The sequence below is a fragment of the Raphanus sativus genome, chromosome 5 (assembly GCF_000801105.2).
Source record: "Raphanus sativus cultivar WK10039 chromosome 5, ASM80110v3, whole genome shotgun sequence".
NCBI classification, from domain to species: domain Eukaryota; kingdom Viridiplantae; phylum Streptophyta; class Magnoliopsida; order Brassicales; family Brassicaceae; genus Raphanus; species Raphanus sativus.
The window spans coordinates 29790261-29854152 of NC_079515.1; the positions used below are offsets into that span (position 1 = coordinate 29790261).

General features: G+C 33.3%; 9 protein-coding genes and 1 pseudogene across 9 annotated transcripts; 4 read left to right on the plus strand and 6 right to left on the minus strand.

The window, feature by feature from the left end:
• Positions 1-21485: 21485 nt before the first annotated feature.
• Positions 21486-22399, minus strand: LOC108862077 (uncharacterized). Its single transcript, XM_018636104.2, has one exon. The coding sequence runs from the start codon at positions 22280-22282 to the stop codon at positions 21662-21664; it is 621 nt and encodes a 206-aa protein (XP_018491606.1). The 5' UTR covers positions 22283-22399; the 3' UTR covers positions 21486-21661.
• A 4878-nt stretch (positions 22400-27277) lies between these two features.
• LOC130494967 (uncharacterized) lies at positions 27278-28228 on the plus strand. Its single transcript, XM_056985843.1, has one exon. It carries the CDS (start codon positions 27278-27280, stop codon positions 28226-28228), a length of 951 nt encoding a protein of 316 aa, XP_056841823.1.
• Positions 28229-30445: 2217 nt separating this feature from the next.
• LOC108862073 (rop guanine nucleotide exchange factor 11-like) lies at positions 30446-33154 on the minus strand. The gene is made up of 5 exons (XM_018636100.2): positions 32266-33154; positions 31794-32140; positions 31452-31715; positions 31040-31360; positions 30446-30948 (listed from the first exon to the last, which is right to left on the minus strand). Exons 1-5 carry the CDS (start codon positions 32561-32563, stop codon positions 30565-30567), a joined length of 1614 nt encoding a protein of 537 aa, XP_018491602.1. The 5' UTR covers positions 32564-33154; the 3' UTR covers positions 30446-30564.
• A 135-nt stretch (positions 33155-33289) lies between these two features.
• On the minus strand, positions 33290-34407 carry LOC108831889 (uncharacterized). Its single transcript, XM_018605394.2, has 3 exons — positions 34216-34407; positions 33933-34105; positions 33290-33671 (listed from the first exon to the last, which is right to left on the minus strand). The coding sequence occupies exons 2-3, from the start codon at positions 34068-34070 to the stop codon at positions 33525-33527; spliced, it is 285 nt and encodes a 94-aa protein (XP_018460896.2). The 5' UTR covers positions 34071-34105; positions 34216-34407; the 3' UTR covers positions 33290-33524.
• Positions 34408-35294: 887 nt separating this feature from the next.
• LOC108862072 (jacalin-related lectin 11) lies at positions 35295-39444 on the minus strand. Its single transcript, XM_056986046.1, has 8 exons — positions 39363-39444; positions 39023-39229; positions 37715-38143; positions 37364-37628; positions 37078-37271; positions 36365-36793; positions 35820-36278; positions 35295-35733 (listed from the first exon to the last, which is right to left on the minus strand). Exons 2-8 carry the CDS (start codon positions 39221-39223, stop codon positions 35482-35484), a joined length of 2229 nt encoding a protein of 742 aa, XP_056842026.1. The 5' UTR covers positions 39224-39229; positions 39363-39444; the 3' UTR covers positions 35295-35481.
• A 4998-nt stretch (positions 39445-44442) lies between these two features.
• LOC108857679 (ras-related protein RABG3d-like) lies at positions 44443-55300 on the minus strand (annotated as a pseudogene).
• Positions 48537-49673, minus strand: LOC108833340 (60S ribosomal protein L37-2). Its single transcript, XM_018606773.2, has 4 exons — positions 49518-49673; positions 49291-49426; positions 48837-48938; positions 48537-48751 (listed from the first exon to the last, which is right to left on the minus strand). The coding sequence occupies exons 1-4, from the start codon at positions 49518-49520 to the stop codon at positions 48708-48710; spliced, it is 285 nt and encodes a 94-aa protein (XP_018462275.1). The 5' UTR covers positions 49521-49673; the 3' UTR covers positions 48537-48707.
• Positions 53008-53973, plus strand: LOC108833339 (uncharacterized). Its single transcript, XM_056985844.1, has one exon. The coding sequence runs from the start codon at positions 53008-53010 to the stop codon at positions 53971-53973; it is 966 nt and encodes a 321-aa protein (XP_056841824.1).
• A 1620-nt stretch (positions 55301-56920) lies between the features above and the next one.
• On the plus strand, positions 56921-58435 carry LOC108833342 (vacuolar protein sorting-associated protein IST1-like). Its single transcript, XM_018606776.2, has 5 exons — positions 56921-57058; positions 57154-57292; positions 57369-57472; positions 57548-57692; positions 57794-58435. The coding sequence occupies exons 1-5, from the start codon at positions 57018-57020 to the stop codon at positions 58220-58222; spliced, it is 858 nt and encodes a 285-aa protein (XP_018462278.1). The 5' UTR covers positions 56921-57017; the 3' UTR covers positions 58223-58435.
• A 292-nt stretch (positions 58436-58727) lies between these two features.
• LOC108859676 (uncharacterized) lies at positions 58728-60517 on the plus strand. Its single transcript, XM_018633584.2, has 6 exons — positions 58728-58950; positions 59024-59156; positions 59241-59344; positions 59432-59576; positions 59805-59945; positions 60030-60517. The coding sequence occupies exons 1-6, from the start codon at positions 58904-58906 to the stop codon at positions 60480-60482; spliced, it is 1023 nt and encodes a 340-aa protein (XP_018489086.2). The 5' UTR covers positions 58728-58903; the 3' UTR covers positions 60483-60517.
• Positions 60518-63892: the final 3375 nt, after the last annotated feature.

The window sequence follows — 63892 nt, forward strand, 5'->3', positions numbered from 1 at the left end:
ACTAAAAATTAATAATAAATAAGATTACATTTAAATAGAGAAGAACTAAATAAAAAGTTCACAATTTTTTTAAAAAATGGAAAATATAAAATTCAAAATTCACTAGTGACGATGATGGTTTCTCACATAACCATTAACAATGACGATAATTGCCATATCTCCAACGATAGTTTCCAACAATATCTTGAAAATGACAAAAAAAAAAACTTTTTCAAACTTTTGAATTTTCATTTTTTTGAAATATATGAATTTTTTATTTTTCTGTTTTTGTAATTTGATCTCATTTAGTTTTGAATTTTAATTTTCTAAATTTTAATTAATTTTCTGATTTTTTTCCTAATTTTCTGATTTTTATTAATTAATATATAATTACATAAGAATCAAAAAGTTAGAAAAATTTCCGAAATTAATTATTATTTAGAAAATGAAAATTCAAAAAATAAATCAGATCAAACTAAAAACAGAAAATAAAAAAATTCATATATTTCAAAAAAATGAAAATTCAAAAGTTTGAAAATGTTTTTTTGGTCATTTTTAAGATGATGTTGGAAACTATCATTGGAGATATGGCAATTATCCTCATTGTTAATGGTTATGTGAGAAACCATCATCGTCACTTGTGAATTTTGAATTTTGAATTTTATATTTTCCATTTTTTAAAAAAAATTGTGAACTTTTTATTTAGTTATTCTCTATTTAAATTTAATCTTATTTATTATTAATTTTTAATATATTTATTTAATTTTCTAAATTTTTTTTTTTTTAATTTTATTAAAATTTTCGATTTTTATTTATTTTTGGATTTTTATTTATTTATTTTGTTTATTTTATTAATTAAATAATTATTTTTGAAAAATTACCTGCTGAACCGGTCAATTTTTTTATTTGGAGGTTTTTTATGATACAAATGTCACTTTGAAGGTCAAAAGTGTTAGTGAAAAACTTCATGGTTTAAAGTGCTAGTAAGTGACACTTTGAGGGTTTTTATGCGATTGTCCCTAAATGTTTATAAACCATTTATGAAGATTAGAATCATTTATAAACCTTTATAAATAGTATATATATATATATATATAACTATTGATAAAGGCTTATAAAACCATTTATAAAACATTTATAAATTTTATATGGGTATGTAAAATTTCTGAAGCGGTAGAACCTTGCTTGCTGTCCACATGTGCCTCAAAATCTGCCATGTATCATTATCTCTTTACAAAAACTTATAAAGATTTGTAAAATTAATTGTAAAAGTATATAAATCATTAATAAAGGCATATAAAACAAGTTATCAAATCCATAAACCATTTATAAATGTTTATAAAAAAGTTATGAAGGTTTATAACTAATTTATAAGGGGTATGTATACTATTAATAAGGGTTTATAAGGAGTATTTTAATTTATGAAAGCTTAAATTCAATTTATGAGGGTTTATAAGGGTTTATAAATCAATTTTATAAGAGTTTATAAATCAATTTTTTAGAGTTTATATAATCATTTTAAGAGTTTATAAATAATTAGAAGGGTGTAATAGTAAGAGTTTATAAATCATTTTAAAAGGTTTATAACATTTTTACAAAGAATTTATAAGTGTATATAAGAGTGATGAGTCTTTAATAAATGATATACTAATTTCATGAAGAGATTATATAACTTATAACTCATTATAAAGTATCTTATAACTTATTAAAAAATCACTTATAAACCTTTATAAAACTCAGATATAATAGTTTATAAAGTATTATGTAGCTTATAACCCTTTATAAACCTTTATAAAACTGAGATATAATAGTTTATAAAGTATTATGTAGCTTATAACCCCTTATAAACCTTTATAAAACTTAGATTTACTAGTTTCATGAAGAGATTATATAACTTATAACCCCTTATAAACCTTTATAAAACTCAGATATACTAGTTTATAAAATATTATATAAACTCAGAGACGAAAAGGCTGATAAATAATAACTTATAAATGTTTATAGCTGGCACATGTATCTTAGATATTCTAGTTTCATGAAGAGATTATATAACTTATAAACCCTAATAAAATATCTTATAACTTATTAAAAATCACTTACAAACCTTTATAAAACTCAGATATACTAGTTTCACGAAGAGATTATATAACTTATAACCCCTTATAAACCTTTATAAAACTCAGACAATACTAGTTTATAAGCGGTGGAGCCTTGCTTGTTGTGTGCATGTACTTCAGAATCTGCCACGTATCATCATCATCTCTTTACAAAGCCTGTACGTGTTCTTTAGTTTTATGATTTCAATATTTGTGTATCAAAATGTTGGTGTTTATGAATATATAGAAACTTTTTATAATGGTCTACTATAAATCATTTTTAAGAATATATGGTGTTTCTTTGTCACCACCAGAAACACAATGTATGAGCTCTCTTCGATACTCAATCCATTTCTCACTGCTTAGTCAGAAACTCTTAGACCCTCTTTGAACATTCCAATAAGACCAAAACAATCACACATGTTGGGTAAACAAATATTAAAACGTTAAGCATAAACACAACATTCTTCATGGATAAATATTTATAAGATCTTATAAATTTGAGAATGCAAAATTTCATCAAAAAACTTCATCTCCCTTTCCAGAATCAAATTGATTATGAGAAATCAAGTTAAAATTAAGGACTTCTCGATCCATTCACCTCGATGTCATAGCCTTCTGTTCTAGACTGAACTGAGCAAAGTGACCACTTGGAGAATCCAGACTGCTCGGTCCGTTGCCCACGACACCGGCCCTCCAGTTCACGACCCGACAAGCTCAGATCGATCGAGAAACAAAGCATGAGCCTCTCAGTCTGATGCTCTCGGCCACCAATCATCAACCTTTCAACCCGAGCCTTCTGAACCGTTCACTTGACGAATCTGTACTGCTCGATGTGAGCTCTCGGAACGACGACGCGGCTTGAAATAAAAGGCGTATTGAATTGGCCATGGTCGCAGGCGCTTTCAAATATTTAGTAAATGTCATATTTTCATATATTTGTTTTTTTTTAAGATTTAAGCTTTTTATCTTTCTTTATCGTGTTTCATTTTAAATGAGTATAGGCCTGAGCACAATATCCGGACCCGAAGAACCAACCCAAAACCGACCTGAAATTCAGGGTCCCAAATCCGATCAGACCCGGGGTAAATATCCGAATGAGTTCTAAATTGCTATATCCGAAGAATCGGTCCCGAACCCGATCCGAACCGAGAACCGAATGAGGACCCGAAGATATCCAAAATGTGAATATATATCTAAAAATATATGTTATAATTATATGTTATAATTATTTTAATATTTTAAATTAATATTATAAGTTAAATATAGTAGTTATTTTTGTACTTTTGAGTATTTTTGGATAAAATATGATAGTTTGGATAAAAGTTACTTTTAAATAATTTAGATACTTTTAAATAATTTAGATACAAAAATTTGAACCGAATCGGATACTTTGGTTACTTGGAGTACAAATAATCGAACCCGTTTTAGATATTTTGGTTATTTGGTTATTTTTCAGGTTCTCTTTAAATTTCTTTTAACATTGGACAATAATCATAAAATGTAATATGTTCATATTTGTAATATTTTTAACAAACCTAGAATTGGCATTTTTTTAGATTTTTAACAATAAATTATCATCTTTCTTTATTAATATTTTATTAATAAATTATGATGTTTACAAAATTTGGATTGATGATGTTGTAAAAGAATTTATAGTGGTATTTTATATTGAATAAATTTTATTATGATGTGAATTTTTTTTTTGTAAATTTATTTTATATACAATTTTAATTTGTTAATATTTTTTCCTAAAGTCATTTTTTACAATTTTAAATGGTTAATAAACTATTATATTACTCTTTTAATAAATATTTACATATTTAAATACAAATATTCCAATAATTTATGAAAGTTTAAATTAGAAGAAAAAAAGGAAAACTATAATAATCATATTTTTAATATATATTCATATAAAGAAAATATTTGGAATTGTTTTAAAAGAAATGAAATTAGATTGAATGGCCCAATCTTTTTTGATTTTTACCGACAAAGTCTTTGGTTATCTCACCATCCATATTAAGAAAAAACAGAAAATGAAAGATTTTTTTTTTTTGCTGTGGACGTTTCTTTTTCGTTTTCCATGGCGATTTGAAGATAGAAAAAATCAAAAACACATGCTGGTCATATTTTTATGGCGATTTCCATGGCGATTTAAAGACGAAAATGATTGCTTGAAAAGGTGAATATGATTTGAAGGTCGCAAATCTGATTTGGTAACAAAGTCAAACCTCATCCGAGCAAAGACTTCTCCTATTCCGATCTCTTAAGGTTCTGTTCTCTAACTTTGTCTGTATATGACCAGCATGGGTTTTTGATACTTTACAAAACTCTTTCATCAATCAAGAACTAAAAGAAAAAAAACCAAACTGTTTTAGATGTCAGATCCAAAGACATCAGTGAGAAGAAAGACCAGTTTGAGATGGTTTCATTTTTGTCTTTTCATATATCTTTGACAAAGTGCTGATAAGATTTAAAAGACAATAAACGGCAATTATATTAATGCTTGGATTTATGCATTATAGGGGGTAGATTTAATTTTGTTTGATCCTGCTTGAAATAGGAAACATTAGGTTATATTAATTATTTACTATATTAAGTATATTACGAATTTATATATTTTTTTAGGAATAGTGGGTTTAATAGATCGGGCCAACTTGAATAAAATGACTTCTTCCGTTTGGGCCTACATTCACTAAATACCCAACGTCCAATAAGAGGCAAAATTGTGCAAGCATAATTAACGTAAATACCCTTAATGAAGTTAGCAATATGTAAAGTAATCGGTGGAAATGAAAGGGTATTGCATGGGAAAAAACCAATAGGATCCTGCTTTAATAGTATAGATAAATTTTCCCACCTCAGACTAATACGGGTCATGAGTCCAGACATATATCATATTAAGATATTATGAATTAAGATATTAATATTGAATCCACCACAAATATATGTGCCATCTAAAGATCAGATGATCTTAGAATCTCATAAGGAGGATTGGGGAATATATGTTGGATATATATATTATGAATATACTTTCTCCATAAGATTAAAAGAAACCTTGAGCCAAAATGGGTGATTTAATCAGAGGCCAAAGAACAAGAATTACATAGAGTTTATGAATCCCAATATCCAACATTTGAAAGGAGAAGTAGTAAGCTGGTAAAGAATGGTATCAACCATCATTATCTTGGCAAAGATCCTCGGACTAGAAAAGATTTATAGACGTCCATATGCTAAAAATGATAGCAAAATAAAATGTCAGATACATTGACCTGAGAAAGAATGACTATGTCATCCCAGCTTAGCACCACACGGTTTTGATGTCTTAAAGACACAACCAAGTTGCTACAGAGTCTAATATAAGACCGAATATATGTTCCAAAAGGAACCTCGAAAATTAAAGAAAGGTGCAAAAGAAACCGAGGTCATAGATTGTCCAGACAAGGCCGGAATGGCTATGCCTAAGGTACCTACTAATGGGGTTCGGGACGCTGAGCCTCTTGGTACTGAAGACATAGACATTGATAATGAGATCTCAATTAATTATTTGATGTCTGGAAATGGAAGGAACCATATATATATAAATGTGTCGACACATACATTAATAGAAAAAGCGCGAATATGTAGCACATGAATAATGAATCGAGGATCATGAACCCACGCAAGAGTACTCATAATAATGAATAAAGATAGAAACGTGGGGTTTCTAAAGTGATAAATAAAAGGCGTATTGAATTGGCCATGGTCACGACCTGAGCTCAGATATGTATAACGGCCATGGTCGCAGATGAAGCTCGGTGATTGCATCAATGGAGGAGTTTGCAAGGAAGAAGATGAAGTCGTAGTCTTCGTCAAATTTTGTTAGGTTTACTTATTTAAGGGTATAATGGTATTTTGATCATTAAAAATCTGGTGGTATAGTTGGTTAGTGTATAATTGAAAAGTGGTATCATGAAAGTGGTATTTTTGACAATTTTTCTTGAAATTTAAGGTAAGACCAAAATATTACTAGCCAAATAAAATAGTGCAACAATCTTGTTTATGTTGTAAAACTTGTATTTCTTCTTATTATTGATGTGCCAATAGGCATCTATATACAGTGAAATCTCTATAAATTAATAATGTTGGGATTACACCAAAAATTTATTTTTTTATTAATTTATAGAGATTATTAATTTATCGAGATACTAATTGAATCAAAAACTCAATTTGGGACTATGAAATTTTATTAATTTATAGAGATATTAATCTATCGATTATTAATTTAAAGAGGTTATACTGTATATACATGTTACAAGGAAGAGATAAATGGAAAGATCCTATTTCCAATAGGAAATAGGAAATACATGGAAATAGTAATATCCTAATACAAATATGCTAATACATAAATATGGTAAAGTCTAAGTCTTCCTTTCTTCCTCATGCGTCTGGTCCGGTTCGGTATTGTCTGTCCGGTACGTCCGCCCGGTACTGTCCGGTACGTCCGCCCGGTACTGTCCGGTACGGTTCGGTTATGTCCGTCCATCCAATGGTTTATAACACTCCCCCTTGGACGCCATAACCGTTTCAGAGTTCATAGTGTGCTTCATGTTGCCTCATTAAAACCTTACCAGGAAAACCCAGTGGGACAAAACCTTGGTGAAAGAAAAAGAGTACAACACACACTACTCCCCCTGATGAATGCATCACTGAAGATGTCCGTGTAAGGACTTGTAAATATTGATTCAGTGAGCTTGGAGTGTCTGTGTTTCTTTCTCTTAGAATTTCGCAGAAGAACACTTGGACGTACTGTGCCTTATGTCGTCCAACTTATAATATGGTCGACCATTATGGTCCTTGACCAAAAACGCATGTCTCTTAGACTACTAACCACTTTACTTGGTCGGATCTCATCCATAAGTGCTTATGGATCGTCCTATAGTATGACCTGGTCGTTTATGGACAGTGAGATATTTCTCTTAAGTACTATCGAAAATGTACTGAACTGGTCGATCCATATTGTGTCATAGACCTTGTCTATACACGTCCATAATTTTCTCATGAGTGTCTTAGATCATGACTTGATCAGTGATCATTACTACAATGAGTTTTACATACTCATTAGACTTTGGTTCTATAACCAAGTACACTCATCGGACCTTATTCTTGGCAATCAATCTTTCTTGCCATATGTACTATCCATACTGATAGTTGATACCTCAAAAGTCATACCACGTTTTGGGTTAACAAAATTAGTCATCTCTCATGGATGATTCGGCTGGAAAGAAGCCGGACATAGTCTTTGATTTGGTATGGTCTTTGGCGTGAACCATAATGGTTCTCTTCGCTTTTTGCTGTGACCATCTTATATCTTACTTAGGGCGTGCTGATCTCATACACATACCCACGACTATGGTCTCTGCTATGAGTTATTGCAGTCCTTATATACATAGTCTTAAGAATCAATCTTGTTTATACACACACACAACCTTTGATGGATGTCTAAGATGTTGTTGGTGTGTTGCTATCAAGCCTTTGCCGTAGACCATTGGGTCATAGACCACGACCAATCACATGGTGATTGGTACTTCTCTCATACGGCTATATCTGTATATGCAGTCCTATGTCCTTAGTTCGTATGGACCTTTGCTAGGCGTGCCTATGGACTGCTACATGATAGCTGATATTTTGAGATCTAGAAATAAACTGTATCAACCTCTCTTTAGGCTGGTTCCAAACACAAGGGATTTTGTACTTCTTATAAGTATGTATGGACTGAATTGGATTGTTCTTAGACAGATCCTTTACTTATACAGCTGCTTAATGATTCAGTCCATGAACAGCTTAGGAACAATGTTGTTCATTGAGAATTTCTTTTCTCATCTTTGTGGTACCTTTATAATATTTGATCCAGTGATCCATATGCTTGCTTACTACGTTTTTATCTCTTACTTATGACCAGACCTTTGTCAATTTCGAATCTGAGTAGTAGCATCCACCACATAGGAGTATATCTCCTTATAAACTGTTTTTCGGTTTCTGTGAGTAACCTTGGGTAATCAGCTATGTTCAAATGCTGTAAATAGGTACATGCACGTCTTAGACCACGTGACCATGTCCTTATCTCACGGTTTACTTTCCTCACATGACCCATTCACTGGTTTTATCACTTGATGGCATTTTATGGCCAATACGTCCATCTTTCTTTACTTTAAACCCCACGTCCATTTTATTCTTTGTGAGTACTCTCGTGGGTTTATGATCCTCGCATTATATCTTATACTCAAGTGCTACTTTCTTTTATGAGTTCTCTTATATGTAAATACATCAGTGGTGTTAACACTCTTATGTATGGTTCCATTGTGTTCCAGACATGTCCAAATCGATTTGAGATTTCATTATCTAGGACCTTTATTTCCTTGCAGTTTGGCGTCCCAAACTACATGGTCTGGAACCTTAGATGGTTAGCTGGCCAGCCTTATTTCCATGTCCGGACTGGTTCCCTTTTGAACTCGGATTTATATCATTCTGTGCACCTTTTCATTTCTTTCTATCCGAGGTTCCTTTATCTTATGGAACACTTTGGTCTATCTTGTATAGACTCTGTAGCAACTTGATTGTGTCTCTTAGGACATCAAATTTCGTGGTGCATAAGCTGGTATGACATTTAGTCATTCTTTTCTTTCCTTTCGGGTCAATGTGTCTGGCATCTAGTTCTGCTAGCTTTTGCATTATTTGATCACATTCTTTGGACGTCTTAGATTATATTTCTAGTCCGAAGATCTTGCCAAGACAATGATGGTTAATACCAATCTCTTACTCTTTATCCAGCTTATAGCTTTCTCACTTTTGATGTTGGACAGTCGGATTACTCATGCAATCCGTGAACCTGGCCATTTAATCTTATCACCCATATTTGACTCAAGGTTTCATATAAATTCGTGGGAGAAAGTCATACTCCTATCCAACATATATTCCCAATTCTTGTCTCAGTTTCTATCTCAGAAAGCACATATGAATGTGGTGGTTAAATCTCTTTAAGATTTCATATGTCTGGTCGTGACCCGTATTCAATCTGAGATGAGAATATCTATGCTCACTTATATGGCCTGATGCATATTGTCTTTACACATGTATATCAGTGTGTTCCCAAGCATTAGGTCGTGGCCTTTGTATTATAGGAAATCGGCCAAATGATTGTCCATGGTTCTGTTCTCGACCCGGTCGGTTTCATCGTCCGTGGTACGGTCGTATGAACTTTGTTGACCGCGTCCACGTCCTGTCCATCCATCCCGGTCTCGACCGGATGGTTTATCATGATGGACGTGGCTTGTCTTTGTATTAATTTACCATGGTCATAGACCATGTCCCACGGATCATGTTCATGTTTTTATAGTATGGTCATGTACCACACGGGTGTGTATTCTCCCCCTCATGAACATGCTATAAACCATTATGCCATTTCATGATATTTGGGACAGTTAAGCCTCATGAGCTTCCCTTGTGTACATGTTTCACAACGTGAGATTCTATGGGATAACTCTTTTGTGCCTTTCAATTATTTGCATCAAGTTCGGATCGATCCGGATGGCTAGTCCGGTCATGCCATTAAGTGTAATTTCGTATGGTTAACCAACTGGTTACCATGGCTCTTTTGCCTCTCATCATACTGATCTTAGCATAGTATTAATCAGTAGAGTATATAGGTATAGTCTTGACCACTTTCTTATAAGGTCTTAGGCGATTTTTCTTTCAAAATCTGTAGGAACCTTTTGTTCTCTTTTGCCCATTGTTTCTATATGGAAACCATTTCTTGTTAGTACTCAATGGGCCACGAAATTGGGTGTATATAATGCCCTTCAGGCAATGCCTTGGCTGTGGTCTAACTATCCTTCTAGAACAAGATTTATTGGGAGAATTTTATTTTTATTTTTCGTGGATATTTTTATGCTTTGTAATTCTAAGATAAATAAAAATCATTCAATAAATAAAATTCCAATAAAGGTTTTCATAAAAACACCAAATCATATAACATAATAAGATTTAAAGTAAATCAAACAAACAAAGCAAAATTTCAGGATGTCAAATAGCCTTTTAGCCTATGGTCAAGCCGGCCACTCCAACTGTCACTTTGGATGTGGCTTCCTCAGAATTTTATCTCTTTCATCACAATCTGCTTCATAACCACTCATCTCATTCTTTATTTGATTCATCCACTCTCTTTGTAATAAGTATGAGAACAGATCATTGTATGTGGTGAAACATTTCTCTCTATGATGTAAAAATAGATCTCTTGGATCTGCTGTAGAGAATGTCTTTTCAAGTAATTTCTCATCTGTTAACTTTTCACCACATAATATCAGGTTATGAGCTATTTCGGACAGGGTATAATCATATTCTTCCACGGACCCATAGTCCCGGAATCTGAGGCTCATCCACTCATGCCTTATCTTTGGTAATAACACCTTAGTGTATCTGGACATTAATTCTGTCCAGAGGCATCGGGGGCTCTCTATATCTCGGTACTGATTTCTCAATTCCTCAATGAGATGATGGCTCATTACTGTTAATGCCATTTCGTTCTTGGTTCCATGATCATCCTTGATGATACATTTCCCAAGACCCTCTGTCCATAGTATATATGAGATATTCATTGCCTATCCTAGATAATTTTCTCCAGAAATTTCTAGGGTATCATAATCCAAGGTTGACATCTGAATCATATCAATCAATCAATCAATCAATTCTTAGAATTCATGCATTCAAATAATCAATCAAACATGAAAATACTTTTAGAAATTTTATCACTCAATATATCAATGGTTCACACCAACCAAAACAAAAATTTCTAACAAGTATTAATCAATCAACATGAAATATCCCTTTAAGCAATCATATATCAACTTCAGAAATTTTCAAGTGTTTTTATGTGATCTAGGTTCCTGCGGACCTAACTAGAAAAAATTTCAGACAAGTGATATATGAAATATAAACTATATGTTCAGGGTTATAATGCATCAGGTCTTACGACCCTTAGGTCACACGACCACAGTACATGATGCAAAGCCACACGGCTGGTTAGTATGAACAGTCGGATTCATTTAATCTATCCTAGCAGGATGATTCTAAGTGTTCAGGTCGGATTTAATGTAAATCTATCAACCTAATGAATCAGACAGTCTAGCAACCTAGATGAACAATCATACTAACAACCTAAACATCATTATGTATGCAAGTGAACCACACGGTTCCGATTGAATGATTATGCCTTAATGCAATCGATTTTTATCAACCTAGCAATCAATGATTCTAAGTGATAAAATGAAACAATAAACCTCAAACAATTTGTTCAGATAGTTCAATCAACAAAATTCGGATGAGATCCTAATATATTGTTTCTATGTGATTCCAAATTCAGTTTAAGCAATCAATGATCAATGGTGAGCATTCTAGCAATATTCCTATTTCAAATTCAGTATGGAATATGCAATTTAACATAAGCTGAAAATTTTTCAGAAAAAAAAAATTTTATAAAAGGAAACTTTCTATTTTTTTCAGAAAAGGAAATTTTCCATTTTAGCAGAAAGGAAATTTCAACAAATCAATCAATCAAGCAATCAAGAAAATAATTCAGATTTCAGTTTATAGAATTTATAGTTTGTGAAATCGACCAAGATGGGTTTAAGGGGTGATCGATTTCTATTAGCTCCGATTGATCATTCAGATCATAAGGTTTTCGAGATCCAAGAACACTTAGTGTTTTGGTTTTAATTGATTTAATCAATCTCTTATTGAATAAGGAATATTTGTGCTTCTAACAACCTAATGACCGTTTGATCTAGCAACTTAACGGGAGAATTAAACCAAATCCTAATTCCTCAAATTTATTTAGGGATTCAATTGTCCTAGGTTTTTAGGTTTATCAAATTTTAATGTTCAATCCTTTAACAAACAACCAAATTCGTTTTGATATGGTTCCAAAGGGTGTTTCAGATTTTATTTACCTTTAGATTGGAGAGAATCTTAAACTGGACCACCTAGAGAGAGGAGAGAAAACCGCGAACGGCTTGAACGTCTATGCGAGCAAGGAACGGGCTGATCGGATCGTCCGGAACCTCTACCGGGTGTTGGATGAACTGTCGGATTGTCTGGTGGCTTATCGGGTGCTGATCAATTCGTCGGATGGTCAGTATGTGTGCTGGTCGGATGAGAATGGAAAGACAACTAGGGTTTCCTTTAGTAAAAAGGAAATTGTCAACGCGGATTGAAACGGAGGTGGAGAACGCGTCTGAAGTCGGATTGAGACGAGGTTTGCGGCGCTGGATTATTCTCGTCGAGAGCTTCAATTGGATATATGGAACGTCGGCTAACTCCTTATGGTTTGAGAGATACGTCGATTTGAAGTTGCGTCCGAATTAGGGTTTTGAATCAAGTTGACGGCGCTTCTTGTAATAGCTCGTGAGAACGCGTCCGGTATCGGATTGCGATGAGGTTGACGGCGTTGTATTCGTCTCGTCGAGATCTTGAATTTGATAGGTGGCTCGTCGTCTGGATCCGTCGGGTTGAGGAGATACGGTGTTTTGAAGTTTTGTCTGATTTCTAGGGTTTATGGTGGTTGCTGGGAAAAAGGGTTTCGAAATTCACTCAGGGTTTTCTCAGAACTCTCGTGCTGATAACGTGTTGTAAAACTTGTATTTCTTCTTATTATTGATGTGCCAATAGGCATCTATATATATACATGTTACAAGGAATAGATAAATGAAAAGATCCTATTTCCAATAGGAAATAAGAAATACATGGAAATAATAATATCCTAATACAAAACCTTAAAAAACTAGACGAGAAAACGCTCCCAAGCTCGACTATCGAGACCCATCGTTTTACTCTTCTATCCGGCGCCGGAGGAGCTCGAGCTCGCCGGCGTCGGGACTCTCCGTTACATCTCAGTGTTACTGCAGTCTCTCCTAGCTTTTTCATAGTTTGTGTCTTCGTCTGCTACCTCGCTTCCGCTTTGCTGCATGCTCTCTCCGTCACCACTCATCCTGCTTGCCGTGTCATTGTCGTCTTTTCGCCTGCTCTGAACTGCATAGCCGTTTCTCATCTTAGAGCGAGGGTAAGAGCCGGATCCGTTCAGCCCGTGAGTAAGCTCACCGGATCTGTCCGTTTCTTCGTCGCCATGACAACGCCGTCTCTGACACGAGCCAAGTCTCATCCTCCACCATCAGATCTATCGCTCACCTCACCTACTCTGGCCTCCCGTCGCCGCGCTTCTCCAACTGGCGTCCCGATCTTTCATCGACGAGGTAGACCCGTCACCACCGCCACCACCACGCCGTGTGCATTGCGCTTGTGCTACTCTCCTGCTCTTATCCTCAAGCCCGGATACCCCTCTGTAACACCATCTCAAACCCCACAGAACACCAAGTACTCCGTGCTCAGCCCATTCCCGACTAGACTCACCGGACTCACGACGACAGCTCCCTCCGACGACGCCTCGCGCTCCGACGGCACCTTGGGTGAGATTATTTGCCAAAGGAAAACCCTAATTTTAGTGGATCTTATGGGCTTGGGCCTGGCCACAAGGAGTTCAGTTATCAACCTTTCTTTTAAACGATACATTCACTCGTGGATATGGGCAGTGTGCATAATTAAGATTACCAAATCTATGCTCAGCACCGGTTCACCTAGCCGGCCCCTCCCTCTTGTGTATCGTCTTTCCCCAAAGGTACTTTCGTGTGGTCTCCTACCACAATTCCCTCCGTCTGTGTCCATACGCTTTGTAATGGCAAATTCAATTATGGAACTGGAGATGATGTTAGGCTATATCTTGCTCACCGGACGCTTCACTGAATTTGCTCTCTGATGTATATGAGATTTTCATAGTCTTTTCAGAGATCACTAATAGAGATAGAGCTGTTTGGTTACTGAACTATTTAACTAGTTCTAGCTGTTGTTTGGGCTGTTCAGCCCCCTCTCAAACCCATTCGCTTGGGTGTATTAACGTCGTTTACGACTATGTCAAGCTTGTTGAAGCTTTTGTTTCAGGGATAAAAGTGGAGATCGTCCAAGGATTTTTTCACATTGAGCAAGCCTCTCCCACCAACATTTCTATCCTATGCTTTAGTGTACTCTTTGTTGTTCATTTATCCGTTGAGATTCACTCCGGTTTTATCTTCGTATCGTCGAGCACAGCTCCATTTGTAGTCACTTAACTTTTTAAGTTTTAATATATTTCGGTTGTTCAAAAAAAAAAGTAATATCCTAATACAAATATTCTAATACATAAATATGGTAAAGTCTAAGTCTTCCTTTCTTTCTCGTGCGTCTGGTCCGGTTCGGTATTGTCTGTCCGGTACGTCCGCCCGGTACTGTCCGGTACGGTTCGGTTATGTCCGTCCATCCAATGGTTTATAACAGTTTAAGTAGATTTTTAGGACAACTTATCTTTTAATAGTATTGATGCCAGTTACGAGTCTTTGACAGGTGACCATTTATGACATTAAGCTTAGGTTGCATCTTCACATAGATATATCCGATTTTCTTCTCTTGAACTTGTGTCTTTTTCTCAAAACTCTTACAATCATCCACCTGTCGATCTCAGTGGCTCAAACCATCAACTCTATGAAAATTATCAAGGATCCAGTTATCATCAGGGACAAAGCAATATCTCTCTTTCTGCAGTATGCAATGATAAGCAAAGGAATCAGAAACCACAACTTTACATCCTTCTTCTAAAACCAAGACTCATACACACAGGCATATCCTGCAGGAGGAGTCCATGATCGTTGGTCGTTCCGATGAAAGATGAAGAGAAACCCGGAGAGACACTGAGATCTTCTAAAAGAACCCTCACGCTTGTATAGTCAACCGCGTCAGCTTGATGTCAGGCCAATCTTTTCCTTCCACAGTTGATAGACGGATTTGATCATCAGCAAGAGCTGGATAGAAGATAAAGTGTCCATCACGGTGCAGACAAATCGGTGTGTTTATCGGAAGGAAATCATGTTTTCTTCAATATGATCGTCTATTGCCTTTTGACACTCCCCATCAACTCTAAACGCTTCTTCGGCATAAAAGTTACCTACCGTTCATCGAAATCTAATGCGGCTGTATCTCTTAACACACTCTGCTGAGTCTTAACTAGATCGGCGACAAGACTAGAGCCTGTCAGAGATATCTGGATTTGGGCTTGAAGGAACCGCAATCATTTTTCATTTCCTTGAGAATCTATGCACTGAATACATATTTCTTTGAATAACAAATGAACAACAGGATGCAGGTCGGATAAATCTAAGTAAACTATTGCGGCAAATCAGAAAATAAATGAGGAGAGAGAGAGAGAGAGTTCTAGAGGAATCTAGCTTTTAAACACGAGAAAAAATGAAGGATTGAGAACTCAAAACTCTATTTATAAGAAGGCATCAAAAGAAAAGAGACATCATCTTTAGGTCTACTTTGACCTAAAACGGCAGCACTCTGTCTCGCCTTTCAAGGAGCAACAATTCTACTTCTCAGAACTAACCGGGACGTTTACTGATTATTTACTGTATGATTAATTTTTAAACCATTCCGGAATGGTTCAAACTAAACCAAACTACAATTTTGATATTGGCCGAGAAGAAAGTTCATCTAAGCCTGAAATACAAGTGCCAGATTCTATTTATTCTTTGAACCCATTCTTGCAAATTCATTGTGGATGGCTTTAACTTCTCACAATGAACTGGAGGGCTTATTGTTAGAGACGGATTACATCCTTCGGACAAGCCCAACTGAATAAACACAATTAGGTCCAATTGAGTCCAAGTCGGCACAATTTGGGACCAAATTGAAGGGAAAAAGGAAATAATTCTTGTACTGTATATAAGGAGAGGCTGAAGACCGAGAAACAGTATTCATAAAAACATATACAGTTGAGCACAAGAGGTAGGGTTAACATTTTTCCATGTTCTTGCCAATTTGACCTAATTCTCATAAAACCTTTATCTTCTTTTGTACTTATCTCTTTCAAATGTCTTTTGGGATTTTGTTTTTTGACAAAGAACGCATACATTGTCCCAATAGACTAAAACCAATTATGTACCATTTTTACCTTTAAAGCTATTTCAATTTATCAAAATAAACAAATAAATAGTTTTATGAACTAAAAATAGGAAAAATAGGAGCTATTGAAGAAATATCTATGGGGCACTTTCAAAAGCAACCTACAAATTCAGTTCAACCCCAAGCCAACATCTTTTTGTCACTACTATTCACCCTAAAAGTTCCAACTCCCCCTTATGTTTTTAATTATTTACAAAATTGTCATTACTAATTTATTTTAATTATTTCGAAAATACTAAAACTCCTATTACACCCTAAACATTTTTTTATTTACAACAATGTCATTATCATCAGTTTGAAATAAATGTACTTATATAAATTTAATGTATCTAAGATTCTGTTTAATACTAAATTGTGTGAGTAAAGATATGTCCAAATAATTAGTACGAATTCTTTTGGGAAAAAAAATCAAAAGTAAATCCTTGCAGCTAGCCTTTTAGGCACATAATGAACAATATCGTAGTAATCAGAAAATAAAAAGTTGGACATAGGCTTATACATCACAACAATTGATATCAGAGCGTATGATGAAGATTTATAAGAAGACCAAAATATTATATTCAAATAGGATTGTGACCCTTCAAGTCGGAAGAGAAGGTGTGTATCATAAACTAGTTAGAAGATCATGGAATGGAACATGTGATGTTATAGGAGAAACATTCTCAAGGAAAAATATATGAGGTAAATGTGGTCTTTAGTTTGAGGTGGAGAATGTGAGACAAAATCTCACATCAGAAGTTTAAGTAAGAAGTATCTAATATATAAAGAGATGTCTAACTCTCATTAGTACGATGATTTTTGGAAAGAAATTCAAAAGTAAATCTATGCGGACCGGTTTCTTAAAACCAAAACAACAATAGCGTAGTAGTCAGAGACAACAAAGAAATGGTCACTAGTTCACTAAATCGCCACAAAAATTGTTGGTATGGATATGTGGATTATTACTTAACTTCATGTTACTACTATGTTTTCAACATGTTGGATGGGTGAATCGTCCATGTTAGTCTTCCATCCAGCATTTTCTTGTTTTGGTTATTAAAGTTGCAACTACATATGGAAAACTTTTTCTACTCGTGTCATTTGAGAGCTTTTCAAGCATATCAAGAAATCAAATAAAAATTATTTTATATGATGTTTAAACTCTAAATAAATTTATATTTCTAATTAATACATCAAAATAATAGAGAAAACTAAAATGTTTACTTAAAATTTTGTCTTAAAAAATAAAATGACATTTCTGTGAAAAAAAACTCAACAATCACATTTGTTTAAAAAAAAACAGATCAGTATTATATAGAGATAATTGGTTCTCATAGCTTTAGATGTGACCATAATTAGCAAACTATCATCCGCCTTCTTAATCTATTTTCCTTTCCAAATTCACCCCTATACTCTACTCTCTCTTGCTGTATGTAGCTATGTAGGTTGGTCAGTTCATATGTCAATTGTGTCAGTTTACTGTTTTTTACTCATCGAAACCAGCAAACAAATATCTCTAATTATATCACTTCTTTGTTTTCCAATTTCAGTTGCTAATTGTGATGTTAATCTCTAAAATTCAAATCCAGTTCACTTTGAAATTTACCATGTTTTTACCGATTTGCTTTTAGTTATAGCTATCTCCAACATTATTACAAATATTTTCTGTTAAAACTCAATCTTTGTGTTCGAACTTAGTCTCTTTAAATTTATATTTTAAAAGTATTAAAAAGTTTTTGTTTTACCAATGATATTTAGAGTTTCTTCCAAACAAAAAATCAATGTGGAAAAGGAAATGTAGTAGATTCTGAGTGTAACTGATCAAATTGTCGAGTGAATAATATTAAAATAGTATTTATATTATCGACTAATTTTAATATATAATATTAAAATCTTCATTGTTAAAACAGTTTGAGGCATAATAGTAAAATTTAACATGTTACAATGATAAATAGCCGGTAACCATTTACCACATGCAGATATCATCTATGTTTCAGTAAAAAACAACATGAGAATTAACAACTAATATAAATTTTACCGTGTACAACAAATTATTAGATCTATTTTATTATACACGGTTATTATATGTGATGCATGATAAGTAACAGCTAATAACTATTTTAACAACTAATACATATTTTAAATGATACATCAACTATTAACAATCTACAATAACGATTATTGTATGCTTGCTTTGTTTTTTACTCATAAATTTAAATTTTAGTAACTAAAATATCTATTACAAGATAAATAATATATTAGATTAATAACGAATACTAAATTATAAATTTTATTATGTTATTGATTTGGTTAACACGCCAAAAAACACTTAACTTGCTAATCAAATAAGTATCTTAACATCTCTGTGTAGTATGTAGTGTTAATATTTTTGATATTTATCATATTTCTATAAATATATGGTAAAATTAGATCTATGTTAATATGTATATTCATTATATGTGCTATATGATAAGTAACAATTAATACATATGTTAATAGCTACTGTATTTTTTAAATGATATGTATCAGCTATTAACAACCTACAATAACGATTATTGCATGTTAACTTTGTTTTCACTCGTTAATTTAAATTTTAGTTAATAACTTATCTATTATATTATTTATACTGTAATAGATAAGTTAGTTATATTGTAATTATTATTTACTATAAATACAACATAAGAGAATTAATAACTTTCAAAATCAGTGATTCAATGGTTTTATCTAGATTTGATGTCAAATTATTTTTGGATTTTGCCGTAGGTTCAAAAAAATTGGAATCTAAAATTTAATGTATTATCAAAAAAATGAAGAACCAATAAAGATATTCAAAAAGAAAGAGAAAGAAAAGAAGAAAAAAAACGAAGAAGAAAAATGAAGAAAACAATGGTGATAATAAAAAAAAATTGAAAAAATGAAAGAGATGAAGAAAAAAATGTATCAGATAGCAAAAAAAAAAGTAGAGATAAGAAGAAAGAGAACGTGAGAGCAGATGAGAAAAGAGAGAGTGTGTATTAGATAAGAGAAAGAATTGCAGGAAGAAAAGTGACAATTTTTTTTTTTTTTTTTTTGATCAAAGGAAAAGTGACAATATGTAACTGGTTTTTTCATTATGATACAGGGGTATAATCGTCAGTTCAAGTCACAATGGACATGATACAAACCATTAATACTAGTCGATGTGTAATTCGCCAGTATAGACTTCAATTATGTATATTCACCTAATTGTCTCTAATATATAACACATTCTCTAAGTATCACATAATAATCATTAATCAATATCTGGAAAAGGCAACTCAACTGCAGATGATAAACGCACATAGTAACACAAGATATCCTTATCCAATGAGAATCTCAGACTATTTGGAGGTATGTCTCTGAATGTTTCACACATGATCAATCAACCAGCACAAAAGCTGCTGCAATATATTTTTTATTTTCCTTAATTGATGTGATCCAAATAATTTAATAAAGCTTCATCTTGGTCCTCTATGTAATAACTTTATAAGCAGCTCTATCGTAAATCATTGGATATTACACCAAAAACAAAAATCATTAAGTAATAATTCTTTTAATTTTCTTTCTGTAATTTAATCTATATGGCTTTCACAATTCTATGTTAATTTTGGGTCATTATAACTTATGACAGATTTAAATATCATCACTTCCCGTAGTTAAATTTATAGCTATGTTATGCGCATATCGATTACGTAAAAACATACAAGACACATAAGCAAGACCGAACTGATTTTACAGCCACTAAAGCTTAGGCATAAGGAAACATATTATCCCCTGACTATTGACGCAGCATAATTTTAGTATATAGATATGTCATATATTTATATACGTTTACATTTGTACGTATTTGTATGCATAATTGTGCAACTGTCTTAATCACCTTTATATCCCAACTAAGGAACGAATAGTTTAGAACCTCAATCTTCATTCTTGATTTTTAGAATCTAAAAAGATGAAAACAGTGACTTATGAAAGGGGTTTTTGATTGACTTTGTCATATATAAGCTTTCTCGTGATAGTGGTGGAGTTGTTGTTTTGATACGTAATTGCCGGATTGCTATGACTATGAATTTAAACTTGTGATTTGTGAATATATTATAAAAGAATTGTAAAGAAAAAAATTGGAAAATAAAGTACTTTTCTATCTTTTGCTTTAGGGAAAGAGCCAAACAGCTCGCACTGTCCACTTTAAGTTTCGTGTTTTTCTCATCAAAGTTGTATATAAAAAAAAAGTTCAATATATCACCATTTACAGCTAAAAGCACAATATAATTTTCTAAGCATGTTTTCAGTGCTGAAATATTTAACTACCGCAAAAAAAAATGAAGTTACCTAATATTAGGATTTTTAGTGCTAACGAGGAATTAAGTTGCAACGTTGAGATGTAATAAAATCATATGCAAATTATGAACCTCTAGTTTCAACAAAAAAAGAAAAAAATTATGAACCTCTGTTCTATATATTTTTTTTGTTGTGAGATGCAAAAACTAAAATCGCTAATAAGATTCAAACCGTATAAAATGGTTGATACTAATGAAAGGATGCTACGGAAGATACAACAGTAGTATATCTTTGTTGGAGACAGCACAACAGATACAAAAGTCAATTTAAAATTATTTAGTGCTTTACTTATATTGATCCTTTTATCTCGCATCAACTGGAGAGCAACCTACTCCACTGTACAGCTTCGGTTCTTCCACACCACAACACGTTATGGGGAGCGGGCCTCCGAAACCATGAAGCTCGAACAGAGAAGAATCAAAGCAAAAAAAATAAAGAAGCCCTCTTCACCGGTGACTCACGCTCGCTGACGGTGGAGAAGCAAAAGCTGATGTGAAAAGGAAAGTTTTTTTTTTGACTGCTTGAAAAGGAAAGTTTAGAGAGAAAATGAAACTAAAGAGAGAAAGTCCGGGTCCCTCGTGATTGTAACTTCACAAAAGCAAACTAGTAGGTATAAACTTATAGTATGTAACTGTATTATTTTTCAAAATACTATTAGATTCATCTGTTTTATGAAACATTGTTTTGCTTGCAATATGTATTCAAAAATACTATTAGATCGAAGTTGAATACAAGTTTTGCTTGCAATATGTATTTGCAGTGTTAAATCGTTTAGGCTTACTACTTATGAGTTGAAAATAAAAAGCTAAGTGATCTCTTGTCGAAGTATTCTTAGCTTAGAGGAAAGGAAAGCATTCACTAGAAAAGAATAATTGCAAGACGTTATGTTGTCGTTGTGAAAGCTTGTGGATTCGAAGATTGATTAAATCCCTGGAATCAATTTGTTTAGCCACTACAACTTTTCCACATACCAGTTAGAGATTCAAACTAATAAAAACCCAAATTTTGTTTTTTATTCATAATATCCAATCATTTCAAGATACTAAATAAAAATCCCCCAAACATATCATTACATCTTTGGAATTTGATCAGCAAAAAGGAGAAAAGAGTAACAGAAATATTTAAACAAGAAGAGAAAATATGAAGGAACACACTAATCAGATTGATTTTTAGCTGAACTCAATCATCTTTTTCTGCTGATTCAAGTTCTTATAAAACTTCTTTATGAAATCATCAGCCGCTTGGTCCACGTGTGCTTTATCCATGTCACCATTTGCCGGTGTTAACGGAAACGGTGAGTCCGCTACTCTTAATGGCCTAACCAAAGGAGTCCGACCAAGCCCTGGAAAGTAAGGAGACAAAGCCGCCGTCAAATAGGCCGGCGTAACGTTTCCCTTGTCACCGTGAAGAAGCTCAAGAACTGCTCTAGCAGCAGCCGCGTCATCATCTAGCGTCTGAGGCGTTTGACCACACGCAAAGAGACTATTGTGACTCTTTTTCTTCATGAAAGCAATATTGGTAAAAGGGAAAGTGTAGTTTGGAGTGTTGCTACAGCTAAACTCGTATTCTTGTCGTGGTGGTGCAGCTGCGGCGGCAGATGAAGAAGCGTCTGAGGCGGTGGACGCGGCGGGCACGCGGCGACGGTGATGGAACATGAGATTCTTGCCGCGTTTGAGAGTGGCGTTGAAGTCGGCAATAAGTTTGTGTTTTGAGACGCCTTTGCGGATCATGTACAAGAGGAAACGTACGATGTTCCATAGCTTCTTGCTTATTGGTTCGTTTTGAGCCATTATATGTTCAGAGTTTTCTTAGAGAAAGAAATAGAGAGATATGAAATTTTTTTTTTCAGGTTTGATTACTTATGAGCGAAGGAGGGGATATGTGATGGACTTTATAACGGAAGAAAGATAGAAAGGTGCTAAAACGTGCAAGATTATACAAAGACTATAAAGACGAAAGCAAAAGCTTATTGGAGCATAATTATTGAATCCATGTCACTTCATAAGAAAACAGCTTTTGTTAATATGGATCAATTTACTTAATGCGTGTGTAGTGAAACCAAAGTATTTTTTTTTTTGGAAAACTACTGGGTTAAAATCCATGATTCAATAATTTGAATCATTTGCATGCATGCGTCTAGAATTTTTCTTTTTGTGCATCTGCTATTTTATTTTGAGATGGATAGAGATATTTTCGTAATATATAACCTAGATGTATAAAATGTGACAGTTTTTAAGACACTAAGAATGGAATTACGGTCGACAACAATATGAAATGTGACAATATTTAAGACATTATGATGTTCCAAAATTAGATATACAATATAGTCTTACGGCTACGGATTCTTATCTAATCATGTCGGCACTTATAGTGTTAATTGATCTTAGACGTACGATCATTAACACAATATAATCACAAATATCGTAAAGGGTTTAGTTTAACGTGAAACTGTAACCATTTGATATCGACATATAATAGACCAAACAAAATGGAAAAGCAGAAACAAAAATATAATTTAAGGTGGAAGAGTAGTATAACAAAACTTTCATATATCAACTTTCTCGTACTTTAGATTGCACTATGTAATATGTATGGTAGTAGCTATTATCTTTATATGCATTTTATAGGTCTTGCTTTATGTGTAAAATAATTGCGGTCCTTTTCTTAATGAATATCCAAAGAAAACTGAAATACAAGTTTTTTTATGATCCACATTTTCATCATAAACTAAGGGCGAACATTGGGTTTTGAAAAATACTTTATGATAGTTCTAAAATAACATTTATCATAAAGAAATTTGTATAAAAAAAAAACTAAAATAGTCTGCATTAATGGATTTAAAACATCTTAGGTATTTCTACATCTAAGATCCGATTTGTATCATTATCATTGATAATAAAAGGAACTTAAGCATTATGACCAAAAAAAAGTTTACGATTATAATTATGATAGTAAAAAAACATTTATATAATCCGTAAAAATAAAAATAACTGAAATTTTCTTCATTAATAAATTTAAAAACACATATATCAATATAATTAATTAGCTAAGAATTATTTTTCAGTTACCGGGGGAGGGGGAACGGGGGTTAGGTTTTATGGTTTAGAATTTAGAACATAAAAATGTATGATAATAATAATAATATAAATAAATATATTAATCATTTCTTTATATTAAATGTGTTATCCGGTAAGGATAATTTATTTTTTATCTCTAGTAAATGATATTTTGATCATAGGATTAGCCAAAATGATCTAAAACTTAAATTTGAATATAACTCTATACCTAAAACTCAATTAAATGAAAAAGTAATATACAAGAGTAGTAACTACAGTTACTCCTTTATGACCAGTAAAAAATTAAATACTTTTACGATTATAATTATAATTCTTCTATAAACAATAAATTCTTCTCCCAAAATACTTTTTAAGAAGCCTATTTATCTCAAGAAGACTTCCTTAGAAGTCAAGGAAGTCTACTAATGTATTTAAAATTAATTTATAAAAAGTTATTTTGATGAAAAATATATTGAAATCATGTAGATTTAAACAATCCTAAATCATGTAAAAAATAAAGTTAATAAAATTTGTTTTTTCTACACTGATGAGTGAATATAGATTATAAGTCATGGTTGTCTATTATGTAGGGTTTGGTAACATACATTCAAGTAATGTTGGTATTTTACAGTTAGATTTTGAAATCTAAATAATTTTTTTAAAAAAATTGATACAGAAGTGTTTAGTTTTATTTATATTAAACATTTATAAATTAGTTTTATGTCTAGTGGAGTGTTTATTGCTATCTAGTTAACATACATGATTTTAGGATTTAGAGGTACATAAAAGACTTCTTAAAAAGTCTGCCAAAAGTTACGCACTAACACATCTTCTAGAGCGTATGGCATATTTCGGGTTGGAATGATCTAAACTAGAACTCACTAGCAGACTCCTTGAAAAGTATTCTACACCAAACTTTTTAACATAATTGGTTTTTTTTTGTTTCTTATACAAAAAAATTTACATATTTTTTATCTTAAATGGCCGAAATATAAAGTAATGTTTTTCACTCTAAAACTCCCTCACACTTTATCTTGTAGTTTGCAGGTTTTATTCCATGGTTTTCATCTTCCATCGTAAAATGGTAGATCCATAAAAAAGTTATATGCATTTTTATGTTTTGTGGATGATAGATGTGAATAAAACTATAAATTCGACCTGATGTGATTGTTTGACTTATTATTTAAGCTTAATTTTTTTTGGAGGGGGAGAGAGAGGGATGGTTTACGTTTTAGTTAATTTTTAACATTTTTGAAAATGCATGTTTTTCATATTCGAGGGCAATATATCGAACTTCATACTTCATTAGAAAATTTTATTAGCAGACTTTTCAAGAAGCATTCTAATTATTTTTGTGTTAAATTTGAATAAGTTATAAATTCAACTTAATGTGTTTATTTTCTTATTATTTTCTGCATTAGATTCAAATAAAAATATATTAAATTTTTTGTAATTGTTTTCTTTTTATTTAAGTTTAAAAGTTCTATTTAATAAAAATATTTGTTTTGAGCATATTAAATATGTTCGAATATGCAGGTTTCAAAGAACTGAGAAGACTTCATTAACAAACTTCTCGAGGAATCTTCGGACAAACTTCTCAAGCAGATTTCACCAAATAAATCTCTATACTAATATTTAAGATAACTTTTTAAGAAAATAATGAAATTTGATCGCAAATTAAGGGCTTATTGTCTTAGGAGTTTGAGAAAATTCTGAGGATTTCATATTCGATGGATTTTAGGTGAGACTAATGGGATTTAAGGAGTTTGATGGATGTTTTACTCAGGATTTTGTAGAACTTAAAATTAAAAATAAAAATAGATTTGGTAAGATTTTTACCGAAAAAAATTCCAAAACAACACAAACATAATTGATCCATAAGATTACTCTTCAAAGATTTGTATATAATTGTCTTCTCGGTCAAAAAAAAGGTAAGATTACAAATAAAAAGAAATTTACACTCTTCTTCTTGTCATGTTGACACAGTGGGATGATAGTTGAGTTCTAAGAGTGTTGTTATACGTAAAGTTTGAAGATGTATATTCTGTATCAGTTCGTGAAGTACTACAGGAGGTAGTACATGTGTGTATCATGAAGATGGGCTGAGTTGAAGTTCGTGTTTTGTGATGTACGTGGGCTTGTTAAGCTTGAAGAATAAGTAATATATTTATCAGAAAGTTTACATTAAAGATAAATGGTATTACTTGGAGAGGAAAAGGCAAGAGAGTTAATTTCCTAAAGAGAAAATGGAAAGTTGCTTAAGTTGCTTTTGGAAGAACTTGTGGAGCAAGTTCTGGTTATATACATAAGGAGGACGTGCCTCTATGGAGAAAGGTGTCTCTGCTAAAAAGAAAGAAGAGTTGAGAGATCGTTTGGTGTGTGCTTGTGTGATCAAGCCTTTGGTGTCATTGTTGTGCGTTAGTTGCTGACGTAGTTGGTGAAGTACTTCCGTGAAGTGGAAGATTGAAGCCTAGACTCAGGGGGAGTTTAGCTCGGGGTTTGGAGGATCCTGATAAACAGAAGTCTAGACTCTAGGGTGAGTTTTAGCTTAGGATTGAGGCTAATCCTAAAGGATTCTTGTAATAGAAAAGATTGGTGTAAGACTCTCTTGTTCTAGTGAATTCGAAAAGATAAACTTGTGTGTTTTACTTTCTGCTATTATTTCTCTGTCCTCACTACATTAACAAGTGGTATCAGAGCGGAGCTCGATAGAGTTAACGACTTAGTTTCGAGTAGATCAAGGTGAGTGACAGAGACTGCGTCAGGAAGAAGAACAGAGTTTGTGATGGCGGCATATCAAGAGGGAACGTCTATGACAAAACCCCCACGTCTTGATTCATCCAATTATGGATATTGGAAGGTTCGTATGCAAGCTTTTATCAGTGGGCTTGATGAGGATTGTTGGAGTTCTATTGAAGCTGGTTGGAGTCCTCCGGTGATGCTTAATGATAAGAAAGTTGAAGTTCTTAAGCCAAGAGATATGTGGACTGCTGCAGAGAAGAAGGCTTCAAGTTGCAACTCTAAGGCGAAGACTGCAATTTACAATGCTATTGATGCGAGCTACTTCAAGTTGATTTCTCAATGTGCTTCAGCTCAGAAGGCATAGAAGACTTTGGAGAATATGTTTGAAGGTACTACAAGTGTGAAGCGTACCAAGCTGGATATGTTAGCATCAAGTTTTGAGAATCTGAGGATGGATGAAGAGGAAACCGTGGCTCAGTTTAGTGCTAAGTTGTGTGATATTTCCAATGAATGTTTTGCACTTGGAAAGCAGTACAAGGACAAGAAGCTGGTGAAGAAGCTGAAGAGATCGTTGCCATCCAAGTTTGAGTCAAAGATCTCTGCTGTAGAAGAAGCTCACAATCTGGATGAGATGCCTTTTGATGAGTTTGTTGGGATTCTTCAAGCTTTTGAGCTGAGTAGATTACATGGTGGAAAGGTGAAAAGCAAAGAAGATCCACATGGAATTGCTTTGAAGAGTTCATCTTCTGAAGATCCTATGGTGTTGCTGTCAAGAAACTTTGCTGGCTATCTGAAGCAAAGAGAAGAGAGGATAAGGAATGCAAGAAGAAGTGATTCAGGCAGATCATCATCAAAGGTACAATGCTATGAGTGTAATGGATTTGGCCATGTTCGCAAGGATTGTGGGAATTTACTGAAGCTAAAGAAGAAGGATGACGTCAAGTATGAATCTGGTACTGATTCAGATGATGTGAGAAGTTGAAGAACATGGTGGCGTTCACAACTTTGGATTCTAGGTCTGAGACAAAATCTGCGACGGGATCTGCTACGGGATCTGCAACAGCGTCTGTGTCAGGAGGTTCATGTAGAAGTGATGATGATACTGTAGGTGATGACGATGATGGAGACTTTGATCTTGGTAGGAATTATGAGATGCTGTATGAGAATTGGCTCAAGCAAGTTGAGGCGAATTCAGAGTTTGCTAAGGAGAAGGTCAAGCTAGAAGCTCAAGTTGCTGAAGCACTTAAGTATGCCTCAGAGAAAGAAGAAGAAGCACGACTGGCTGGTGCTCAACTTGCAGAAACTCAGAAGGGTTTGAAGATGCTGAATGGTGGAACGAAGCAGCTAGATCATCTCCTTAGTATTGGAAAGAGTGATCGATGTGGCCTTGGATATCAAGGAGAATGTTCTACAGCTGAAGGTGTTTTTGTGTCAGCAGGGAAAACTGAGGTTTTATCTACGTCTGCTATGAAGCCAGAGGTTAAGGTGTCTGCTGGGAATGCAACAAAGGGAAAGACTGCAGTGAAGGCAGTAACTGATGTGAGGAATGCGAGTGCTACGCGTACTGCTACAGCAACTGCTACGGCGACTGCTCCAGAGAGAGTTTCTGAATTGAAGAGTGCAGCTCAACGAAAGTGGCGGCCTGTTTGTCATCACTGTGGTGTGGTTGGGCACATTAGGCCAAGGTGTTTTAAGTTGCCGAGGGAGAAGAATCAGATGAAGCAAGCTTATGGTACTTATGGTATGAAGTGTCATGGTCCAATATGTTATTCTTGTGGAGTTCAAGGGCATATTCGACGTGAGTGTTTCAAGTCTATTCAAGGAGCTAATCATGGAGGATTTGGGCTCAGGAATACATGGTCTAGGAGATATGATCAGTATGGAGATGGTGGAATGGGATTTCCTCCTTACTTTGGAGGATATAGATCTTCATATTAGTTTTTGACAATGATGTGACTCATAGGGGGAGATTGAAGACGTGGTCTTATGTCCAGTGGTGATGAGTTCACATGCATAGTCAAAAAGGGGGAGATTGAAGATGTATATTCTGTATCAGTTCGTGAAGTACTACAGGAGGTAGTACATGTGTGTGTCATGAAGATGGGCTGAGTTGGAGTTCGTGTTTTGTGATGTACGTGGGCTTGTTAAGCTTGAAGAAGAAGTAATATATTTATCAGAAAGTTTACATTAAAGATAAATGGTATTACTTGGAGAGGAAAAGGCAAGAGAGTTAATTTCCTAAAGAGAAAATGGAAAGTTGCTTAAGTTGCTTTTGGAAGAACTTGTGGAGCAAGTTCTGGTTATATGCATAAGGAGGACGTGCCTCTATGGAGAAAGGTGTCTCTGCTAAAAAGAAAGAAGAGTTGAGAGATCGTTTGGTGTGTGCTTGTGTGATCAAGCCTTTGGTGTCATTGCTGTGCGTTAGTTGCTGACGTAGTTGGTGAAGTACTTCCGTGAAGTGGAAGATTGAAGTCTAGACTCTAGGGTGAGTTTTAGCTTAGGATTGAGGCTAATCCTAAAGGATTCTTGTAATAGAAAAGATTGGTGTAAGACTCTCTTGTTCTAGTAAATTCGAAAAGATAAACTTGTGTGTTTTACTTTCTGCTATTATTTCTCTGTCCTCACTACATTAACAAAGTTCTCATAGAATGTCACTAGCTAGATCAAACCAACCCTGCAAAAGAACACATTCAATCAGTTCATTTACCCAAGTGAGTTGCTTAACGCACGACCTAAACAGAGGAGAATAATTATGAAATTGTTGACCAAAAATCTTCAAGGGTTGAGATTGTTGTTGGGACATAATCAAGCTTCGAGCTTCATGTGATCATCACACGAAGTGTTGGAATGGCTGGATCATTTAAAAATTGCTACAAGAAAAGTAATGTCTTGGGTTTTGTGAAGACAAGATAACCCTGCAATGATGATTTGGGAAGGACAAACAACAAAATGAAGATATCAAACGTTGAAGATCAGAGATGCTTTGAGTGTAAGAGAAGAATAGCGGAAAGTCTTGAGAAAAGATTGAAGGATGGGAAGGATGGAGAATTCAGGGAAAGCATCACGTAAGCATGTTCAACGGGATAGTGTCAGCTCCCTGTATAGCATCTGTGAATTGAGTGAAGCCACCAGCTCTTCAACTACCATTACCGCCGCGTCTGTATCTTCACCGTTCTCTGATTCCAACGGATGCTCCGACCTTGCCGATCAAAAATCTTTCACCGGATCAAAGCATGCAACCTCCTATAAATTCAAAATTCAAGTAGTCCACAATAACATAAATCATCAGAAGAACCTGTCGATTCATCGAAATCACAGAATTCATCGAAGAGGATGACGATTTAGATGATGAACTACCATCATATATTTTTTTGGCTGGAAATATTTTTTTTTTTTAGATTCGGATTTCAGAATTGGAATTTGGCTGGAAGAGAATGAACAATTGTTATTACGTTTGTTTTGTTTCTTTGAAATACCATGTGATGAGATGGTATTTCGTCCTAGTGAATTTGCACGGCAAATTATTTTTTCAATAATTCAAAATAATTCTTGATATATATTGTTGGTGAAATCCATATTTTCCAATAAGAGGAGATTTTATGGGATTTATAATAACGTTGGATTTATAAGAACTTTTATAAATTCTCTAAGTCCAATAAGGGAAGATTTGAGAAAAAAATAAAATTCCTTGAAATCCATTGTTCAATAAGCCCTCCTAAAAGACTTGCAGAGAAATCTACTAGTGAAAGACTTCTCTAAAAGTTTAGTTACGGAAAATTTCTCTACAACTCTTTTAATTTGCGGTCAAATTCACTGAAAAATTAAGTTTCTTTCACGGTTACGAGTTCAAGAAGTCTCCTAAGCTATAATGCACTAGCAAATTAAAAAAAAAAAAATCTATAGAAGATGCTCTTGAATTTTTTAGACATTGGTGTTCCTAATTTCTAATAAGATCCATCCATGAGTGAAGTAGATTCTCCAGCTATACAAATTACAGGAATCCACTCACTTACTTTGGCAACAACAACAAGAAGACAGAAGTCGTAAGTGTTTGTTTATATTAGCTATCTCAATTCTGCGAACCCTTTTTAATGATTTATGTATATTGTGCTGTGTTAGTTGCTTTGTGAGCTAGGTGAACTAAGAATCAAATATGATGAATCAATTAAATTGCATATAAAAGTCTGCTACAACACAATGGTGCTTTTCCATTTGAATTATAGAAAATGCAACAAGCAAACCTAATTTTACAAGAAAAAAAGAAACCGATTCTTTCAGGAGTATCTAGCCGTTGGACTCCTCATAACTCCAATAGTTTCGAGATAAGAACTCTTCTTGTTGGTTGACATAAGACCTGTGACTTTGGACAACAACGGTTTCTCTCGATCTCCATAATAGCTTTCTTTCTTCACTTCATTGTTCTTGTTACCCCATTGCATTACATCAGAAAGTAATGTCCCTGTAGCCGGGTCCTCTGAAAAACTAAGTCTTTCCTCCTTCATTGTCTCTTTCACAAGATATCTATTCTTAGAAGGTGCATTTGTAGGTTCTTGAGTAAGCTGATCAGCGTAAAGCACGTCTTCTATTTTCGACATCACCGTGTGAGCCAAACTCTCAAGCACTCTCGAGTAACCCTCCAGTATTGCAAGTCCTACATCCTGCACACAACCAAAAATTCAATAATCAGAGGTGTATATATTGCTCACAGCCATATAATCAGCTTAATTTCTTGAATTGTGGTCTTTTTACTCTGTTGCATTGAATCTTGCTGATGTCGAGGGAGGACTGAGAGATTCCAGGAAACCCTTGTTTCAAAAGAAGCAAGATTGTTTCAGCTCTTTCTTCAAACTGTTCTCTTTTCTCAGTACTCACTCCTGAGCCCCAAGGAGATTTTGTGTCTTTCTGCACCATCTTCCTCTTCCATATCACAATAGATGCTTCGATTTTGTTCTTTAGATCAAGAATCTTGTGCTCAGATGATAAATCCATTTCAATTAGGAACTGATCTGCATCAAACATCTCTACTGTTATCATTTTGTATATCACATCCCCCAAGCTAGCTCTCCCATTCTGTTCTCAATAAAAGAAAGAAAAAAGAATCAGTAAGGAACATATCATTAAATCAGATTCTTGATGAATGTTTCTGCGTTGACTAAATAACCTTAGGAAGTGATTCCAAGTAGCTTTCAGGAATCTCCATTTCAGACAGGACTTGAGCGTTTATTGCCATTGCAGCTTTAAGGACTTGATTAACGCATTCCTTTTGGCTCTGTAGAAACCTTCTTGACATCTCGGAGAGGCCATTAGGTGGGACTTTAACCGCTGGTAACCACCATTTCTCATCGTTTCTTGTCTCAGAAGAATCAGGAGAATCTTTTTTGACATAATAAAACTCATTTTGGTCCTTGAATTTGTCAAGACAATCCTGCAAACAAACAATAATATGTCAAAATGATTATAAAAAAGAGACATTAACATAGTAATTTGAGTTCTTAGTTCTTACAAGGAGCATTGCATCAAGTTTCTTAAGTGCTGGAATGTTGCAGAGAAGATCTGTTCTCTGTCTCGTTGTCATGACTTCCATTGAAGATCCATCTTTGTTTGTTTGTTGGGTTGGAGCAAATTCAACTATGTGATCAGCCACAGATATAAGCCATCCAAGTTCTCTTCTCCACCGCGCTTTTCTATCAGCCGGCATTGGCTCCAAACGCCTCTGTTCTCCAAAGGCAGATGCTGCTAGATTGGTAATAGCATTAGATAAAGCCAAAGCCGAAGAGACGCCTTTTCCTCCTCCAGACATATCCTCTCCAAGAAGCAGTTTCGAAAACCTTTCTTTCATTTGCTCCATGGCTGTAAATTAACATAAGCAGAAGTTTTGATTTATCTGCCCTAACTTGCAACCCAAGAACAGTTTCACCCTAACTTGAAAGCCAGGGAACCTAGGATATATGAATCAATTTATTAGATTTTTGTACCTGCTTGTAATTGTGCTTCCATGGATTCAGATGAAACCATCCTCGGAGTACCAATCTTGTCACTGCGGTTGGGCGTTGCGTCACCGCTTGAAGGCAAAGGCGGCCGTTCAACGCTGCCAAAATTTCCGGGTTGACTTCTGAACATCAGGTCATTATCATCATCATCAAAACTGTCAGAACCATCCATTTTCAAGGCGCAATCTGAACTCCAGCTTTTAACATGTCTTGAAGCTGAATGTTCGCTCATGTTCTTGAAATGAAACAATCTTGATTTGTAACTCTCTTGTTCTTGCTCCATTGCTTTTACAATTCTAATCAAAATAATAATAAAAATTAGAAGATTTCTGTGTCTTGAATTTCTTTTTAATCTATATGTTTCTTAATCCTGTAATAAAGAGGAGTTTTAGGAGATTTTGAAGAAAAACAACAAACTTAATGAACCAAAAACGGTGTCTGATTTTCAAACTTAGCAAATACAGAACACCATTCTTTGACTTCTGTTAATGGTTTTGATTTCTTTTCTTAAAACTGATTTATCTTTGTAACTATAATTATCCGTTTTCCATAGTCGTAAACAAGTGAACACGGTCAGATTCTTTATGAAAATAAATTACTTATTCTCGGAATGTTTTACTATTTATAAGTGAGTGTACTTGGTGGAATGTGGGGTGCACGATATTAGAAAACTCAATTTCTCAAATATACTTTAAAAAAAAATCTTATATCATCAAAGAGGACATGTTACCAACCCATATTTGTAGTTATTATTTACAGTCTCTTGTTGGCTGCTGCGGAAAATAACTATATAGCTCAAACCATTAACGAAATGCATGATAGTATAATCTTGGCAGCCTTCTATATTTAGTAGGCTTCGTATAGTTTATACTTTATAACTTTATATATATGATGAAGCGTTGTTGACGGGTCGTTGTCAACAAATTATGCTAACTATGATTTGCTTATTAATGACTCTATTGTTCGTGGTGATTCTGTTCTCAATTTAGTAAAGAAAAAACGTTATAAAGATCCTGTACATTGCAGTCTTATTGATGACACAAGGGCCAACACATAAATCACCTATAAATAAAAATCCCCACATCTTCATTGAAATCAATTTCCCCATTTTAGCTCTCCTTACAGACCTAGATTAAAACAAAACTATAAAGAGCCAACTAAAAGATTTTGATAGGCTATTCAAGCTTTTTTCAAAGATTTTCATAGAAGGATAAAAAATAGAACATTGGCTTAGGGTTTGAATTTTAAGGAGTAGAAGAGTCTTTGAAGATTAGGAACTTAAGTGTCTCCAATTGAAAATAGATGAATGTCCCTTTCGAATGTGTGAAGAAACACCCAAAATTTGATCCCACTACACATTGCCATCCACTCCCATAGCTCTCATCAAACTCCTGGATTCATTAGAAAAATAAATTCGTCAGATTATTTTAGACGATGCTGATGATGCTAGTGCAACAAAAATATTCATTGCTAAGATCTTAACCATGAGAGCACTAGAAATTGTCAATCTAGGATTGGAGTCATTTGAGTGAAAAATTTAACCATGAGACTACTATAAATTGATTTATGTTGACAATGTATTTACGAGTAATTAAGAAGAAAAAAGGATGTATTTATGTAAGTGTTTGATGACATAAAAGTGCAAAGGGTACCTTCTTGATGTGGCCAGCTATTGATTTACAGTCATTGACATCAAAGAGATCAAGAGCTTGAGAGGCAATAGCCATGGCTTGAACCTGCATCTTAACTGGCATATCTGAATCTTCCACCATTGCTTTTCCTTCCAACATCTTCTAAATCTCTCTCTTTTTCTCTCTCAGGTTATCTCCAGGGTAAATAGACAAGGAAACGTTTGGACCTTTATAGACACTAAAACAAACAAAATGAAAAAGATTCCTTTCAAAAACATCTAATCTTTACAAGAAAGACCCATACGAAGATAAAATATGCCTCCTCTTTTCTTTGTCGTTTTCTCTTCACTGGGTTCAACAATCTTCCTCACGGGTTCTTGGATGATATAAGAAAAAAACAATAGTAGGCAAAATGCTGGTTTGTGTTCTTTAGTGGTGAAGTCAGGAATTTGATTTGTAATACTGTAGTATTAGTCGAAAAGTTGATAATGACGAAGTTGATAAAAGGCAACAAAGGTGCTCATTTCCAGAATTGTTTTATTCTTCTAAGAGTTGTAATGACTCATTTTGACTAATCTTACGTGAATCCATATCTTTTATCGTTGACCATTAATGGATAACGATGTAGAGGTCCATAATACATGGGAACAAAATTTGTGATTAGCTAAGCTTCCACAAAATTAGTAAAAGTGTCGGTGTGGCCGTTGAGATCAGTAGGCCCATTAAGAAAGTGCAGGGTCCATTTGTTTGATAAAGATTCACAAACTCGAAGCTCCTTATCTCAAAATTCTGAACTTACATCATTTGGATGAATTATAAGAGGTCCATATGTTCAGTAAAATTGGTACTTTTAAGTTTTTGACTAGCGTACTCTTTCAGATATTTATTGAACTATTGAATACAAAAATTATACTTTAAAAAAAAAATTATAACATATTTGTAATAATTTTTTGAACAGTACTCTTAACCAGTAACTTTAGTTTCTGTTACTTGTGATAATCAATTATTTTTAAGCAAGCATTTCTCAAAACCATTCCAAAAATGTAAAAATACCATCAAACACCATCATTTTTTTTTGTTCAAACAAACACCATCATTAAATATCAAATCTTACCTGCAACAATGACTGTCAACATGACCTAATTAATATTGATTTGTTGATGTCAGGTTGATGATTACGGACGAACTTGCTTTACAAAGCTGGTGAAAAGGAAAAACTGGTAATAACCATTTTCATAGAGATAGCATATACTTCCCTTGCGGGTTTTTTTTTATTATCTTAACCGTTTTCGCAGTTAAAGCTATCTACTAAATTTGAACTGTAGAGATGGGTCTGCTAAACATGAACTAAAGTCAGCTTTGAAGAAATGTAGACATTAGAAACAGAGAAGAGACGTTGTCTTATTACATGCGATTGGATAATTGGAAAACAAGCCAAACAACAACATGATACATAGATTTCTCAAAAAAAAAAAACATGACACATAGCAGAGTAATACATATTGCAACATAAGTAACGGTCTAAGACAGGTATGAGACAACGATTCGTTGGATAGCTTCAAATGGTTGGTCACTCGGTGATGGGAACGACATGGACCCCAATCTGACTAATCAGGGCACTGAATTTTCCGTGGAACCCGACGATCTTGTAACCTTCCTTCTGGATGGTGAAGCTGGAAGCTGATTCGAGTCCGAATGGTGGAGAGATGCGTTTGTTGGTCTTGAACCTAAGCATTGTTATAACTCCACTTTCCCCTCCAAGTACCTTATCGTAGCAACCTTCTATAGATGTAATGTACTCACTCAGATAATCCAGCTCAAACTGTTTAGTACAAGAACATTGTTAGTCTATTTTTTTAGTGTTAAATAAAATAAGAATGCAAATGCCTATATAAGAGAGTGAATCACCTGCTCGTAACCAAGCAACGTTTTCTTTCCATGTACTTTTCCCACAACCACCTCACTAGTTTCATTCTCGTACTCGAACTTGAGACAGGTAATACCAACATCTCCTTGTCCTACGTATATCTTCTTCACATTTTTGAAAACGCCATCGTCCCAAGAATCTCCTCCATCACCACCGTGTCCTTGGAGTTTCTCCGAAGGAGGAGAAGGAGGAGAGAAAGGAGAGTAATACACCCCAATACTGTCAACACAAGAGCCTACTCGTCCATGGAACCCAACAATAACACTTCCTTTGCTCTCATGCACGAACTTGGTACCAGTCACCGTTCCGATGGTGGGAGAGGTTCTCCCTTTTGATGTTTTGAAAGTTAAAGACCTAAGGACAATACATCCATAGGGTTGAGTAACAGCGTAGTTTCCCTCCACAGATGTGATATATTCACGTGGATGATCAACCGCAAACTGCAAGTAATCATTAATAAAATGTTTTTAGTTATAAACGAGATCTTGAACTCATTGAATATTTTTCTAGAAGGAATTAGGAAAACCTCATATTCTGTTCCTTCCTTAACCCCTCGCTGACGCGTCTCCACTTGGCCAGCTTTGTCATAGTCGAACTTGATATGCCTAATTGCAGTGCCATCGAATGTAACATATACTTTTCTTACACCATCAAAGTCACCGCCATCGTCATAACTTCTGCCTGTAGTTTGACCACCTTCCATTGCTGATTTGGTTGATGGAATCCTGATGAAATATGCTCCAAGAGAGTTGAGATTCTTGTCAGAAAAGCCATGAAACCCAATGATTTTCTTCCCGTTGGCTGCTAGTGAAAACTTAGTACCCTCGTTGAACCCCATGAGATCAGAAGTCTTCTTGTTAGTGATGAATCTAATCGACTGAATCACACCTGTTGATTCGTCGTAGTAGCCCTCAACAGATATCAAATATTCATTTTCCAAATGGTTAATGTCAAACTGCATTAAAAAAATACATTTTGTAATAAATACTGAATTCATATATTGACTTAAAACACAATTCTGCAATTTATATATTATTTAACGTAATATCTATGTTTCAAGTTTTTGGATTTTGAAATGGAAATTTGTATGAAACTTCTACGGTTTTTTTTTGCATTTCCAAATAAAATATTTTAGATGTCAGAGACGCACCATCTAAGTTTCGAGAATAATAACATTTGAGCCTTTGCATTATGTTATTATCGGAATATAAGAAAACGAAAAGGGCCCTAATTACATACCGTTTGTGTCATCCCACGACCAGATACACCATGGACTGGCCCAGGAACAGTTTGTCCACACTTGACATACTCAAACTTGATGAACTGAATGCCTTCAAGACCACCTCGTACATGTATCTTAGTTACACCCTCGTAATCTGATCCATCATTCCATTGAACTCCTCCCTTTCCACCTTTAGGTTCCACCTTCAACGCTATCATTTAAAGAATTTTTTTTCATTCTTTTATGGTTCATTATTTGCAATAGGCCAAATAATTTGCATTATCAATTAAAGCATTGAGTTACCTGTTTCTTGAGAAGAAAAAAACTGAGAGTAGTATGCACCAATGCTATCAACACAAGAACCCACCCGTCCATGGAATCCAACAATAGCAGTACCTTTGCTCTCCAGCACAAACTTGGTACCAGTAACTGGTCCAATCGTTGAAGAGGTTCTCCCTTTTGATGTTTTGAAAGTCAATGACGTAAGGACGATACAGTTGTAAGGTTGTGTGACAGCGTAGCTTCCTTCCACTGATGTGATATATTCAGATGGATGATTGATCGTAAACTGCAATAATAGATAATAGTTTGTTCACAGAGCTAACTAAGTATTAACAATAGCATCCACATGTCAAGTTGAAACAAATGTTTTACCTCATGTTGTGTTCCGGTCGTCACCCCTCGCTCACGAATATCCTCATTGCCAGCTTTGTCGTAGTGGAACTTGATATGCCTAATCGCACTGCCATCCGTTGAAACAACAACTTTTCGTACACCATCATAGTCACCGCCATCGTCATAACCTACACCTGTAGTTTGACCACCTTGCATCGATGACTTGGTTGGTGGCATTCTGATGAAATATGCTCCAAGAGAGTTGAGATTCTTCTCAGCAAATCCATGAAACCCAATGATTTTGTTGCCGTTGACTCTTAGTGAAAACTTGGTACCCTCGTCGTACCCGATGAGGTCAGAAGTCTTCATGTTAGTTTCAAACTGAAGCGATTGTATCACACCGGTAGATTCGTTGTAGTAACCCTCAACAGATATCAAATGTTCGTTCTCCATATGCTTAATCTCGAGCTAAAAAAACAAATTAATAATGGAATGATTGGTTCGATTATTGTTAGATGTAAAAGTGTTACTATAGATTTTTTTTATAAAGATTTTTCTTGTGATTAAATTTGTTTTTCTTGTAATTAAATTTGTTATAGCTAAGTTATAGGCGGTAGATATTTTAAAATAAATATGTGATGTATATATATAAATTTATTATGTTTTATTAATTAAATAGTTTATATTATATTTTTATAAATTATCAAAGTTTACTATTATTTAAAATGTGATATGCAAATAACATTTAAAGATGTTTTAAATAAATTAAAAATTTACAGATGTTTTAAATTATTATTATCTCATTAATTTGATATTATAAATAGTTTTTATAAATTACAGATTTTACAGTGTATAAAAGAAAGCTTAAGGTTTTTAACTAAAATACATAAGAAAAAATTAGTTTTGTTTTTTTTTCTACAGGTTTAAAAAGTAAAATTAAAACATGATTGATAAAGTTTTATAGAAACTTAATGTAAATTTTAACTTTTAAAAATAAAAGTATAACATGATGGGTATAATTTAGTGATTTAAAAATAAATAGAGTTAGAATAAAAAGATAAAGTAATAAGAAATAGAAAGATAAAGAAAAGAAAGAAGATTGTTTGTGGTGCCAAATCCAATTATATAGTAGGACTAAGCCGTGTTCTAAAAAAAAATCGGTTTACTTGTCGGCTAAAGGTTCGGTTAGATGGCAAATCGGTTAAAGGGAGCTATTTTTTAGAAGGCATGTAGGTGCCTGCATACTAATCTATTATAAAACGTCTAAACCTTCTACCAATTTTCTGAACATATAAGATTAAAGGGAAGAATTTTCGTCTAATTAAATTTCAAGACACGTTTTCATACCGTCTGTGTCAAACCACGACGATCAGAGACACCATGGATTGGTCCAACGGTTGGTTTTCCAGCTTTGACATACTCAAACATGATGAACTGAATGCCTTCACGACCACCTCGTACATGTATCTTTGTTACACCATCAGAATCGAATCCGTCATCCCATTCTTTCCCTCCCTTTCCACCTTTAGCTTCCACCTTTAGGGCCATCGTGTACTGCGTAGTCAAAAGATTTTGTTACTTGGTTAATTTTATTTAAATCATTATCAACTTGAGGGCAAATGCAAAATCATTTGTGGAAACAAAGTAAGCCGATGTTTGGGTTAGAACTAAACAGGTGAGAGATTACCTCTGATGCTGGAGTAGAGAGAGATAAAGAAAGCTGATGAAGAGTTGAGTGATGATGTAAAAGCAAGTATCGAAGGTACCTTTTTATAGATGGTTTGGCATTTCTAACTTATACAGAAACGAATTTATTAATGACTCGTGGTCCACGAGAGCGATCATTAATAATCCTAACTTTATCTTTGAAACTTCCAAAATATATCCAATTTTTATGGACTGATTGACTCACGGTAACGTGCAGGCGATAAACGTGCATTTCTAATATATAAATAATTTAATTTTCTCTCTTTTCGAAAATCTCAAATCATTTAATCATTTGATAACGTCTATTTGGTACTAGCGTTCAAAATAGCTGTTGGCTACTTTTTTTTAGATCATCTGTAATGGACCACTATTTTTTCCACTATAGTTAATTCACTTAATGGTAACGCTTAACATAAACTTCGAATAGATAAAACATTTTCTTTTGTCTCACCGTTTAGCGTGGATCCAACAAGAAGTTAAATGCTCGTGGATCTCAAGGTTTTATAATACAGGCATACTGAATTAGCAGATATAATAGAGCACTAGATCTTGACCCGCCCGACCGGGCGGGTATTTATTTTATGTTTTTAATTTTTCTTTTAATATTTAAATATAAATTTAGATTGAAAATTTATCTTTGCAATTATAATAAAAATTAAAATTAAAATTTTAATAAAATATTCTGATATAAATTTTAAATTTCCTAATTAAAATAATATAGAGGTGGATCATAATTTTTTCCAATTCAAAAATCTTAGCATCCCTCAAAAACAAAGAAAATAAAATTATAAATACATAAAACATATAACCATATTTGGGACTATAGTTTCTATTAAAATAAATTTGTTAAAGAAAAATAATGTTGCGCTGTTTTTGTTTATTTATATAGCTTGATCCGTGACCGTATAAATATTTTATTTCACTTTATTTTTTTTCTATGTACTAATGGTATACTGTATATATTTGTAAATTAAAATGTATTATATAATTGTTAATATAACATTTTGAAACATAACGATTTTATTTATTAGTTTTAAATAATTATATTTTGTGATTTAATCGTCTATTATATCACAATGTATCATATAAACAAATCTTATATTTATAACTAATTGGACTTATATAAGAAGTATTATGCTAATAATATAAAAAAATTATATTATATTTTATGTTATATAAATTGATTATATTTTACATATTAGGAAATATATTTTGGTTAAGATTTTGTTAAGGAAATTTATTATTTAAATTATAAAAAATATTAAATGCTTAAATTTATTATTTAAATTAGGAAAACACAATCATACTTAAATATAGCTTCATTTAATACCTCAATGGCATGACAATGTAAATATAATGAAAAACTAATGTTTAATCTAATTTTGTACTTCTGTTTTAATAGAATAGATGTTGGATTTCTTTTCGGAAACTTTTCATATTTTTAATCCGGTTTGACGTTTGAGGCAGGTGCTTAAGATTCAATCAAATCGAAACTTGTACTGAATCGAGTCTTTCTGTATGCTCTATTTAACTACCATAAGAGCATTTCCAATCCATAACACTATTTTGTGTCAAAACTACACTATTTTAGTGTAATTTTAGCACTAAAAATAAGTTCTTCTCCAACCACAATACCAAACTTCACACTAAAAATTATTTTATAATATTATATGTATTTATCTTTTTTCTCATTTATTTATTTGTAAATTTTATTAATAAAATAAGTGAATAGTGTTTTAGTGGAGTGAATAGTGTTTTAGTGTGGTGAATAGTATCACACCAAATTTGGTGTGAAATTATAGTGTTGCACTAAAATAGTGTAATTTTTGCAGTCCCATTGAAGATGATTTTGGTGTAAAATCTACACTAAAATAGTGTTTTGCAGTCCCATTGGAGATAGCCTAAGCTATTATCAAGTTAAACACATGTATACAGAGCCCTTCCTATCATATAGATGCTATGACGAATAAAAATATGATTTATTTTTATTCATGTCTGTAATGTAAAAATCTTTTGAAAAATAAATAAAGAAATTATTTCAAAATTTTAATTACTAATAATTCATTTTCTAAACATATAACATAATAGGTGTATATATTTAATCAATTAAAAATTTGTTAAAATTTAGTCCACATAAAGAGAAACTACTTGAAATACTATAAACTAGGTGATTTTTCCGTGCTCATGCACGGAAATAAATATTTATAAGGTAAATATATAATAATTTTCTGCTATTTAATTTTGATTTTAAATTAATTTATAATTTTTATGCATAATATATATTAATAATATTATATTATTTTAGTTAGATATATGATTTTAGATATGTTAGATTAGATCTAGTTGATTTACCTATCATTTGGGTATATTGGATTACATCTATTTATCTGAATTCAACTATAATATTTTTTTATTCTAAATCTATTAAAATTTTAATTAATTTTCTTATTTTCATTTAGGTTGGTTGTTTTCTTAGATATATAAATATATATTAGGAAGACTATGTATAAATTAAGATATATTATGCTTAGAATGAAATAAAAAATAAACTAAAATGTTTGATTCAAAGTTATGTAAATTAGTATAATGATATTATTCTGAAGTCTCATGCATATATATAATTTTACAAAAGAACTAAATTGTAGCAGTTGGTTAATATTTTATTTTCATTTGTTAATGTGTTTTGAGTCTTCCTATAATTTATATTTATAAAATAAATTATTAGTACAAAATTTATTTTTGTATTGTAGTTAAATCTATGATTTTAGATCTAAGTTGGATTAGTCGAGTCACTCATATTATGAGTATATTGAGTTACATATATTCTTTTATATTCAAAATGGAAGTATGATTATTTTTATTATAATTAATCCAAGTCAATTAATTTTATTTATCATTATGTATTTTCATAATATATATCAAATTAAATGTTATTTTTAAAAAAATATTAGAAAATAAATTGATGGTCTATAGAAAATTACATACATAAGTAACTGATATTTTTTTGGAAGCTCATGAAGACATATCAATATTTACAATAATTAAAATATTTTTATAATTTCTAAATAATTATATGAATATTTATTAAATTATATTTTTTGCTGTAAATGAAAGATATTACAATCAACTAAATATAAGAAAAAATAACATTTCAATAATAGTAATTATGAACTATTTTTAGTCAACTAAACTGTTCTTAATTATTTTATGTAATCATCTAAAACAATAGATAGATATGTAAAAAATATTTCTATTACTTTGAAAATATATTGTTGTACTTATTAAAATTGTGTTTTATAAGAAATATCATTTCTTTTTATAATATCAAGATTACCTGTGAAAATATAATTATAAAGAAAGTATTTTATTAGTATATTTTAGGTTATCAAGTTTTTTTTTTAGAAAAATGGAATATTACTATTTTGTGAACTTTCTTTTTTAATGAAATCTTATTATATATACATATAATTTCGTTTTTAAATTCATTTTAACTTTATAAACGTTTCCTTTTTATTATATAGTTATTTGGAAAATTTTATAAAGGAAACTAAATAAAAAAATCAATAATAATATTTAAATATAATATTTTTAATTCATTAAGGGTATGAATGTAAACAACCACCGTGAGAGTTAACGTGAGCGCGACACATAGAAAACTAACTTCTCAAATAGTATTATAGAGATTCGATACCATCTTTAAAAATATATATTCAGTCAAAAATATATTAATATTTGAGCTTATGATTTATTGATTATTGTTTAGGATTTAATACATAGATTTATAAAAGTTTTTTTATTAAAATTTGTAGTATAAACTGAAAGATAAATTAGATTTTTATATATTAATATTTGAGTTTATTATTTAAAATCTATGATTTTTATATTTAATAATAGATATGAAGAAATAAAATTATATAATATTGTCATATAGACTAAATTTTTTTATTATTAAATTAGATTTTATCAAAAGTATTATGATGATTTTAAAATGTGGATTAGAATCTAGTTCAAGTGTTATACATGAATCTATACAAAACAATAATAAGATGTTAACTACATGTACTAGTCCACCTCATCCAACCATGAAGTCCAAAACACCCCGCCAATTATCATTTATAGAACAGATCTAAATTAATTTACTAACAGAATATGATGACGCTCTAGGCCATTGTTTTTTTTATTAACGGGCACGGTTCTCCATGTATAACATTCAACCTAAGAACATCTCCAAAAGAATATTCTATTTTGAAGTTTATAAAATTTCGTATTTAAAGTTTTAAATTAGTTTTCTCCAAAAGTAAAAGTTCAAAGTTAACTTCAAAAAAAATTATATTTTATATTATGGTCCTAATATTTATGATATTTAATCTAAATTCATAAAACTTTATAAATAAAGAGTACATATATAAAAATATTATAGAAATACTAATTAATAAAATGATACTGTAAAATATATAATTTTACATAGAAATATATAATTAAATATTAAATTACATGTAAAATACTACATTATTCTATAAATCTATTTTCTTAATACTTTCATAAATGATCAATTAGTATATTTGTTAAGTTTCTTTTCTAATATTATTTTTTTATTTAAAACTAGTTTTGGTGTAACACTATTCAATCTACCCCAAATTTGATGGGATGGTATAATTTTGGGTGTTTTATTAGAGATGAAATTATACCAAATTTGATGTTTTGATGTACCATCGGAGATGGTGGCCTTTTTCATTACATGGAGAGCACTGCTCTGCCATTCAGTACACCTCTTAACTCACATGTGACATGATAGCTGACTATAGCAGGACGCAAGGTCTAGTCTCGACGCCGAACATAGCTGTCAACTGGTAATAGTGATTACGGGAGTAGGGGAAGAAAACAGAATGAGAAGGTAACCTTCCCTAAGTTTTAAAAGATGTGAAGAGTGTAAGAATTAATAAATAGAAGTGATGAGAAACAGTGGTGACATTCTGAATAACATTGTAATGTTAAATTATAATTCATCAGAGATGAATTTTTGACATAACAGAATCGTAGAACTTCAAAAAAAAAAAGTATGGAAAACAAAGCTTAGAATTTCGAATGCATTCATAAATGATATTTTGTCACACTACATGATTGAAAACATTGTATGGAACCCAAAAGAAAATGAGCTAATAGTTCGTTAGAATCTGTAATAATTCAAATGAACTGAAATAAACTTTTTGGTTGATTTAGCATTCACACCCTGTTGATCTGTGTTGCTGACCTCCAGCAACATCAATCGTGTCGGGTAGGTACCTAGAGGAAAGATAAGGAGACAAGACTTAGAATCAACACGAAGTAAATCTTGACAAAACAATAGTTATATATATATACTTACGGTTCTTCTTCAGGTTCATTCTTGAAAGCATTTTTGGTGATGCACTCGAAAGCTGCGTCTACATTGAATCCTTCTTTGGCAGATGTCTCAAAGTAAGGAATGTTTCCTTTAGACGCACACCACGCCTTTGCTTTCTTCTCAGAAACCTGACAGTGTTGTAAGGGGTGATGACTTTAAGCATAGCTTCTAGAAACAAAAAAGGATAAAGAAACACAAATGGTGTTACTAACCACTCGGCTTTTGCCACCATCAACATCGGTCTTGTTCCCCAAGACGACAAATCGGGAAGTTGTCAGGATCGGATGGACCAGCCTACACAATAGACACCATGAATGAAGACGATGACAACATTTTTGGGACTATAATAGTAACAAGCGTGTAGAAAAATATGTTACTTGAATCAAGAACTCTTCCCTCCAGTTATTAAGATTCTCAAAAGATTTCATAACATTGACATCGTACACAAGAACACAACAGTCAGCTCCTCTGTAGAAAGCTACTCCCAAGCTTTGGAACCTTTCTTGTCCAGCAGTATCCCAAATCTGTATGGAGTTAAAGATAATTTAAATACATGAAAACATTTCTATTCTCATAAGAAAATACTGTATTTTTCCTATAAAACACACACAGTATGTGACTCAAATTGTTACAAAGTTTGAACTTCTTTCTACTTTACAAAAAAAAAAATATTCTTAGAAGTTAGGAGCTATAGTCAAGCTATCTTTCACATCCTACAACCTATGAAAGAACCTTTTTTGTACTAGTAATACAAGTTACAGATCATTAGAGACGACAAAACATTGTAGTTTCCGAAGAGAAATATCGCAGAAGAATCAAACTGTTACTCAAAAAAAAAAAGCAAGATTCGAACTTCTATTCGACTCTATGATCAACAACTCAATAGTTGACACATGAAGGAAGTTCCAAGAAGTTAGGAACAGACAGCAGGTGAATCAAATTATTTGGAATTTATAATCAACTCAAATTGTTACTGTACTTTCCTAAGAACCAACAAAGTAGGTGAATCAAATTGTTTTTCTTTTTTTTTTTAGGTGAATCAAATTGTACCAAAGAATTGAACTTCTTTCTACTTTATTAAAAAAAAAAGAAAAAGAAAGAGCAATATATACCTGTAAAGTGAAGATGCGGTCATCAATTTGAACCTCTTTAGTCAAGAAATCAGCTCCAATCGTAGCTTTGTACTGATTACTAAACTTGCGGTTCACAAACCTAATCGAAATTTCTTAGTATTAAAACATGATTGATTGATTATATCGAAAAAAAAAAAAAAGTTACAATAATAGATCTGTGTTTGGTTTTTAGAAACGTACTGATTCATCAACGATGTCTTCCCAACCCTGAACAACAATCAAAGGATTCAGATTCTCTTTTATCAATAGGTGGACGGACAAAAATCAAAATCAACGTTACCCGCTATCGCCGAGGATGATAACCTTAAGAAGAACTCTCCGGCGAGAAGACATTTGAAGACGGAAGGGTTGATGATGATGATGATGATGATGATTAGTTTATATGATTATCCTTTTTTTGTTACCAGCGAAGAAAGTGCCTCCCTCCCTCCCTCCCTCCCTCTGTTTAGCGAAAGAGGAAAAGGTATTTTAATTCATTTCCACATATGCCCCTTCTTCCATTACTCATCATCACTACGAAAACTCTTTCTTTGTTTCTTCAAGAAATGTATAAATTGACTTGTTATTTAGTTAACTAACAATCACACTATTTTTTTTTTGAGCAAACAATCACACTATATTTATTTATGAATTGTAGAGATTAAAAAAGTAAGAAACAAGCTATTTTAAATATTTTTTGTTTTGACTGTTTAGAAAAATCTTGTCTGGCTTTCAAGTGCCATTTTCTCGAAGTTCTTCATGTCTTCTATATATTGTGTCGAATTACAATCCAAGCTCCCCCTTCTAAGCTGTAAATAGTGTTGTGACCTGCAGTGGCTCCTTCCTTTGGTTAGCTCATCGAGAGATATGTTGTTCCCTGCAAAAGCTCCAACTATCTTCAATTGTCAAACGTGAAATGAACCCATATCACAAAGTGTTGACACTTTTATTTTTAATCTTAATAATGAGGTGAAGTGTTGCAAAAAGGCTTTGTATATATATGATATAGTACCTGGCTCATTTTTGGACGGCGTTTAGCTGAATAACGGACACTAGCAGTAGCGCAAGCAACCATTATCTTCATCTCGGTGATATCAAAGTTGTCATCTAGCCCGGGTCAACAAGACCGCTAAAGTTGCCATCGTTTAGAGCTCGTGTCTAAGCGGTTTGGTCTAGGAGCAAAAGGTGAAGTTCAGAAAATCTTATTCAAAAGTTGGATTTTTTGTTGTTATATTGAATAGAAGTATAGAACACGTGAGATTTGATAACAAAAAAAATATTATGCATTTAAGTCAAATAAAATAGTGAATAAGATAATATTATGATTGAAAAGAATTCTAAGATATATTTTGATTCATTAATTGTATGGTTTGTATTACTATTTTGAAAGAAATAAATATTTGGCTAAAATATGTGAATAATTAAGAAAATATTAACAAGAATATAATTAAATAAATGAAATAATAAGAAAATACTGTTAATAATTAAAGATGAAATCACGTTTTTTCATTTCTTTTTCGAAATCAAAGATACAAATCACGTATTCGTTTAAGAGTTAAAAATTATTAACATACTGTAATTCTTGTGTTTAAAAAGAAAAGCATACTGTAATTCTTTATTGTAAAAAGCTCTTTATTTTACAATATTAACCATAAAAGCAAAATGACAAAAAAATAATTGCTATGGTTTGTTTGTAACTTGTAAGTAAGCATATAATAAAATTTGAAAGAATGTTTCGTATTAATAAAACATTGATGTTTGCTGTAAAAAAAATAAAATAATTAACAAGTTCTTATTATAAGAATTAGGGGTGGTTAAAAACTGAATTGAACCGAACCAAACTAACCAACGAACTAAAGCTGATATAAACCAAACTAGAGTCTATTAAAAATAGTTCGGTTTGAGATTTAAAAAAATCGATAAACAAATGTATTTTTATTATTATCTAAATTAAACATATTAACAGTATACTAAAATATAAGACAAAAAAAACTGTTAATTTGTTTAACGGTGTTGATTTTTAAATTGTCTATTTAGTTTAGTTAACTTTGCTTTAATTCTGTTCTTATAAAAAAATTGTGATTTTAAAATCTTTTTGTTTCAATTTTATATTAAATTTAATTTTACATAGTTTTAAAAAATTATTAACAATGTTTTTTAACTTTCTATTTATAAATAATAATTTTCGTGTTTTTAGAAGTTTTTGTTTCAATTTAATATTAAATTTAATTTTCATAGTTCATTTTTCATGATCACATAATTTCTTTGTTTAAATCAAATTGAATCAAATCAAAACATAAACCAATCTAATTATGGTTTAATTTAATTAGAAAATCCTGATTTCTCTTAAACAAACTAAATTCGAGAAAATCGGTTTGAATTGAACTGAAACACAAACCAAATTAATTATGGCTTAATTCAATTGGAAAAATGATAGATTAACTAAAGTACCAACTTCTAACGAGAACTGACTGAAGTTTACAAATGAAAAACCTTAAAATTGCACTTCAGACGGGTATTCTTACTTAAGGACACAATTAAACTAACAGCTTGGTGGATCACGATAAACACCCGTCGATAAAGGAAGAAAGAACCTTAAGGAATAGTCTAACACAAAATAATGGAATCAAAGACTTGCGGATTGCAGAGGTAAACAAAATTTCATCCAAGTCCAAAATTTTATATAAAAGAAAGTGAAAAGATACCAAAGCAAAGTAGTTATCAGATGCTCAATAAAATAAAATAAAAAAGTAATCTTCCAAACAAACTCAGAAGCCCAAAAACTAAAGTTGTAACTCTTCCCGCGACTAATCAATGCACCGGTTTAAGCTTACGAAGACGCTGCTGACTTGACCCTTGGCTTTGCTTCGGTACCTAAAGTAAGAAAAATGTGCAATCGTTGGATTATAAAGCATATTAACTTAGGAATGTTAAAGAAAGTGAAGAAAGGTTGTTGTACCTTCTCTGAAACCCGTCTTGAACCTGCGAGGCACATTGCGAAGATACCTCATCCTCCCAGTTCCTGTAGTCTTTCTACGGATTGCCTTCACACTCCAGTTGTCTGATAACATTTAACACACACAAAAACATCAAATCAGAACCGTCAAAACTAATCATTACATCATTTCAAATTTAAAAAAAAAACAGAGAAGCTAAGAAGAGATGTGCTGTAATAAAAAAAAAACACTAAAACGGTTGTTTTTGTACGGATATCTCTAATTGGTACAAATTATTTATATGCCTAACCAAACCTAATTATGACTAAAAATCAACGAGATTTGCAATTAAAAGGTACCAAATACAAATACGATTCGAAAACTAAGAAAGATTCATTTCTCAATCAAGATGATTTAGAGTGACTTAATCAAACACCACTATAAAAGAAAAGCCAAAGGTGGGAGAGAGATACATACAGGTCCTCTTGCGAGCGGCGGGGTAGGCACAGGCGGAGCAACGGCTCTTCTGGATGTGGAAACTGCGACGGCCACATCTCACACAGAGTGTGTGACTCTTGTTCCTTCTCTTTCCGAAACTTCCCGTTCCCTTCGTCTGCAATCCTCAAAAATAATCAAATCAGCTTATTGATATCAACAAGCAAGTAAATACACGAAACATGGAGAGAGAGAGAATCGTAGATCACCATTGCAACGAATGCGAGTAAGAAAACACTCGAGTTTTCGGCGTCGTGAATGAAGTAGATCAAGGAGACATTTTATATAAACCTAGGGTTTTTGTTTTGTTTGGGTTTTTGTTTGGTCTTTTTGGATCATAAGGCCCGTCAAAGTTTTAATTGGACCTGAAGAGGCACATGGTCTTATGATTTTTGTGTTGATTAGGAGTCTTAAAATGAGTTATCTCGCTCAGTTCTTTTATGATTTAACTCAATTCAACTCATTTATTATATGAATTTCAATATGTAAACTCGAACACAAAATGAGTTAACTTATTATCTAACACAAAATAATAATAAAATAATTTTAAATTAAATAGTGGTGAAATAACTTCTATAGTATTTTAAAAATTTAAATATTAAAAAATACTAAACAAAAACCAATCCATGACAAAAATAATAAAATCAAACTCCTAAAATAAATTATATTAAAGCAAAACACCAAAATCAATGGTCAAAATCCATATTTTTGTGAGAGTTTTCATCTTTGATATCTTCATCTGTACAAATTATAAAACTAAAATAAAACATTTATAAATAACTTATAGTGAGTGCTGAATTACGAGCAAAGTGAGAGGAGACGTATGTCAAATTTGGAATCAATGAAGTTTGTGTGAGAGATGATAGAGTTAACGTGAGTTTAAATAGAAGATTTTGATAATTTCTAAACATGATAGTTTTATTTTCTTTCTTCGAAAAAGTACAGATAATTTTTAAAAGTTTTACTCTTATGTTACATATGTATATTTATATTTTAATTTTAAAAGATAAATATTTTAACGGATTCTACACCTCCGATTAAGCAAGGAAAGGGTTCATGGGCAGAGGTTGCACAGAAGAAACAAGTTCTGAAGAAATACGAGTTCGAAGTTTCAGAAACGGGGGGGAAGTGAAGGTTCCATCGGATATCATCGAGAAGGCGAGTCCATTGTGGGAAGATTTCGTGATTGCGAGGTTCCTGGAAACAGCTCCTCACATCGCAAAGGTTCATATGATTGTTAATAAGATTTGGGCGTTTGGTGAAAAGAATCAGAAAATCGAAGTTTATGAGATGGATGCTACTACAATGAGGATAAGAATCACAAATGAGAAGATCCGAAACAAGATTGTTAGGCGTGGGATGTGGAACATAGCAGGTGTTCCGATGGTGGTATCAAACTGGGCTCCGGAGGAAGATAAATCAAAGGCGGGACTCGTACCTCTCTGGGTTCATGTCTCTAATGTTCCTATGAACATGTACTCATGGGAGGGATTGAGTTTTATCACCAGTGCAACATGGATACCAGATCATCTGTATCCAGAAACCATAACATGTACAAACTTTGACATGGCAAAGGTTTTTGTATTGGCAGATTTGACAAAGGAACTTCCAAAGAAGATAACATACAACATTCAGGGGAAGGAAACAACGGTTCACTTTGCATACCCGTGGTTGCCGCCGAAGTGCACTAAGTGTGGAAGATGGGGACACTATGTCACTTTCTGCAAGGTAAACATAGAGGAGGCTGGAGGAGAGAAAGATAATACAGTACAAGAAGCGAAAGTAGAAGATATTGAGAAGACTGAAAAAGAGCTGGTGGTTAGTTGTAGTGAAGGTTCAAGGGAGGTAGTTATGGTGGAGAAAAGCAGAAGTGAGGTTGCTGTGGAGATGGGTAAAGACACTGATGATAAGAAGATTGAGAGCGGGAAAACAGGGGAGAAAAAAAGTGATCTAACAGAAGAAGTAGAGGAAGGTCAGGTGGAAGAATGGAAAACAGTTTCGATGGAGAAGATAGGAAGAAGCCCAAATTCACAAAACCTGCAATATGGTCAAGTGAAAATAATAACTCCTTCAAGATATGCTGCGTTGAGTAATACTGATGAAAATGGAGTTGAAGTTATAGATGAAGATAAGGAAGAGGTTGGTAATGAAGAAGCTGAGGAAGTATATCAAAGGAAAATTGAAGAGAGTATAGAAGGAAAGCTGAAGGAGAATAAAAGGGGGAAAACACGTCAACACCTTCCTAGACAATCTAAGACTAATCATCGGATTGTTTCTGAAAGGGGTTCTACCAAAAATCTTTAGATGGCGGGTTTCTTTTGGAACGTGAGGGGATTCAACAAGTATATAAAGCATGATGTAGTTAGAAGCTGGGTGAGGACTAATAATTTTCTGTTTGGATGTTTGATTGAGACAAGAGTTAAGGAGAGTAAGGTGAAGAAGATTGTATCAAGTGTTTTTCAAGACTGGGATTTTATGGCAAATTATGAGCATAATCAGCTTGGAAGATTATGGGTGGTATGGAAGTCGACAGTTAGAGTAACACCAATTTTCAAGAGCAATCAGATGATAACATGTGCAGTTTTGCTACCGGGGGAGTTAGAAGAATTTATGTGTTCTTTTGTTTATGCATTAAACACGGTGGAAGAGAGAAGAAGCTTATGGGAAGAAATAAAGGATCACTATGAAGCTCCTTTATTTCGAAACAAGAAATGGGTAATTATGGGAGACTACAATGAGATACTAGAAGGAAGGGAGCATTCGGATTTTGAAAACTCATCGAGACTTCACTCTGGTATGAGAGAATTTCAGGAGGTGGACTCAGTTCAATGGCCATTCCTCATTAATACTCTAAAAGCGCTTGGGATACCAGAAAGATTTATCCAATGGATCTCTCTATGTATTACAACAGCTTCCTTCTCAGTCCAAGTAAATGGAGAGTTAGCAGGCTATTTTCAGAGTAAGAGGGGACTTCGTCAAGGTTGTTCACTATCTCCTTACCTCTTTGTAGTGTGCATGAACGTGTTATCGAGAATGATTGATGAAGCAGCACGTGAGGGGAGACTTGGTTTTCATCCGAAATGCAAAAACATAGACTTAACACATCTATGTTTTGCTGATGATCTGATGATTTTCACGGATGGCACAAAGACCTCGGTTGAAGCTATTTTGAAGGTGTTTGAAGGTTTTGATAAGATGTCAGGGCTCAAAATTAGTATGGAGAAGTCGACTTTGTTCTTGGCAGGAGTCTCGGCTCAAAAGCAGAAAGATATACTGAACAAATTCCCGTTTGCGTCTGGTAAACTTCCGGTACGCTATCTAGGCCTTCCTCTTCTTACTAAGAACATGACAGTTCTGGATTATATGCCATTGATTGAGAAGATTAGGAAGAAGATATCTTGGACGGGTAGATTCCTTTCTTATGCTGGAAGATTACAACTGATTAAGTCAGTTATAACAAGTTTAGTTAACTTCTGGATGGCTGCTTTCCGATTGCCTAGTGGATGTCTAAAGGAGATATAGAGGATTTGTTCTGCGTATCTCTGGTCAGGTCCTGAGCTTAACAATAGGAAAGCGAAGGTTTCTTGGGCTGATATATGCAAACCAAAAGAAGAGGGAGGATTGGGTATAAGAAATCTAAAAGAAGTCAATACTGTTTGTTGCTTGAAGTTGATATGGAGGATTCTTTCTTCAAATTCGATGTGGGTAAATTGGGTTAAGGTCTATTTGATCAGAAAGAATTCGTTCTGGATGATTAAAGAAAACACTCAAATAGGATCCTGGATGTGGAAGAAGATTCTAAAGTACAGGGATCTAGCAAAGAGGATGTGTAAGGTGGAAGTAAAGAATGGGAAGAAAACTTCTTTCTGGTTTGAAAGCTGGTCTTCGATGGGCTGTTTGAAAGACATTCTGAGTTCTGGAAGTCATATTGATATGGGGATATTGGCTAGCGCAACAGTCGAAGAAAGCTGGAAGCATAGAAGAAGAACTCACAGAGTAGTAATCCTAAACAGAGTGGAGGAAGAGATAGAAAAGAGTAGAAGTAAAAGAAGTGAAGAGGAAGATGTGTCTTTGTGGTTGAATGGGAAAGGTCAGACTAAGAAGGTTTTCTCATCTAAAGAAACTTGGGAGTTTATTAGAGAGAAGCACCAGAATTGTTATTGGCATGAAGCAGTGTGGTTTAAACATTCAACGCCGAAGTACTCTTTCATTTTATGGATGGCTATGAAGGGAAGGCTTGCGACCGGAGACAGGATGATAGCCTGGGATGGAAACATAAATGTATCTTGTGTCTTATGTAAAGAGCCATTGGAAATATTGGAGCATCTTTTCTTTGGGTGCATCTACTCGGCTCAGATTTGGGAAGTCTTGATGAGGGGTATTTTGAGAGAGCAATTCACTCTGAATTGGGAAGAGATAAAGAGAATGATGGTAGACAGGAGAAGAGACAAGATGCATATGTTTCTCATCAGATATATGGTTCAAGCAACTGTGTATATGATATGGAGAGAGAGGAACAGGAGAAGACATGGAGATGCTGAAGCTCCAGCTGCTCTATTGATAAAACTACTCAACAAAAACATGAGAAACAAACTCACTTTGATTCAGAGAGGAGGCAATAACAAGATGGGAGAGGAGATGCAATATTGGTTTGCAACAAGATAGAAGAATTCTGAATTTTCTTTTACTTTTATAGATGGAGATAAGATAGATTTAAATTGAACAAAGCATAGAAAAATGACACTATGATGTAAAAAGGTCTTTTCCTTTTTGAATTCAATTTAACATTTAATTCAAAAAAAAAAAGATAAATATTATAAATATAGAAATGATCTTTTTCATAAGAAAAATAGAAGTTATCCAAAAATAAATATATATATATATATATGGAAAATTCCATAAAAATACCCCAACTAAATTTTGTTAAGCTTTTTAATACCCAAACTTTTTCAGTACCCAGTTTAGTACTCTAACTAATTACTTTGCTCATTTTAATACCCAAAATTTTAAAATTGTGCCCACTTTAATACCCAAACTTTATTTATTTTAATAAAAATACTAATAAGTTTCAAACAAAATTTTAAAAAATTTCTAAAATTTACAAAACAAACTCAGAAAATTCTATTTTTTTTTGGTGTTTGAGAAATAAAAGTAACTAAATAGTGTAAAATATTAAATTTTGTAATGAAATTTCTAAGTTTTAAATATTGTATTTAGTTTGTTTTCTGAAATAAAAATCAAAATTTATTTTTATCACTCGAGTTCATTTATTTAAAAAAAAAAATCCATGGTTTATCTACCTTCTTTCCTAAATCCTAAAATAAAATTACAATTTTAATAGTTTTTTCTTAGATTTTCGGGATTTTTTTAAGTTTTTTTAAACTTATTAGTATTTTTATTAAAATAAATAAAGTTTGGGTATTAATGTGGGCACAGTTTTAAAAGTTTGGGTATTAAAAAGAGCAAAATAATTAGTTGGGGTATTAAACTGGGTAGTGAAAAAATTTGGATATTAAAAAGCTTAACAAAATTTAGTTGGGGTATTTTTATGGAATTTTTCCATATATATTGAATAAGTTCATAGTCAGTTCATGTTCATTAAAGATCGTTCATATAACTCGTGATTTTTTTAAGTTCGATTAATAAACTCATTTATTAAGGTTGAGCTAACTCATGAGTTGTACCTCATTTTGACACCCTTAGTGACGATTATAGGGTTGAGTAATTACAGCAGAAAATATTGTTAGATTGTTTGTGGTTTTTTTATGCAATGTTTGGTTTTTTTTTCTGAACTGGTGTAATTTTTTCTTTTTAAAGAAAAAAAATTATTTGCCAATCAAGATTTTCTTTAGCAGATTCTTAACCAATACCAAAACTAATGCTTTCTGGTTTTTATAAAAAAGGTTGTTTGTTTTTTTACTAAAAGTATTGTTGTAATTCTACTTGTGACAAACCTATGAAGTATACAAATACCATTCAAGATTTAAGTAGTTTATTTAGTTTCAGCCTTAGATGTTAAAAGGGTAAAATAATACTGTGCCAAAGAAGCTTCTAGAAAATGTAGAAAATAGCTCGTGGACCAAGTCTCCATAAGTTATTCACTAAAGATGATATTCGCTATTTTTCATAATAAGTGTCATTCTATCTTTTTTTTATTACACAAAAGTGTCATTTTACAATTCAAATGCAAATTATATTTATTTTTATCTGAAAATTAATCACAAACTGTATTAATTTTATAAATTATTTTATTTTATTTATCTAAAATACTATTGGTCAGAGATGTGTAATTAATAACAACTTATATATATTTATGTTATTTTCTTAATATGTGTAAAAATGTCAAAGTGACACTTATTCAGAAACGAAAAAAATAATATTTTATTTCATCTAAAAGAGTTAAAAGTATTACAAAGAATATTCAAAACATTTTTAAAAGTGTCATAGTATATAGAGAAACAGAGACCGGAACGTTTTGTATATTCAAAGAGTGAAAGGTGCTTACATATTCGTATATGACAAATATACGAACCATATAATAAAATATAAATAATTTTGAAATTAAGTTTGCAGTTTTGCTTTTGGAAAAGAATACTTTAAAATTTCAAATATAAAATTTTGAAAACTCTAAAATAGATGATTTTTTTGAACCAAGGAATAAAATACAAATAATTTTGAAATTAAGTTTGCAGTTTTGCTTTTGGAGAAAAACATTTTAAAACTTCAAATATAGAGTTTTGAAAACTCTAAAATAGAAAAAAAATTGGAGATGTTCAATCAAATATGATGTTTCACTCCTCAAAATTCTAAATTTGAAGTTTTGAAAAAAAAAAATTAGAGTAAAAAACTTCATATTTAAAGTTATAATTTTTTTTTGAGATGCTCTAATTGCTTCTAAACTTTTGTAACTCTTAATAATCGAACTTACTCTAAGCATGAGAGTTATGAAAATCCAAGTTTCGTTGAATAATTAAAGATCATATTGAAAGACATTTCAAGAAAAGTCTTCTTCTTATGGATAATAATACACAATTTTTCTCTTCATTCTTCAAAAGAAATTATTTTATTAAAATAAACAAATAGATTAAATTATGTGCAGCAAAATGGTTATTCAGTATCCATTGACACACCATAATCTAAGGTTGGTTCAACTCCCCATTGAAACGTTTTGATTCTAAATTTTTATCAATCTGTATAAGTGATTCAGCTAAAATTAATTTGTGGGTCTGCCACTGATAGCTTTTGCTGTATTCAGATTCTGGGTACTACTTTGACTCTAGTAACTAACTAAAAGTCTATATTTGTACACTGATGTCCAATGATGTCATGATGTGGTTCATCAGCTTCGGTAAATGGTCCCATCCCACTATAGAGATTTAGTTATTCAGCAATTGGTTCCACCATCAGAGATTTAGTTTCAGCAATGTGATAAAGGCAAACGGTGTCGTATCGAGGAAGCTTCTAGAAATTGTAGTCTAACACTCTAACTAATAGCTTGTGAACCAAGTCGCTATGAACTTACTCACTAAGGATAATAGTACTTTATTTCATCTATAAAAAGCCAAAACCCAAAAGCATTATAGAGAATATTCAAACATTTACAACAAACAAAAAATTCTCATAGTCCCTAACTTCTCCTTTCGTTCGTGGTTACTTTTGCTTCATAACTTTTGCTATAATCGGATTTGATCTTGATTCAAAACAAAAAGATGATTTGCGGTTACTTCAAACCCAAGTTCTACAAGAAATGGTTAGCTTACTTTAATCTTTTTGTTTTTGTTTTCAAGTGTGTTTGTAGTACACTATGCTACTATTCTAAGATCATTTTTGTTCATGTGGATGCAGCAAACATTTGATCAAGTTCATCAAGATTCGGCTCAACTTACAGAGGAAAAGGCAGAACGCTATGGTTAACTTCTTGAAGACAGATATCGTGGAGATTCTCAAAACCGGCCATGAACATGATGAAAGAGTTTATGAAAAAGTAAGACTCCTCTCTCACTAACTTCATTCTCCTCTGTTTCTTATTTAATATGTCATTCTATTCTTGATATTTGCAGGTAGAAGAAATACTTGAATACCGTCAAATAATCGCATCTTATGATCTAATTGAGAGATTTTGTGACTGCATCTCTTCCAATCTCACGTTAATGCTAAATCAAATGTATTTTCATTATATTCTCAAGATTGTTTCCACTCTACAAAGGTCACAACTTTTCTGTTTATATAATTTTTCCAGGGAATGTCCTGAAGAATGCAGAGAAGCTATATACTCTCTTATATATGCAGCAGCACGGGTTCGAGAAGTTCCTGAGCTGAAAGATCTTAGAGATTTGTTTGCGCGTAGATATGGAGAATCCATTTACGCCTATGTAAATCAAGAGGTGAGTTTGATTTGCTGTGTTTAAGTTTCTAACATTCTTGGTAATTAAATTTCATGTTGTTGACAAATCTTGTTGTCTTTTTTATAATAAAAAACGTGCAGCTTGTTGAGAAATTTGTATGGCGAAAACCTTCAAGGGAAGTTAGCGTTCAGACAATGCGAGAGATCGCTCAAGAGGCTAAGATCAGTTGGGATTCATTGTCCAAAGGCACTTTAAGTTCTAGTTCAAGCTCGAGTTCGAGTTCAAGAAGAAGACGATCAGTGAAGAAGATTTTTCCTTACGGATCAATCTCTTCTCCTTGCACGAAACAAGGAGCACAAAACGATGAAGAAGGCCACGACGAGAAGAAAGGGAAGAGTATTGTTCAAGAAAAGTCGAGGTTACGTGGGCCACAAGGCAGTGCGAGTCTCACAAGCACAAGCACAAGCACAAGCATTAACGAAGTTTCCACGACAAAAGATTACAAGAGACAGAAGATTCTTGATTACGATGAAGTGGTGGCTCGTCTAGCAGATCTTCGCCGGAGATAAAAAGATAGTTAATTAGTATAGTTAATTTGTTTATTATGTGTGAGCGATAATTTTAAGCAGAATCATTTTATTTTTAATTATTTTTAATGTTGGGAAGGCACTGGGGGGACCCAGTGTAGAACACTTTGTAGAACCAAGCCTTACGACATTTCTTTGTCCAATTACTTTTGAGGCAAAAAAAGAAGAGAAAAATTAGAGCTGGAAAACGATGTTTCTTGGAAGCTTTTACAGCTAAGGTGCTTGTAAACTAAGTAGCTCTCAATAAAATTGAACTTATATTGGGATAACTACAAGTTATATTGAGATAACTCCAAGTTATATCTAGATCTTGGGAGTTATCTCAATATAACTTGTAGTTATCCCAATAACTTACTCAGCTTTAGAGTAAGAAAAAAATATAAGCTTCGTAGAATAAATAAAGACCATATTGAAAGGCATGTCAAGAAAAAGTCTTTTTTTTTTTTGTAAACTAAGAAAAGTCTTCTTTTGGTTAATACATAATCTTTTCTTTTATCTTTTCGAAGAAACTTTATGGTTCGTTTCTTTGCTTCATAGCTTTTGCTATATTCTGATTCTGAGTATTACTTCGACTCTAGACACTAAACCACCGGTTGATTCTTCCGGATTTTTATATAAGACATTCATCTTTTTGCCTTCTTCTGCCTCAAGAAATCGAAAACAATGAACATCTTTCTTAGTTGCTTTAAACCCAAGTTCTACAAGAAAAGGTTACCGTTCTTTGTTCTTGGAGGTTTCAATATTTCTAAGATGTTCATTAATTGCTGTTGAAATGAAATGCAGCAAATCTACAACCAGTTACATGAAGATTCGACTCGATATAGTGAGGAAAAAAAGGATTGCAATGGCTAATTTCTTGAAAATGGACATTGTGGATTTTCTCAAGAATGGCCTTGATTATAATGCTTATACAAGAGTAAGACTCCTTTCTCTTATCATAACTCTAAGGTTCCCTCTGAGTTAGAGTTTTTAAAAATATGCCATGAATTTGTTATTGCAGGCAGAAATGTTACTTGAAGAGCTTAGGATCATATCATGCTATGATATCATCGAACGATTCTGTGATTGTATATCTGAAAATCTCTCACCAATTCTGAAGAAAAGGTTCTTAGGTGTTTCTATTTTATCTTTTTTTTTTTACATTCCAAAAGCTTTCAATATTTATTAACCTATTTATTCATTCACTTTTAGGGAGTGTCCTGAAGAGTGCAGAGAAGCAGTTTCCTCTTTGATATTTGCAGCTGCATGGGTTCCTGATGTCCCTGAACTTAAGGATCTTAGAGCCGTGTTTACCCATAGATTTGGGAGTTTTATTCATTCATCTGTAAACCATGAGGTTGGTTTATAGGTTTAAGTAGTCTAATCTTTGCCAGGTCTGGTTTTGGATATAGTCACTTTGATCACCAAATTTTAAACAACTAATATACATATATGGTTTCTAAACTATAAAAGTAAAATTTTGTTGAGTTTTATTATAAAATGTTTATGATCCTATAAATTTCAAGTTTTTTGCGACATTTGTTTTTGCACGGACAATATCTTTGTCTTTCTTGAAACTTTGCAGCTCGTTGAGAAAACTGAATTGCGAAGTAGACCATCACGTGAACTCAAGATTCAGACAGTGAAAGACATTGCGAAAGAGTTTGCGATTGATTGGGATCCTACAGTGAATCTGTTTCTGCTCAGACAAACGTCAGCTTTGCAAGTAAGTTTGTATTCCAACTTTTGAATAGTACAACATCAATCTCTCTCAGCCTTTCTGTTATTATAAGTTCTGAAAAATGCGTAGATTGAGGACAAGGCAGGTACAGGAAATGATGATCCGAAGATTAGGGCGGAGAAAAGTATAGTAAATGATCAAAGCGACGATGAGTCGGTCCTTTCACAGAGCTGGACAAGAGATTCATTGTCTAAAGGCAATTTGAGTTCGAGTTCGAGCTCAAGTTTTAGTTCTCCAAGAAGAGACTCTGGAAAGAAAGAGAAGGGGAATTTGCCTTACGGATTAATCTATCCCCCACACACGAAATCAGGAGGTGGAAACGATGAGAAAACACAAGAGGAGAAAGAAGAGAAGAATAAGAGTGTCGATCAAGAAAACTCAAGGTTACTTGAGCCACAAGGCAGTGACAAAGAAGGTTCTTCAGCAAGAGTGAACGAGAGAACTTCATCCTTTCAGAGACCTTATAAGCTTTTGGATTATGATGAAGTGGTGGCTCGGCTTGCAGCTCTTCGCCTGAGATAAAGGGGTTTGTATTTGTAATCAAGTTTACAGTTGTAGTTTACAAAAAAACAAAAAAAAAAGTTTACAGTTGTAATAAAATTACTAATTAGATTCACTGAATATGTAATTAGTTTGAAAATACTTAACTACATAGTGTATCTCTTCGCATACAAAGTGGAGAGTACTAGAACTGTAGAATATACTGAACAAAGACAACAGATTAGCGCTCTCGTTGTTATAAGAGCACTCCAAATGAAGTTTTTTATTGATTTTTTTTTAAATCAACGAGAAAAGAAAATAATCCCTATATACTAAAGCGCAAGTCGCCTGGCAAATCAAAGACCGCCCTGTGAAAAAATTGAAAAATAATTTAAAAATAAAATAATTGTCTGCAATTCCATCAGTTATATTATCGAATACTTAATGTTTTATTTTTCCACAAGACAATTATTAAAAATTAAAACAATTGAAAAATTAAACCACATAAAATGAAAAGAAAGCAAAATTTTTAACTGACTCCCCACTACAACACGATCTCAACTCTCTACAAATTTATTTACAAAATAATTCCAAATAGTTTAATTTCTTCTAGTAAGAAGATTACATTGAATATATCCTTTTATTAAACATGTACAGAGTATATATACGGTATTACAAGTAGGGTAAAACTATAGAGTTATGTATTTACATATTGAGTCCTCTACTCTTGTCTATTTCCTTAACACGCCCCCACAAGATGGTGGAACCTTGGTGACACCAATCTTGTCTCGTAATGTCTGAAACTGAGTCCTTGGAAGTGGTTTAGTGAAGCCATCAGCAAGCTGATCATGGGTGGATACATGGGTCACACGGAGAGAGAGTGACTGAGGAAGTACCAAAGGTGTATCGAACACTGGAGCCCAAGTGGAAATGAAATAACCACAATCAACTGGACCAGGTTTGCTTTGGTATCGGGATAGGTGGCGAGGTTTGCGGTTGGGGTAGAGGACGACCATGGCCACTCATACAACTCATTCCTCGTGCGACCTTGAAGCAACCGGACCCCCGTGTTGAGATCCTTCACCTGAAAATGAGCAGGAAAGAATTCCACAGACACTCAATTAGCATTGCAAAGTCGATAAACCGAAACAAGGTTCTTATGTACACTTGGAAAACATAAAATGTTATTAAGGGCAAGCGGTTTAGACTGAGTAGGATAAATAGTAGAACCAGTGTGAGTTATAGCAAGACCTGAGCCATCAGCGATGGCAACTTCATCACCACCATTATATGGTTGGTGCAAAGCAAGGTTGCTTAGATCGGACGTCAGATGATGGGTGGCGCTGCTGTCAAGGATCCACTGGTTCGGATTGTAGGCGTTGAACTGAGCTACATTTGCGCGGGGTTGCCATGGGAGTTGTGGCGTTGGTGGCTGAGAAGAGGAGCCACCTTGTGGAGCGAGCTGCAAGCCGTGGGGAGCAAGTTGCGAGCACCTGCGAGCACTATGTCCAAAGACACCGCAGATTTGACATTTTCTTTGATAACCACCCCGACCTGAACCGGGAGCCATCGGAGAAGAGAACGGTTGATTCTGCTGCCAGGTTTGATTGCCACGATACCCGCCACGTTTGGAGTTCTGGTTACGGTTACCTGCCTGACTGTGTTGACCAGAACCGCGATGGTTAATGTAGTTCGCAGTGACAGGTACCGGCGACGGAGCTTGCTTCAAGAGTTGAAGTTTTGTCTCATGATTGATGAGCTTCTCGTGAAGCTCTGTCAACGAGGGTGGAGTATCACGGGCAGCAACTTGATCAATGATGATCTTGTAATCGTCGGGTAAGCCTTCTAGTAGCTGTTCGATTTGATCTTCAAGATCAATGGCTTTCCCAAGCAATGCAAGTTGATCATATCTTGTGGTAAGACCTTGATAGTACTCATCAATAGACTTAGTTCCCTTCGTCCAGTACTTCAGTTGTTGTCGCAGTTGATTGATGTGTCCCCGTGTAGGCTTCGCATACGTCGACGACAGCGTGCTCCAGATCTCGGCCGACGTGTTCGCGGTGGAGAGAAGAGGCTGCAGCGTGGTGGTGATGGCGCCGAGGAGGGCGCTGAAGATCAGACGATCTTGTCTCTTCCACAAAGTGAAGAGTGGATTGACGGTGGTTTCCTCGTCAATGGTGATCGTCGGGGAAGGGATCTCAAGCGAGCCATCAACGTAACCCGCAAGATCGTATCCTTCGAGGAGAGCATGGACCTGGCGGCTCCACATGAGGAAGTTAGAAGCAGTAAGCTTTGTGACATTCGTCATATTGATGTGAAGAAGCGTTGTGGTATTTGAAACAGTGATGGTTTCAACCATGGAGATGGGTGAGGGTGTTGAGCCAGACATCGTTAAGGTGGGGAAGAAGAAGAAAAATTGAAAAAGAAGAAGATGGCGGCTTAGGTTAATTAACCTGCTCTGATACCATGTTAAGCTAGATGGGCTTCACACTTAAAACCAATTGGTGATAAGTGGAGTGATCCAACTATCTTATATATTACTAAGGATCCCTTCTAACTACCGATGTGGGACAACTATGTGTCTAATACGCTCCCTTGAGATGATGGCTCTTTGAGCGTCAATCTCAGAATGTTCGGGCAAGGATCGATGGACGAACTTTGGGCCAGATCGATGTGGATCGGGTTAGACTGCGTGGATCGGGCTCTGATACCATAAGAAGATTACGTTGAATATATCCTTTTATTAAACATGTACAGAGTATATATACGGTATTACAAGTAGGGTAAAACTATAGAGTTATGTATTTACATATTGAGTCCTCTACTCTTGTCTATTTCCTTAACATCTAGAACCTATGCTTGTGTTGTGTCTTTCCTATAATTTGATTTTTCGTGTCTCTTTTTTTTGAAGAAGGCTTTTGATATTTTTATCTTTAAAAGTTTTTGAAGTTGCAGAAACGGGTACGAAACGATTTTAGAAAAGAAGAAGCCAAAGTTATAAATGGCTTTTGGAAATGCGTTGGTGTACATTGGTAAGTGGTGCAGATGAGTTCCTATAATAGTTGTTTAGCATATGAGTAAGTGATAATGTTTTGAGTCTCAGTATATAGTTATCATCCGTTACGTAATTTTGAATTCCTTTCAGTTTATTTTTGCAGAGAAGTCGTTGTTATACAGTCTTAAGGTGACAAGTTTCTTCCTCGAACCAAAGCTGCTCGACTGAAATTTAGTCTATGAATCTATGATTCAGATTGTAAGGAAGAGTGAGATGATGAGAAGAAGAGACTTCAAAAGTACAAGGAAATTGTCTGAATAAAACAAATTATGTTCAAGGATGATGGTTCAAGAAGAACGGAAGAGAAGGGAGACTTCAAGATTCCACAGTCTTACTGCTCATAGTTTGATTAACAGGTTAGATGCATAACTTTTCAACCATTCAAAGAAGCATATAA

Bases quoted from the DNA above. Each gene is read 5' to 3' on its own strand.
- LOC108833342 (XM_018606776.2), top strand. From the start codon at position 57,018: ATGATTTGCGGTTACTTCAAACCCAAGTTCTACAAGAAATG. The intron at 57,059-57,153 runs GTTAGCTTACTT...ATGTGGATGCAG, and splicing joins CCCAAGTTCTACAAGAAATG to CAAACATTTGATCAAGTTCA. The intron at 57,293-57,368 runs GTAAGACTCCTC...TGATATTTGCAG, and splicing joins ATGAAAGAGTTTATGAAAAA to GTAGAAGAAATACTTGAATA.
- LOC108831889 (XM_018605394.2), bottom strand. From the start codon at position 34,070: ATGTTGGAAGGAAAAGCAATGGTGGAAGATTCAGATATGCCAGTTAAG. The intron at 33,672-33,932 runs GTACCCTTTGCA...TAATGAATCCAG, and splicing joins TAGCTGGCCACATCAAGAAG to GAGTTTGATGAGAGCTATGG.
- LOC108833339 (XM_056985844.1), top strand. From the start codon at position 53,008: ATGTGGGTAAATTGGGTTAAGGTCTATTTGATCAGAAAGAATTCGTTC.
- LOC130494967 (XM_056985843.1), top strand. From the start codon at position 27,278: ATGGTGGCGTTCACAACTTTGGATTCTAGGTCTGAGACAAAATCTGCG.
- LOC108862077 (XM_018636104.2), bottom strand. From the start codon at position 22,282: ATGGCTCAAAACGAACCAATAAGCAAGAAGCTATGGAACATCGTACGT.
- LOC108862072 (XM_056986046.1), bottom strand. From the start codon at position 39,223: ATGGCCCTAAAGGTGGAAGCTAAAGGTGGAAAGGGAGGGAAAGAATGG. The intron at 38,144-39,022 runs GTATGAAAACGT...TTGTTTTTTTAG, and splicing joins GTCGTGGTTTGACACAGACG to CTCGAGATTAAGCATATGGA. The intron at 37,629-37,714 runs GTAAAACATTTG...CTATTATTGCAG, and splicing joins CGACCGGAACACAACATGAG to TTTACGATCAATCATCCATC.
- LOC108859676 (XM_018633584.2), top strand. From the start codon at position 58,904: ATGAACATCTTTCTTAGTTGCTTTAAACCCAAGTTCTACAAGAAAAG. The intron at 58,951-59,023 runs GTTACCGTTCTT...AATGAAATGCAG, and splicing joins CCCAAGTTCTACAAGAAAAG to CAAATCTACAACCAGTTACA. The intron at 59,946-60,029 runs GTAAGTTTGTAT...AAAAATGCGTAG, and splicing joins GACAAACGTCAGCTTTGCAA to ATTGAGGACAAGGCAGGTAC.
- LOC108862073 (XM_018636100.2), bottom strand. From the start codon at position 32,563: ATGGAGCAAGAACAAGAGAGTTACAAATCAAGATTGTTTCATTTCAAG. The intron at 31,716-31,793 runs GTAAGAACTAAG...GTTTGTTTGCAG, and splicing joins AACTTGATGCAATGCTCCTT to GATTGTCTTGACAAATTCAA. The intron at 31,361-31,451 runs GTTATTTAGTCA...TATTGAGAACAG, and splicing joins ACTTGGAATCACTTCCTAAG to AATGGGAGAGCTAGCTTGGG.
- LOC108833340 (XM_018606773.2), bottom strand. The intron at 48,939-49,290 runs GTATGTATCTCT...AAATGTTATCAG, and splicing joins CGCCGCTCGCAAGAGGACCT to ACAACTGGAGTGTGAAGGCA. The intron at 48,752-48,836 runs GTACAACAACCT...TTCTTACTTTAG, and splicing joins CAAGACGGGTTTCAGAGAAG to GTACCGAAGCAAAGCCAAGG.